The sequence below is a fragment of the Arvicanthis niloticus genome, chromosome 1, assembly GCF_011762505.2.
Source record: "Arvicanthis niloticus isolate mArvNil1 chromosome 1, mArvNil1.pat.X, whole genome shotgun sequence".
Taxonomy (NCBI): Eukaryota; Metazoa; Chordata; class Mammalia; order Rodentia; family Muridae; genus Arvicanthis; species Arvicanthis niloticus.
In genome coordinates this window covers 9,708,868-9,780,956 of record NC_047658.1, presented here as the reverse complement: position 1 = coordinate 9,780,956, position 72,089 = coordinate 9,708,868, and the positions used below count along the sequence as shown (strand labels likewise).

The 72,089-nt window shown below is 42.9% G+C and overlaps 1 protein-coding gene and 1 pseudogene across 1 annotated transcript; both read left to right on the top strand.

The window, feature by feature from the left end:
- The first annotated feature begins 15,176 nt into the window (after positions 1-15,176).
- On the top strand, positions 15,177-16,172 carry LOC117719819 (vomeronasal type-1 receptor 4-like). Its single transcript, XM_034518163.1, has one exon. It carries the CDS (start codon positions 15,177-15,179, stop codon positions 16,170-16,172), a length of 996 nt encoding a protein of 331 aa, XP_034374054.1.
- Positions 16,173-19,303: 3,131 nt separating this feature from the next.
- LOC117719746 (vomeronasal type-1 receptor 4-like) lies at positions 19,304-70,417 on the top strand (annotated as a pseudogene).
- Positions 70,418-72,089: the final 1,672 nt, after the last annotated feature.

Genomic DNA, 72,089 nt, shown 5'->3' with positions numbered 1-72,089 from the left:
CTGCCCTTAGTCTGACAATCTGAACTCAGTCACAATACACACATGGTGGAAGAAGACCAAGGCCTTCAAGATTTGTTCTGGCTTCCATGTACATGGTGGCATGCTTGCCCTACTCCCTCCTATGGACACACAGACAAAATATAACTGAAAACATTTTAAAGCTTAGAAATTCAGAGTTGCCAGTGTACTGCATGCATCTTTGAACAGTATTTGCTGTCAAGACATGGAATCTGAATGTTGAATACAACAAGAAGTCTGGGAGCTCAGGACACAGGGACCTCCAGGGGCAGGAGGAGCATGCTGTGCTAAGTGACAATCTAGCAAAGAGATGTCTAAGAACTGGAGAAGGCTGGTGAGGAGCAAGGAGAGCTTTGGTCAAGCACATGCCTTCCTTTGTCTGGTTATTCTCTTTGGTGTGCCTGCTGTGTAAATAAGAAGCTGTTAAGTGACTGGGGAACTAATTATTTAAAACGTGGAGTTCCTTTTTAGCTGACGCCTGGATGCTCAAGTGGGCCATCAGGTTCTAAGGAGCAATGGAGTTCGAAAGTGGTGCTGTGGGCATTTAGCAAGGGGACTGCAGGGTTAGCTTAGCAGGTCAGATTCTCTTGGTCACACTGTCTCAGAAATGACAGAGCTGGCAACATTTTGTACCTCAGTATGGTCTTCAGAGATGGCTCAGTCAGTGGTCAATGGCACTTTTTGCCCTTGCAGAGGACTCAGGTTTGATTGCCAGCAACCACATGGTGGCTCACAACCATAGGTAATTCCTGTTCCAGGAGCTCCGATGCCCTCTTCTGACCTCCCCAGGCACCAGGGAAACATAAGGTATACATACATGCATACAGGCAAAACATTTATACACAAAATTTCAAACCGTTATCATCAGAGACATGAGTCTCTGCCAGCTGCACAGTATATCTGTGGGGCAGTAGACCATGCCAGGAAACTTGGTAAGGTCCAGTGGGTTCAGAAACCCCAGCACCTCATGCCTGAGGACATTAGGTGTTTCACTTACACCCAACCAGATTCTTGGCCCAGAACAGGTGACCACAACTCCCCACATAAAGAACCTGACTGCTGCTGGTCATGTGACACAGAATACAGAGTTCTCCATGCTAATGAGATATCTTGATGGGCCCTGAGGGTTTAGGCAATAAGCTTCTCTTCTGGGACACTCCTTCCTGCAAAAGATATTTAATCTCTGATCTACCCTGATGAAGTTTTATACACCCATTCTCCACGATGATTAATCAATAAACAGTTTAGAATCAAGGACTGTGTCTCTCATCAAGAACTGTGGTGGAGGCCGTGGGGAAGCTTTCTTCCTAAGTCTCCTTTAGGAGGCCCCTCAGCACTCCTGGACACTCAGGCTAAGCTAGAGTTGTCATCCCCCAACCCCTAGTCCCAGGCTTATCCTTGTAAGCCTAGGGAGTGCTGGGTGTGGGAGTGGGGGTGGAGATGGTGGACTTCTTTCTGACTCCATGAGGTTCCCAACTGGGAGTTTGAACCCCTGGCTGGTTTCTCATCTGGGCTGGGGCCCCCATCTTAGGCTGTGTTCTCTCACCCCTGATCTGTGCATCAGTGCTTCCTACAAGCCCACACCAGAGGGCAGTAGGGTAAAATGCAGCATAGCCTCTGGGTTAGTCTGCCTGAGAGGAGGTCACACACCCAGGTGGTGAAACAGAAGTGGAAACTGAAGCCCATGTACTTCGAGTTCTCAAAATTGTGCCAAACTTTTATTGCAACCCTACACAGATGGGTATGTGGCAGTGTACTGGTGGAGGTGACAACAACCTTCGGCCATGACAGCAAAGTCTAAGGAACACTTAAGCAATGTGATGTAAGCACCAATTTATTAACACAGATGAAACAAATGCCATCTGCTCCAGGTGTCAGACATACAACTTGGCCCACTGTGCCCTCTCATGAGCTTTCTTGTCATCAGCCTGGAATCACCAGGCAGAGGGGAGAGGAGGGTGTTGGTAGGCCAGGATGGCTCTTAACCAACAAACCTGGGCTCCATGTAACCCACAGGTGAGTGTTTCAACTCAAAAATGTTTTATTAAACAAACTGAACACATGTTGCCAACACTTAAAAGTGAATAATTTCATATTTAGCCCATCCCACCTTTCCAAATCTTACAATGTAACCTCAGATTCCCCTTCCCAGTCCTTCCCTCATTCATTACAACTTCCAGACACTGTGTTTGGAGGCTCACCCATGTGAGGAACAACCATGAAGCAGACACAGTACTATTGGAACCAGAGCGGAATATGGGGCACAAAGGGGTGCTCAACAACAGCTAGCTGAAGACATGAGACAAAAGATGGCTCCAAGGATCTGGGTGGTCCTACTAAGAGGACCCTTAGGGACCTGAACACCAGCCTCTCATTCTAAGATGGGAGTGTGGGACTCTTGGACGGCAAGTTGCATGAGTCCAGGCACCCCAGAGTCACAAAGCATGGTTCCCTGGCCTGGTGGGAAAGCAGTGTGGTTGGTTGAGGGACCACCGAGGCTACCTCACCTGGATTCTCATGACTTGCCATCTGCTGGTCCTCAGAATCCAGTGGCCACAGAGACCAAGCTTCTTCCCTAAGCTCCATGTCTGGATCCCTGTTGGAAAAGTACAAAACAGGAAGAAAGAGATTACAGGTGTTGAACAGAGCAAAGAAATTTCCAAAGCAGGCAGTCACCCAGCCAACAGGAGCCTGCACCAAGACTGTAGTGGCTTGAGCTACAGCACCCTTGACTCAAGATATAGAGTTCAGCCTCCATTAGCTACCCAGGCCACAGCCACCCTCCCAGGCCACTGCACAGCTCCCTCCAGCTGGAAACAGGCAGAACAACTCCATGACTCAGTTTCCCCAGGGACAAAATACAAGACAGAGGTGTATGGGGTTTCAACTTGACCATGCAGACCTGAAACTTGCTGGAGAGGCCCATATGCCTTGACAGTTACAACACCCAGTTAAAGGACTCCTTCAACAAGGATGCTCAACCACAACCGGGAGAGCAGTGTCAGAAGACTGTCTACTTCTACACCAAAATATGAGCAACAGTATGAAATTTCAAGGTCCAACCAGAGTGCAGAACGTCTTTAAATCCCAGTACTTGGGTAGCAGGGAAGGGTGATCTCTTTGAGTTCAAGGCAAGCCTAATCTACAGAGTGAGTCCAGGCACTCAAGGGCTATACAGAGAAATTCTGCCTTGAAGTCCCCAAGCCCCTTCCACAAAAAGAATTTCAGACACAGAAAGCCTATACCTCCTGTATCAAACATTGTGGCTGACTAGCTACCTAAATTTATACCTTAAGCTAACTGCAGGCAGCAGGGCTGAACAAAGCCTGACCCGCAAGGTAATAGTAACTAACTCACAGGTCTTCTCGGTCATCGAGTGGAAAGCCTCGGCCAGGTCCAGCCCTTGAGTGTGCCGCGCCAACCACCCTGACCAGCAGGGAAGAAATACTAGCACATCAGTTCCTTCCAGCGACAGTTTCACTCAGGAATGACTTTCAGTTACAGTATCAAGGGTGTGCCCCTGTGCCTCCCACGAGCGCAGCTTAAGTAGCCTCCAGTGGACTGCCCATCAGCCCATACTACGTTCCGCTCCACCATAGGCTGACACCCATGACGAGAGATCAGGCTACTGGCAAGTGCAGCCTCCTCACCAAATAAGGACTTGTTTACCCCAAGAGGGCTAAGGCAGTAGGCGCCATCTTTAGGGCGGGCAGAAGCTTTCCACATCTCCCCCTTTTTTATTTACTGCAAAAGCAAGCATTGCTTGATCAAGCGGGCTCCATTCCATAGTAGCTCACGATGGAAAGCAAGCGGCTAAGACTAGAACACTCACTCTACGGGGTGCAATGGGTCAAACCCACCAGGTGCAAGACCTGAGGTCTGCACAAACAGGTAGGACACCCATCCCATGTGCAGTGAGATCACAAGTCTCCAGGGGTACAAGGGCTGTCCAATCCTGAATATAAGGGGTTATAGAGAGTTACTGCTTCAAAGCTGTCAGCCAAGCTTGAGGTGAGACACCAGCCTCAATGGCTTGAAAGGCACGCACCACCAGGGCTCTCTCTCATCTTTGAGATCTAGCCATACGACAGAGACAAAACAAGCAGAGAAGACAGACACCCACTAGGGCAACTGCTAACACTTTCATATGATGAACTGCTTGAAGCATCCACGAGGATAGTCTGGATGCCAGTGACATCTTGCATCAGGGAGTCAAATCCTCGGGACCAATTGCCTGCTAGCTGTTGAGACAGAGCTTTAGACAAGTTAGCTGCTCGAGAGATATTATCATAAGGGATTGAAGTCCACTCACATCCCAATTGGGCTAACTGCCAAAGCGTGTCCACCTGTTCTTGAACCAAATCAACTCTCTGGTTGAGAATCATAATACCTCCCCGAAGATGAGCGTTCACTTGAGTTTGAATATCCAAAGCTTGAGCCACAGTAGATGACAAATTGTTGAGGGCATTAGTGGTTTGTACTGACTGACTCAAAGAGATGGCAGCTGTGATTCCAACCAAAGGATGCATTCCCTACCACACCTCCTTTTATCATGGCCATGGGAGACAAATCAGTACAACTACCATTTACTCCACACAATAGCCAAAGATCAAAAGGATTGGAGGGAGAATACTGGTTTGGATTTTGATAGGTAAAATTATAACCTCCATAGGTGGCATTAAAGGTGGCCAAAATATAAGGGGAGTAAGTAAAGAATCCTTTTTTAGCCCATGCCACTTTACAGGCTTGGCAGCCTGTCCAAGGCAACAAGGTTTCTCCTGACTTAATTCCTTTGCAAAAGGGAGACCACTTTGCTTGTGAGGGAATGGTACTATTGCCCTTAGAGTCCTTATCCAGCCAAACAGCTGTTTGATTATACAATAGAATGCAATCACTTTATTCACTTATACCACTAACTGATAAAAAACAAAGGCTACCTAACAAATCTACACTTCTATTCTCACTTACTCCTAACTCACTATAAGGTAACTCCAAACTAGCATTACTGGCAAAAAAGCGGGGAAAAACTTGGGCATCAGGTTGTATTGGCATTGGTCTCAGAAACACTGACAGGATCCCCCATCTTGTCTCCATCATCATGGGTCTCGCCATCAGGAGAAGGAGAAGGAAAACCAGCCAAGGAGCATCTTCGTGCCATCCTCTCCGGCACCCAGATAGGGTCATGTCAGTCCTGCGGGAACACACAAACAGAACCCCTCACCCACACCAACACTGGGTCTGGACCATGCCATTTTCCTGTTAGAATATCAAACCCTTTTCTGCTGGCTCAGGGTGAGCATGTCGATCAGCCGCAGATCGTCCTAGGAGTGCTTCTGTGCTAGTATAGATGAGGAATGCCGAGACCACGCCTAGTAAGATGCCCACACCCAAGGAACCCAGGCTGTCATACAATGGATTGCCTGTTATGGAGGTAAGGCCCATGTAGGTAGCCGCGATTATCACTCCTAAAACAGCTGTAGTGTCCCCCAACAGAATAACATTTGTACTCGGATCACGTCTTTCCATGATATACTTATAAAATGACGTGCCCTTGGTCTGAGCACTCCTGCGAAGTTCACTTATGGCAACAAGAAGTGTTGCTCCTTCAGACACCAAAGATCCTGCTAAAATACAATACACCCATAGGAGGGATTCCATTGGTTGAGGATGAAGCAATCCCATGACTCCATGATACCAAGAGAGTCCTGCACCCATCATGAAAATACCAACACCACTAATCAATGAAGAAATATAGTGCATATTTGAAAAGCCACATGGGTGAGAAGAATCTGGTGTTTGAATAGACTTGCTGATGTCCAGTGCTAGAAAACCCTGGTTACAAGTATCAGATAATGAGTGTATAGCTTCTGAGAACATACTTGCTGAACCCGTATAAATCCAGGCAAGAAATTTAAAGAAGCAGTTTAAGCCATTAATGCAAATAGCAACCATAAAATATTGTGCTCTTAACTCCCTCCAGGCCTCAAGACAAAAACTCCTTCCCAAACCTCCAGTAGGATTGTTCGGAGGCGGCCAGGGCGGCCCTGGTGCAGTTGATTCTATTTCCAGTTTCGTTTCTATTTCTAGTTTCTCTAATTCACCCTCAGAGATTTCCTCCTCTTTTAGCTGTTCTAGTGCTTCAGTTGTTTTCTCTAGCGCTAGGCAGCATCTTTCATCCTCTAGACAGCTACATACAAGCTTCCAGACTCCTCGTACTCCTCCCTTTTCTCTCTCTTTTGACTGTTTTGAGCTAGTAGATCGAGTCTCTGACCACATCTCTTTCACTTGCTCTAATGCTTCCATTGTTGCTTGAATGGCAGGAACACACTCCTCACTAGTCAAGCAGGTGCGAATAACCTTCCAGATCCCTCGCACCCCCGTCTTTCCCTTTTTGTCCTGCAGATTACCCTCCTCCCATGCTCGGTCCAGATCCCTTCCTAATTTATCCCAGCAGGCTAATGACAGGTTTCCTGACACTGCAAACCACGGAGCCAACATTTCCACCTCACTAAGAAATTGCTCCAAAGCTTGATCTTTAAATTTCAAGCCTTTACTATCAAGAAGCTCATGAAGAGCTACCTTAACTGGGGAGGACAGCGAGGTCCCCATTTTAGTGGCAACGCTCGTGGCATGTCAAAACCACAGCTAAGTAAAAGATCCCTCTTGGCACGAGCACAATCCTTCAGCCGTTATACTTTCACTTTTATTCACCTTCTTCCGAGAGCCTTAACATACGCTGCCTCCTTCCAAGGACCTTGTCTGTTGATGGGCCCCACTTACCGGCCACTTACCGATCGATCGCCCTGTCTGTCCCTGGCTCTGGAACTCTGGGAACTCACTCAGAGAAGATCCCCGTACGGGCCACCAATTGTGCTGCGCCAACCACCCTGACCAGCAGGGAAGAAAGACTAGCACACCAGTTCCTTCCAGCAACAGTTTTACTCAGGAATGACTTTCAATTACAGAATCAAGGGTGTGCCCCCATGCCTCCCACGAGTGCAGCTTAAGTAGCCTACAGTGGACTGCCCATCAGCCCATACTATGTTCCGCTCCACCATAGGCTGACACCCATGACGAGAGATCAGGCTACTGGCAAGTGCAGCCTCCTCACCAAATAAGGACTTGTTTACCCCAAGAGGGCTAAGGCAGTAGGCGCCATCTTTAATGTGCTGCAGAAGCTATCCACACTTGAGAACTCCCTGAACCACAGGTTCTCTACCAGTCCAGCCACCTGAGCCCCCTCAGCTTTGTTCCTCCTGGCTCCTGAGAGCCTTTAAGCATGTGATGACAGCTGCCCCTGCCATAATATGTTTGAAGTGAGAGTCACCTCCTCAAAAGGCCTGTCTACCCACACTTTAAGCTCCTCAATTCTAGTGCCCCTTCATGTTATACCAATTTAGTCTGTCCTCAGACATCTATTCCTAGGCCAGCACTACCCATGGAACCTCCAGCACCTACAGCAGCACCAGGAAGCCCAAGTGCTCCAGAGAACAATGGTATGGATGAAAACACAGGTGAATGAAGCTGGGCCAAGCAGAAACTTAAAAGACAAAATTTGATGAATCCCAGTACTTGGTCCTGCCTCAGGAGGAGGAAGTACACAAAAAGAACAAACACAACCAAGTGGACTCCAGTTGGTGCAGAAAGGTCTGAACAGCTCTGTGAATGTGCACAAGGTGGCTTATGTGGCCCAAGAGATGCATGCAAAGGCTTATAAAACTGACACATGTTGACCTCTCCAGAAGGTACTGGGAGAGAGAGCAGCAAGGTTTAAAGTGGAAAACCTAGGAGACTGGACAAAATGCCAGCAAACCACAGGAGTCTATTCTACACAGACCAGATGAATGGTGGTAGTTGGGGCAGGGGTGTCCGGATAAGACAGTCATGGGTCATAAGTGTATAACAAACACACATATGGTCCTTCTGCTCATACCAGTTCAGTCCAAATCTCTTCCATTCTATTCATTTTCCTCATCTGACAACCTTAGGGACTATACAACAGAATAGGCAGCTGTGTGGGCAAAAGCTGACAAAATGGCAGAAACCCACCAGAGCACACTATCATGCATGGAATGTTTTCAGCTCAAGGTCTGTGGAGACAGGAATGACTCCCTTTTCTTCCTGAAGTAAGAGCATAGCTTCCTCTTAAAGCATGGCCTTCCTGTTCCAGGGGAGTAAACTATCTTATCACAGAAAAAAGCCAAGGACACAAACAATCCTCCCTATCCACACTCCATGATAAAGCTCTAGTCACCAGCACAGAACAAACACCAGGCCCAACCACCCATGAGGCCTTGCTTTCACATGATACACATACATGTAAGGAGGCACCTGAACTCTCTTCCAGTCCATCTGCTTTATGTCAGCTTCTTTCTCAGACCCAGCAGTGAACTCTAGGAAAGAGAAAGTTCTGTCTCCCCTACACAAGACCCAACACTACCAGGTCCCTAGGGGGCACATCACGAATACCAATACTCCAAAGGATGCTAGATGGAGTGGCGCACACCTGTTAATACCATCACCTGAGAAGTAGAGGCAGGAGGATTAGAATTTCCAGGCACACCTCAGCTACATAATGCATCCCAAACTACTGGGTTACATGAGATCTTGTCTTTAAAGTGAAACAAACAAGAGAACTCCACAAGGAGAACTTGCAAGTACATTGGGAACTGTCAGATGGCACTGTCCTGCTGGAAAACAGCCCATTTCTCAAGCAGTAAGCAGTTATCAAGTAACCTTATAGTCCCATTCTTGGCATATACCCAAAGAAACCTCCCATCTGCACAACATCATGAGTGGACAGACATGCAATGCTATGTGTGGCAGCTAAAAAGCAACACCAAATGCTAGAGAAAGAAACAAGGACTAAGCCTATTACTCCATATGCATGGACTTCCCAAGGTCATTAAGTCCAGGGCAACATGGTTGCAAGAAATGCCAAAGGTCACTAAGCCAGGAGTCACGTGGTGTATGGCTCCATTTGTATAAACTGCCAAACATCACAGAGTCCAACGTCTCCAGGAATAGGTTTCTGTGTATGAACTGACCAAGATCACTTAGCTGAGGATCAAATAAACACAGTCACGTGGTACAAGATCCAGTGAGAGTGAAGTACTCAAGGTCACTAAGACCAGGGTCACATGGTGTAGGAGTCCATGGGTATGGACTCTGTAGAGAAGTCTGCAGACAAGAAGCAGACTAGTGAGTGGCTGCAGTGGGAGGACAGAAGTGGCAGTGACCATGAAGAGGTGTGGGCTTCCTGACAGTTAATGGAAACATTCAGGATTAGACAGCAGTGACTGATATGCAACTCTGAATATATTAATATATCACCCAACTGTGTGCTTGCTTTAAAGCAACACATTTTCAGGAGTGGCAGGAGTGGCACATGGCTTTAATCCCAGCACTAGGGAGACAGAGGCAGGCAAATCTGAGTTCAAGGCCAGTCTGGTCTATGAAGTGGGTTCCAGGACAGCCCAGGCTGTTACACAGAGAACTCTTCTCTCAGGGGAAAAATAGTAGGAGTAGTAGTAATAAATAATAATAATAACTAACAGCACATTTTCAGCTCACAAATACTTTTAATAGAAAGTAAAATTTTTAAGAAGTTCACAAGTACCTAAGAGAGGTAAGGGGGCAGACTTGAGCTGTAGGTACTGCCAGGAGTCAAAGAGGTTGAATAGAGGGTTGGCCTGTGAGAGGCAGTTGCTAATTGTGATACCCTGTTCTCACTGAACAAGCTTAAGCAGCTGGGAATTCCCAGCTCCATCCAAATTCCTGCAGGAAGGAGGGCTGGCTGTAGGCAAGAGGTTGGGTAAACCTGCCTGTGTTCTACTCACTCTCACCTGAAGAATGTCTTCAGTGGTCAGAGAGGACAGCCTCTTTCCCCAAACCAGGATGCATTTTATACTGACCAGGCAGTGAATCAACCCCCAAGGAAACTGATACTCCAAAGAGAGCTGTCAGGATTACAGGCAAGGATGCAGAGCCTAACCTGTGCTGCTTGGACTGGTTTGCTTGCCTAGCCAAATTCTTCCTACTGACACCATGATGTCTCCCTTCAAATGGTCACATTTCAAAGGTTCTGAGTCACCTATATGAATGACAATTTAGGGTGGCACTATCTGGCCATTTATAGGAAAAGTTTAGTTGTCTTGTAAGGTCAATGTGCAAGAAATGCAAAAATAAGGGCAGCTTTCAAAGCCAAGGACTGTGGGAGTCATGAGGAAAATCCATGGGTTGGGAGCATAGCCAACAGCTCTTCCAATAGAAACTCTCAAGAGAGTGTTCTACCAGGCCCCTAGTGGTGTCCCACAGCCCACTGTTCCACACAAGGCCAACTAAATAATCTACCCAAAAGGGTGAACTCCAGGTTCAACAAGACCCCCACCTCAAAAAGAGGGTAAAGGGGCTGGAGAGATGCTCAGTGAAAAAGACTCGGGTTTGGATTACAGCACCCACATGGCCGTTCACAACTGCCTGTAACTCCACTTCCAAAGAGAGGATCCAATGTTTTATTCTGGCCTCTGGTAATTGCATATACATGGCACACATAAACAGATATATATTGTACACGTTAAATAGATGAGTAAATAAATAAATAGAGAACAGACTGAAGTCAGTCTCCACATGTGCTCACACTCATTAGCATCTACATGCATGGGCACACACACAGACCACACACAAACCCCACCCCAGCAAAAGATCTGAATAGCCTTTTCTTCAACGATATCCAGATGGCCAGTGAGCACATGCAATGATGCTGCCACAGGTAAATTCAAGCAGAAACAGAGAGGCTCCACTTCATACCACTCCCCCAGTGTCATGAAAGTGCTGGTGAGGATGCACTCAGACCTGCAGCATCCGGGAGTAAATGGGTGCAGCATCCGGGAGTAAATGGGTGGCAGTAAATGCAGAGGTGCAGCATCCGGGAGTAAATGGGTGGCAACAGCAGAGACACGGGAGATGAGGGCAGAGGCAGCAGTGGAGGCAGCAGAAACAATTCACCCTCCCTGCTCCCACTCGATCCCCTTGGCCCAAACATCCACACCCTGCCAGGCCAGAGATATTTGTAGGAAGCCTTCAGGAATTGGGACCCACAGACCCTTACTAAATTAACAATGCAGAAGGGAATGGACTTCATAGCTCTCCTCCCTTCACCCTATGTATGGTCTAAAATATTCTTTCTATTTTGGGATTAACCTCTTTTGAAATGATGTATGGAAGACCTAGACCTGTACTTTCTATCTTAAGAGATATGTGCTTAATGAAATCACTCTCAAATATGTTCTTGATATGTCCTTGATCACTTGTCAATATGTTCTGTGGAGACTTTTGTCCACAGGCAAAGGAAGACTGGCCATGGCACGCAACAGTCTACAAGGTTACTCATCCACCTATGCTGCAAAATTGCCAGACTCATGACTGGGTGTTCTGTAAGACATCAGAAGCTATCCTTGCAGCCACACCAGAAAGGACAATACATAGTTTTGCTGACTGCTCTCACTGCTCTCAAAGTTGACAGGATCACTACTTGACTTTATCATACATGCTCCCATGGCTGAACCACACCCAGACTCAGGGAACATCCTACCCAAAGGGCAGGCCCTCAAGGAAAAAGACACTCTTATAAAACTCAAGGTGCAATGCCTATAATTTTGATGGACTTATATTTAAGTACTGCCACTTTCTCATAAACAAGCTTCACCTGCCTCAGAATTAGACTCGGGTCCTTAGTGATGCTTCTAGTGAAAATGTGCTCAAATATCAGCACAAAATGGACTCCATAGGTACCTGGTTCCCCAATTTAACTTTTGATACATATTCTATCAATGATCTTGCAAAGTTATAAGATATTGCTCTCATGTCTGCTCAGAGCCCAAGCATTAACATAAAACCTGGAAAAAATATAGGTGCACTGTCTACAATTTCTGTGGTTAATGGGATTGTATTTGTACTAAATATATTTAGTGAGTGAACCTATGGAGGACAACCTCACATGGGTAAACTGAGCTAAAAATTTGGGAAAACAAAAATGATCTTCCTGTGGGCAGGAGTGTATGGTGTCTTTAGCCACCAAGTTTTACAGAAGCACCAGCACTATTGGTAATAGCCTGTAATGATTGGGGGTGAAGTAGATTGTGCTTTGAGAGTTATCAAGCAGCTAGAAAAAGAAGTCACCAAATACTGGAATAAAGGTGGACATTATTCAACCTCAATTAATGTCTACGTGGGGAACTGTCTACCTAGTATAGTGCAGGTTTACTAAAACTCATTTGAAACATGCATGTGAACACATTACAGAATGCCCCAATAGCACTGTTTCTTTAACGTTTTTCAAAAGACACTTAGTGTTAGTGATTCCTCTCCATACTTTCTTGTCTGCTTTCTCTCCTATATACACTGAAATTTACACTTCATGTTCCATTATCACTATTGATCACTTATAACACTGTATTCTATCTCCTATTTTTCAACATGCCATGACTCTTATAAATTTCTGACATTTAAGGTTATTCCACATTGTGTGTGTACTTTTCAATTTGTCAACAAAAATTTCACAATTAAAATCATGGTTGTATGCTCATCATGAACAAATGTAAGGTAATGACAAGTTATAATTTTTTGTCATATTTCCACATATATCTCTTACAAATGCTGGTTATTTCATTAGTAACAAATATTTTTGCCATAATAACTTGTTTTCTACACATCAAGGTGCATGTTCTTTGACTGTGCCTTACACAATCTTGCTGCAGGTATGAATTTCAATAAAGGTTTAGAACATGCAATTCTTATATTTATAAACTGAGTTTTTATATTTTCTCATTGAAGATCAAAACAGAGTCTCTAGTAGTCTATTATACCTAGAACAGAAATGAGTGTGGTTGGATCTATTTATTTCTTAATGATTGCAGACTCTAGGTCATTGATTTTGTATACACGGTTCCTTCTTTACACTGCAGTTTCCCAGATACTAACAAAGTATATACTCGACTTCTGATAAAGATTCATGAGTATCTCAGAAAACAAGTCACAATCTACCTGAAAAAAAAATTGGTTATTAGAATAAGCCCAGGATCTAGGTGGAAAAGAGCAGCTTCAGTTAGTAAATTTGTCAGAAGTATGTGTCCTGGGATAAACATGGGAAAAGTTGAAATGAGGCAGATTCCTGGGGAATTACAAAATTTGAATGACAGGATGCCAGTTTTCTCAAACGACTTCGTGTCAGCATATTTTGCAAAAGTTAAATGGTCGGGAGGAAAGTACTCTAGAGAAATGCACGTAATGAGTCCCTTGTTCTACCCTTGAGTGTCCCAATTCACATCTGACTACAAGATCAATTCAGAACTTAGATTCTCCCAAAGGAAACATGAAAACCCTTCGCTCACTTCTGCCCAGGTACTAATTAAAATCTGTTAAACTTGTAGGCATCATTATTAAGCATCATAAAGTAAAAACGGAGATTTGCTCTGGGGAAAAATGATTTTCCTTTATCAGAGATACCACAAAAAGACACCATGTAGACAAATGCCCTGACGTCACATATGAGACAATAATAATCTCTCTGAAGGATGTCATATGCTATTATTTTGAGACTGGAAAACCTGTACTCTGGTGGGTTACCTTCAAAGCACCGCAAGGAGGATAAGAAACCATTGTGGATGCCCTTGCATCATTTCTCTGACAAAGAGGGACACAGAGAACCATTTCATTGGAACAGATGTCATGAGATATGATTCTACAGGATCTGTGTTCTGGAGTTGGCCTTCAATGAGGATGCTCACTGTGACTATGCTCAGAAGGTGGGATTCATTGAACCAGAGACTTCTGCTTAAATTCTCTTCTCCCTTCTTCAGTGTACATTATCTTCTGAAGCCAACATGAAGCATTATTTTTGAAGACTGCAGTTTAACTCAAGTACTTTAATATTTTGTTTCCACCTCAAATCAGTGTATGATTTCTGGATTAACATTCAGCAGAAAACAGCATTCAATGTGACATCTGTATGTGAGATGTTGAACTTTGATAAATGGAGGTTCTCTGGTCCTTTAGAAAACATATAAACAAGTAGAATGCGGACCAACATCCCTCTACAAGAGTATAATAGTGATAGCAGTAATAATTTTGGAGGAAAGCTGGAGATGATTCAAGGTAAGATTCTGACACATGACTTTATAGAACAAAAATTAAGATCAGGAAAACAATCAATGAATGAATCTTCTTAGCAAGTGTTTTCTTTTTTTTCACATGGAGGATACATATGTAAACCTATGTTTATCTGTGTAACCAGTACACAGGTGGCTATATCAGAAATATTTGGTACTTTGTTGTGTGGATCAGTTGCACAAAACATTTCTCAAAAGCCAAAAACTTAATTTTCTACAACTGAATTCAGTAACAAAACCTTATTGATTAACATATGTAGTCATACATGTTATTAAAATACACATTATTTTAAACATTTTACTTTATTTTCTCTTTGTTTTTGTAGACAGGGTTTCTCTGTATAGCCCTGGCTGTTCTGGAGCTCACTATGTAAACCAGGCTGTCCTAGAACTCAGAAATCTGCCTGTCTCTGCCTCCCAAGTGCTGGGATTAAAGGTTTGCGCCACCACTGCCCAGCACATTTTAATTTAATATAAAAATTTTTATTAATTATTTTATGGTTCATTTTTCTTTTCTTTTATTGAATATGTTATTTAATCAATTAAGGTACATTCCATTTTTAGATTCCTCTCACTCCTAATAATATTGAATACAAATGATAAAATCTGATGATGGACTCTTTAATTTACTATAGATTAAGTGATTTTATTGAGTAAGTTACATCCCATTGGCAGCCTCCCCTCCCTCCTACTGTATTGACTTCTGATGATGGAATCACATACTCATACTGATCTCTTTCCTGTCTTTATCCAGATGTAAAGGCCCATGGTCTGTTAAAAAATATGTGTTATTGTATAGGTTATTGAACTATGTAACCATAAAGATGTAGTTGCAGTGCAGTTTATCTCAAAAGAAAAGTAATTCAATAAGTATAAAATTTTATTCTGAGTTACTGTGCATGCATTGTACTCCGGGCAAAGTTCCTGTATTATGATAAAATAGTGTCTCACTTATCAAGAGACAAAATCATCCCAAATCTAGTGGTAAATATGGACAATAGAACAGAACCCGAGGACAACAAACCCGAGGACCTAATCATGACTGCAGAGTCAAGTAAAGCCCTCTCCATATCTGCTCATGATAACTCCCTGAAAACCACTGAGGAAGTGACTCTTCAGATCCTCTTGCTTTGCCAGTTTGGAGTTGGGACTGTAGCCAATGTCTTTCTGTTTCTCCATAATGTATCTCCAGTCTTCACTGGTTCTCAACAGAGGCCCACACAGGTGATTTTAAGCCACACGGCTGTGGCCAATGCCCTGATTCTCTTCCTCACTATATTTCCAAACAAAATTATGACTTTTGCTCAAAGATATCGTCCAACTGACCTCAAATGTAAATTGGAATTCTTCACTCGTCTGGTTGTAAGAAGCACAAACTTGTGTTCCACCTCTGTCCTGAGTATAAATCAGTTTGTCACTGTTGTTCCTCTTAATAGAGGTAAACTTCTACTCAGAGGATTTGTCCCAAATTTGGCAAGTTATTCTTGTTATAGCTGTTGGTTCTTCAGTGTCTTAAGTAACATCTACATTCCAATTAAGGTCACTGGGCCACAGATTACAGATAATAACTCTGACTCTAAAAACAAGTTGTTCTGTTCCACTTCTGGATTCAGTGTAGGCATTGTCTTTTTGCAGTTTGCCCATGATGCCATATTCATGAGCATCATGATCTGGACCAGTGTCTCCATGGTGCTTCTCCTCCACAGACATCGCCAGCGAATGCAGCACATCCTCACTCCCAATCAAGTCCGCAGAGGCCATGCTGAGACCAGAGCAACCCATACTATCCTGATGCTGGTGGCCACTTTTGTTGGCTTTTATCTTCTAAATTTTATTTGTATCACCTTTCACAGCTTTTTAATGGATTCTCCTCTCTTTGTGAGGCATGTAGCTGAAGTTTTGATTGCAGGCTTCCCCACAATTTCTCCCTTACTGTTGATCTTCAGAGATCCTAAGGATCCTTGTTCTGTGCTTCTCAGCTCTTGAAAGCCAGAGCCACTAAAAATGTTTAACACAGAATATATCATCATTAGTTCCATTAAAATATTTTTTCCATAAATATATGTTAAACATCTTTTGTATGAACAAGTCATGGTACTCACTACTGCTCAACACATCAAGAGGAAAGAGTAAAGGAGACAAAAGCAGCTACTGCTCAGGAACATTAAGAGGTTTAACATCCAGGACCAAGAAGGATACCAAGATCCAGACTGTACACCTTCTCCTGAAAGATCATGGCAAACTCTTCCCTCTGGGCCATAGTGCAAATGTGTTTCCAATCATCAGTAACACCTGCAAATCAGACAGGAGACAACAGGTATCAGAACAATGAGAATGAAAAGCTGTCATCCTGTCTGTCAGTTGCTTCCTCAGTCACAAAATTATTTTTTCAGAAGACCAAAATCAAGCATGTAACCTTTGCAGCTGCTTGAAACTGACCAGAGACACAAGATAAATATCTGTGAGCAGAGAGACAAGATAAATATCTGGAGTGGTTATAGCTGTCAGTGTGATGACCCTGAAAATATGACTTGTGGTACTTACTCCTGTGATCAAAGAAATATTTTAGCATTTATTTTGTTTATGTGTGTTGGATGTGCATGTATTTATGTGGGTTCCCTGCCCTTAAGAAGAATGAGTGCCATACCCCTAGAGATGGAGTTACAAACAGAGAAAATCTTATAAATATAGTTTCTAAGGACCAAGCTCTGCACCAGTGCCAAATTGGCCAGGGAACTAACCTGCTGAGCCTTCTCTCTCCAGCCCCAAACTGAGAAATTTATCCAACCCATTTAACACTTCACTTCCAATTTGATGGGAAAGTTACTAATGACAGTTAAAGTGAAAGAGCTTGAAATAATAAATTAGGAAACAGCAGTCTGTATATTCTACATTGAGGATTAGATTCACACTGAATTACAAAATTAATATTGAGGCCTCATGTCCCTTTTGACAGACTTCCACCAACATTGAAACTGACAAAATTATAGCACCATGTCTTGATCATAACAAAGGCCATAAGAGGAAGCAAAACAGGTAAAACACTTGCCACTTAGAACTGATTACCAGAGTTCAAGCCTCAGGGCCTTCATAGTGGAGAGAACAAACTCCTACTTACTGTATTCTGGCTTCCTCAGATCTGTGATTGAACATGCCCACGCACAGTAAAGAAACAAGGTATAGTTTCTAAGTGTAGTTTAATCAGTTAAGTGATTAAGAAACTTCTCTTTCACTGATCTCTCCAGGTTGATCTGTGTTTTCCCTTACCTATAATTATACTTCAGGGGTACTTTATTGGGTTCTATTATCCACCAACCTTCCAAAACTTACTAAACCCCAATCTGTCCCAACCACCTAATATGAAGTACTCAAGAAAAAAGAGAACAAAAGGAGTATAGACCTCTTGAGACAACTTTCTGCTGAATAGGGTCATTTGGTTCCTCTTGGAAATCCCAATATCTACAATCAGGTTATCTCCATCAAGCAGTCAAACAAAACAGCCAAACAACATTTACAGTCATGCAGGTGTACACACATACATATTAATGAGAGAGTATGCTCAAGTCATCACAAGGGGGAGGTTGGGGTTGAGTGCAAAGGAGTCCCTTCAGAATGTGTCTTTCATTAACACATCTCAGCAAATCCCTCTGAGAAGTGTCTCTGGACCAAATCCCAAGAACAAAGGAAAAGTCTGGCTTTTAGGAGTTGTAAGAAGTTTCCCATCACATGATTTATTTCATCATAGCATATGTGACAAGGAGCATGAAGGACCCAGTTGAGAGCTGTCAAGTCCCAGCACAGATCACTTAACTCTGTCTCAGTGAGAGCTGCAGGAAGGTGGCATGGCCTGTTTGCCTCAAGCTGTGAATCTGACCTCTTGTAAGAAACACTGCCTTTTAGAGGCAGCCTCATGCTGTAACACTGATACAAATCTGAGCCTGCTACAGATGCCAGGTATCTTGGGGAGGGAGGATGAATCCCAGCTCTACTTTAGAGAAAAAGCCCACTCTTTAACTTGGCCTCTCAAGTCAGGGGAAATCCCACATGACATCCAGCTTGGTGCTGGTCAAGTTCTCAGTTGCTAATGTATGCACTGAGTTCCTGCCCTGACATCCTGAGATGATAGGCTGCAAGCTGTAGTGATGGTGTTTTCTCACACCAATAGGAATCCCAACTGAGACAATAACTAAAAGCTACATGGGGAGGAGTTTTCGTTCATAACTCTCGGGTCATACCAGACTCATTGAGATAAGTCAGGGCACAAACTGAAGCAGAAGTCATGGAGGAATGCTTCTTAACTGGCTTGCTCCCCATTGCATGCCCAGTCTGTTTTCTTATAGATCCAGGACTACCTGCCCAGGTGTGGCACTGCTCACTGTGCTCTGGTTCCTCACACATCAATCATTACTTTCCCAACAATGTCCAACTGACATTTCCTAGAAAACAATATGATTAAGGCATTTTCTCAACTGAGGGTCCTCCTCCCCAGAGTCTAGCTTTATCACTTGGGAAGTGGTGGCAGGTGAACCTAAAGTCCAAGGTCTTTAGCTTCTTGCAGAAGACCAGAGCTGGGTTCCTAGCCTGTAACTCCAGCTCTCATGAGCTAGTGCCCTCTGCTGGCCCCCATGTGCACCTGAATGCTCATGCACACAAAAACCTTTAAGAGTGTTAAAAAGCTGCTCAGCTTCACCCTCAGCTACATAGTGAGTTTGAGACCAGCTTAGGATAAATTAGAGCCCATCACAGAAAAGTAAAACTTAACTGACAGAAGTGTTTGCAAAGGGCTCCAGTCCCATCACTTTAGTGACAGAAGACTTTCACACAGCATAGGATCAGAAACGAGCAATGTGCAAAGAGATACGGCTTTGAGTGCTAGCTAGGTAGGTAAAACCAAAGTGTGTTATTGATTAAATTTGATTAATTATTAAATGAACAATTTAATATGACTCCTCTCTCTCTCTCTCTCTCTCTCTCTCTCTCTCTCTCTCTCTCTCTCTCTCCCACCCCACCTCCACTTCTGCAGGTGTAAGAGTGCAGAAATAGTGTCTGGCCTGCAATATCTCTGGAAGCTTGTTAGCAATCCGAATTTAAAGTCCCTCAATCTAGGGAGTACTCCCATGACGGATGATGACATGAAGTTAGCCTGTGATACGCTGAGACATCCAAGGTGCTCCCTGGAGACTCTGAGGTGAATGTGTGATTACTTTACTTTAAAATTTGGAATAATTTCCAGCAAGTTGGCAAAACTACAGCAACTTGTGTGTGGTAAGCCCTCTAGGGATTGCATATCAGATAACCTGCAGATTGGATACTTACATTATGATTCATTGATAACAGTAGAAAATTTACAGTTATGAAGTGGCAACAGAATAACGTTATGGTTTCAGATCACCACAATATGAGGAACTGAATTAAAAGGTCAAAGCATTAGGAAGGGTGAGAACCACCATTCTAGGGGGTTGGATAGAGATGGAGAAGTTCTGGAGGTGGGTGCAGTAGTGATTGGCAATGCTATAGTAGGAATGGGAGACAGGACTAAGGAATGGGCTACATGCCAGAAAACTGAGCATTTCAAACAGAAGATTTTAAAATATAAATATTGCATCCATGTTTATAAGTATCTAGTGTTTTGTAAACATTACAAACAAGACCAGTGTGGTGGCCTTGGAGATAAAAAAGTTTGCCACCAAGCCTGACGACCTGAATTTAATTCCCAGGCTCCATATGGTAGAGGGAGAATTGGGAATTTTCAAAAGTTGTCCTTTGACCACATGCCCATTATGGCACATGTGTGTGCCCACACACACATTAAGAAATAAAAAATGGTGCTGTGCAGTGGTGGCGCGCGCCTTTAATCCCAGCACTTGGGAGGCAGAGACAGGCAGATTTCTGAATACAGGGCCAGCCTGGTCTACAGAGTTCCAGGACAGCCAGGGCTACACAGAGGATCCCTGTCTTGAAGAAAAAAATGTGAATGTTTAAAAACAAGTATATACCTATAAGCTAACACTGTGGTAGCTGAGTCATAGGAAAGGCAATTTGAACCCAACCTGCTTTTGTCTGGCAAGATCCTGTCTTGAGAAAAGATGGTGGGGTGGTAAGGTGAAAGAAGGTAGAACAGCTGAGCTGGTAAAGGGCTCATAGATCATACAAGACGTGCAGGGTTCAGTCCCCACAGGTGCACAAGCCCAAGCACAGTGCTCAAACCTGTAATCCCAGTGCTCCAGAGGCAGAGGCAAGAGGACTGAATCAGCCTCAGCTTTTTAGCAATTTGGAGGCTAACCTGGGCTAAGACAAGGCCTAGTCTCAAAAAGGAGGTCACAGGTAACTTCAGGCGTTTTTTTTTTTGTTGTTGTTTTTGTTTGTTTGTTTGTTTGTTTTGTAATGGTTATATAACTATGGTGAACTTTCTCAATGAGAACTGACACAGGCCATCTTGTGAAGAGTTTTCCATCAAGGCATGCTAAGGAGTTGACACTTTTTGGGGTTTTTTAATTAGATTTAATTTTGTGTGCACATGTAGCATGTGTATGGTCAGAGAACAACTCAGGAGCAATGCGTTCTTTTCTTGTACTGTATGGGTCCTGGTATCATACTCAGGTTTTTGGTATAGGTGGTGAGCAACTTTATCCATTGAGAACACGCAAGCCTCGTGGTTTTTGTTTCCATTTAGCAAATATAGATGGCATATTGCATCTATGGGGGTGTGGTGTGCTGGGTGACAGTGTTGACAGGCTACTGTGAGAAAGAGAGAAAGAAGAGAAACTGAGCAGTCACCTCAGTTCCTAAGCAGCTAAGTGGAGAGAGGGTTACCCAAGAGGGACAAGAAAATAATGTTGTGCTGCCCCTCTCTAGGTTGGATTCCTGTGAGTTAACCCTTGCTGGTTATGAGATCATCTCCACACTCCTTCTTCCAACCACCAGCCTAAAGTGTCTCAGCCTGGCCAGATATAAGGTGGGAGTAAAGAGTATGATATCCCTCAGGGATGCCTTGAACAGCTCAAAGTGTTCACTGAAGAATCTGATGTGAGTCTCCCTTCTCACTCCATGACTCTGGTGCATGTGAGATGCCCCAGAGATGGGTGGGACTGGTGAATGTCCTGATATTGGGGCATACGAGAAACCCCATTCATTCAATCATGGCAGCCCTTCTGTTGAAAGGGAGTCTAGTGTGTGTCAGCCAAAGATCTTGGTCCTAACAAAGCTCTTTTAGTGTGTGACACCTATATGACCCAAGTAGGTTAATCCACACTTGACCCCACAGTTACAGGTACCCACTCATTCAGTGACCTATGACTTCCTTCTTGGTTGGCCAAGCCCAAAGCGGACCATTTGGTGGCACAGGTATACATTGGTGGCACAGGTATATAGTTATAATACCCAATAGGGTATAGTTGAATATGACAAGCACCCAAGGGGCTAAAACAAAAGGATCCTATTAAGTCTAAAATCAGCCTGGGGAATACAATGAGATCTTGTCTTCTACCTGTCTGTCCTCCTTGTCTCTCTGTGTCTGCCTCTGTCTCTCCCTGTCTGTCTCTGTCTCTGTCTGTCTATCTCTTTCTCTGTCTGTCTGCCTGTCTCTGTCTGTCACTCTCTCTGTCGGTCTCTCTGCCTGTCTCTCTCTCTGTCTCCATGTGTGACTCTGTCTCTCTGTCTGTGTCTCTGTGTCTCTCTGTCCTGTGTCTCTCTATCTCTGTGTCTGCCTCTGTCTCTGTGTCTCTCTGTCTCTATCTGTCTCTATCTATCTCTGTGTCTGTCTCTGTGTCTGCATGTCTCTCTGTCTCACCATCTTTCTCTCACCCTTTCTCTGAATCCCCCCACACACACACACACATAAACACACACCAGGAAAAAGTTCTGTGGATGTTCTTCTGTGGTGAAGAACACATTCTACAAGCATGAGGACCAGAGTTCAGATCACCAGAGCCCCTGTAAATGCTGGATGGGCTTGGTGGGTTGCATCCATCACTATAGAGGCAGACAGGATCTCCAGAGCAATCTGGCTTGTCAGACTGGACAAAGTGATGAGCTTTGAGTTCAATTAGAGACCCTGCCTCAATAAAAAGACAGACATTGATCAAGGAAGATACCCACTGTGAACCTTCAGCCTCAAGCACCCATGTAGAGACATTTCACCTGCACATTCATGTGCAGTCACAGACACACAAATATACATACATCCACACACTACACATGTCAAAAAGAGGAGGAGGGTCCTAATAGGATCATCTGAATGCCAGATAAGTCTGACCTGGGGAGACAAAGGAGATAACAGAAGAGACAAGTCTAAGATTGTTGTTTTATAGACATACTTCTACATGGACAGGTGGGGCAGTTGTTACTCATCCACTTTTCCTGTGTATAGAGAGGAGAGTGAAGAGGTAGCAATTGTAGAAACCACTATTTAAATTGAAATGAGATTTACCAGCTCTCATCAGTGCCTGCCTCCTTTCCTTCTCGAAACATATCTATGGGGTGGCCACCATCTTTAGTCTCACTGGTAAGCAAGGAGGCAGTTTCAGGCTAAGTCACTCATTCATGGATGAATTATGATTAATGGGCAAAACAGAAAATCTGATTCATGGTCACTGCTCAGAGCTGTGTGCTGGCACCTGCCACAGCTCTAGCTCATGAAAGTCACTGAAAACAAGTAGTACAATTCTCCCTTTAGAGGCCAGAGGCAAAACTGGAAAGATGACTCTCAATTAACAGCACTTGCAACTGGATTTGGTTCAAGGCGCCCATATTAGCTGGCTCAGAACCACATGTAACTTCAGCTTCAAGGGCACCAGCACCCTCCTCTGGCCTCTGCAGGCACTGCACCTGCATACACATACACACATATATAGAAATCTTAATGGCCAGAAAAAGAAGAAATGACAATAATGACAACCTGGCTGCTGGACATCATTCCAATCCACCTGGTTTCTTTTTTTATTAAATAGTTTATTAAATATTTTATTAAATATTTTATTAAATACTTTTCTTTTTTCATTTTTATTGACTATTTTATTTACACTTCAGATGCCATCACCTTTCCCCATTCCCCCCTCCCACTTAGAAAGCCCCTATCCCATGCCCCCTTTTCCTTTTTGCATTTATACACTTTTTTAAAAATGTTAATCAAAGGCTTTATAAGTTTGGTAATGCTCAATCAGAGGTGTAACCCACCACACAACCTAGATATATCTTTGACTGGTGGAGATACGTGAACATCTGCTTCCCTGTCTTTCCCCTCTTTCTCTCTCTCGTCACCTAGCTTCTCCTCCTTCTCCTCCTCTCCTTACTCCTTCTCTTCCTCTCAGTACTCCTCCCACCTTAGCTCCTCCTACATAGCACCCTTCCTGTTAAAATAAAACCTTTCTCTCAAAATACATTTAAAGCATAATTATGCCTATTTGTACCAGTCAGGTACAGGATAGTCCTAATACCCAGTCCATCATTTTGTTGACTAACCAGAACCTTTGCCATCTATCCTAACTAAAACACTTAGTTCTGAGCCTGGCTTTTTCCTTGACATTAGAATGAATGTCAGCTGAAAACCATCCACTCAAATCATTTCTCTCAAGGTAAATAGCCAGGATTGGCTATGAGAACATAAGTTTTCAACCCTGTCAGAAATCCAGAATGACTGAGATAACTATAATTGTAAAAAGCACAAAGCATAGGTTCTAAACCTTAGCCAATTTATGGGGACATCTGATCACCTGGACACTCCCTCTACTACAAGACATTGGAGCATCTGTTCTTCCAACTTCTGGCCCAGGATCATCTAACAGACCTTAGTGCTGCAGAATTATTAAGGGCTGATTACTCTGTCTAGGCAGATAAAATCAGTTGACTATTCTGCAAGTGTGTCCTTTTCTGGACAGTAATTTGTCTGCAGATGGAAAGAGGCAATTCTTGTCTAGTGGCTGTCTCCCCACAACTGGAGTAACTCCAAAGATGCTCAATTTCTTCTTAGAATTCAATACAGGAAGCTGTCAGGAGCAGACAGGTTCTAATCAAAATGAACATTAATACAGAAATGTTTGTCATGTCAATTCTGTGGACTTCTGATGTTTTGAAAACCAACTATCCATGTAAGGTAATCTGGACTGTTGTCTGTTAACTCCACTCAGCTAAATGAAATATAGAAAACACCCTAACAATAAACTCCAAGCCATGAATTTGCTATAGTCCCTTCACTAACAGGCTAACCATCTCAAATCTGTTAAAAAAAGCTAAAGAAGGACTGAGTCTAAGCCTTGTATTTCTAAATGTGTTATACTGGTACAATGCCTATGAGAGTAACAATACTCATCTCACTTTTATATCAATAAGAAGCTCATACCAATGAAAACCTTAAAATTTGTACTCAAAGTAAATTGGTGCCATTTAAGAAATTATATCTTCATCGTGATAATAATTGTACAGATTTCTACCAATAGGTTATGGCTATGCAATAAATCCTAGCTAATCCTCTGTATTCCCACAAAACCATAAAATTCTCGCAAACCGAATCCAACAAGACATCAAAACAATTATCCATCAAGATCAAGTAGGCTTTATTCCAGGAATGCAGGGATGGTTCAATATTCGGAAATCCATCAATGTAATCCACTACATAAATAAACTCAAAGAAAAAAACCACATGGTCATCTCACTAGAAGCTGAGAAAGCATTTGACAATATTCAACATCCCTTCATGTTAAAAGTCTTGGAAATATCAGGAATTCAAGGCCCATACCTAAACATAGTAAAAGCAATATACAGCAAGCCAGTAGCCAACATCAAACTAAATGGAGAGAAACTTGAAGCAATCCCACTAAGATCAGGGACTAGACAAGGCTGCCCACTCTCACCTTACCTATTTAATAAAATACTGGAAATCCTAGATAGAGCAATTAGACAACAAAAGGAAGTCAAAGGGATACAAATAGGAAGGAAAGAAGTCAAAATTTCACTATTTGCAGATGATATGATAGTATACTTAAGTGACCCTAAAACATCCACCAGAGAACTCCTAAACCTGATAAACAACTTTACCAAAGTGGCTGGATATAAAATCAACTCAAACAAATCAGTAGCCTTCCTTTACCCAAAGGATAAACAGGCAGAGAAAGAAATTAAAGAAATGACACAATTCACAATAGCAACAGATAAAATAAAATATCTTGAAGTGAATCTAACCCAGCAAATGAAAGATCTGTGTGACAGGAACTTCAAGTTTCTGAAGAAAGAAATCAAAGAAGATCTCAGAAGATGGAAAGATCTCCCATGCTCCTGGATTGGCAGGATTAACTTAGTAAAAATGGCCGTCCTGCCAAAAACAATCTACAGATTCAAAGCAATACCCATTAAAATTCCAAATCAATTATTCATAGTGATAGAAAGAGAAATTTACAAATTCATTATGGTCTCTGTTGAGAAGTCTGGTGTAATTCTTATAGGTCTGCCTTTATAGGTTACTTTGCCTTTTTCCCTTACTGCTTTTAGTATTTTTCTTTGTTTTGTAGATTTGATGTTTTGACTATTATGTGGCAGGAAGTATTTTTTTTCTGGTCTAATCTGTTTGGCGTTCTGTAGGCTTCTTGTATATTTATGGACATCTCTTTCTCTAGGTTAAGGAAGTTTTCTTCTATAATTTTGTTGAGGATATTTACTGGTCCTTTAAGTTGAGTGTCTTCCCCCTCATCTATACCTATTATCCTTAGATTTGGCCTTCTCATTGTGTCTTGGATTTCTTGTATATTTTGGGTTAGTAGCTTTTTGTATTTTGCATTTTCTTTGACAGTTGTGTCAATATTTTCCATGGTATCATCTGCACATGAGATTCTCTCTTCCATCTCTTGAATTCTGTTGGTGATACTTGTGTCTATGACTCCTGATCATTTTTTTTAGGTTTTCTATCTCCAGGCTAGTCTCCCTTTGTGATTTCTTTATTGTTTCTACTTCCATTTTTAGATCCTGCGTGTTTTTGTTTAATTCCTTCTCCCGTTTGGTTGCATTTTCTTGCAATTCCTTAAGGGATTTTTGTGTTTCCTCTTTAAGGGTTTCTATCTGTCTACCAGTGTTCTCCTTAAGTTCTTTGAGAGTGTTGTTTATGTCTTTCTTAAAGTCGTCTATCATCATCATGAGAAGTGATTTTAATTCTGAATCCTGCTTTTCTGGTGTGATGGGTATTCAGGTCTTGCTATGATGGGGGAACTGGGTTCTGATGATGCCATGTAACTTTGGATTCTGTTGCTTATGTTCTTGTGCTTGCCTTTTGCCATCTGGTTAACTCTAGTGCTGCCTGTACTTGCTGGCTCTGACTGAAGCCCGCCTTTTCAGTTATCTAGCTTGTGTCTGATCTCCTAGGGGTCCAGATGTCTCTGTGATCTTTTCCAGCTGCACAGATTACAGTAGTACCTCTAGGATGCCTCAGGGTATGGTGCCTCTAAGGTAGCAGTCCAGCTAGGTGTCTGCTGTTCTGGGTACAATGTCTCCTCTAGGATATATCCGGATATGTTGTCTGACGCTCTGAGTTCAGTTGTTCCTCTGTGGCTCGGGGTTGAGTTTACCTTCCAGTATTTCTCAGGTGGAATCCAGGGTCTACAGAAAAGCAGACCAGGCAGAGTTCTGGTCCAGGCCTCAGATCCGGGAGAGGGGCAGAAGGGGAGTGCTAGTCCCTAGGGGCGGGGAGGGGGGGTATCTGCTGGAACCTGAGCCCTCACAGCATCTAGTTATGGGCTTAGGGCAGTATGTGGGTTTTCCTACCTAATGCTGGCTGTGGGATCCATGAACCCTCCCGAATGTCTTGGGCGGGATCTGGGGTCCACACAATAGCAGACCAGGCAGAGGTTTGGTCCAGCTTAATTCCCCAATTAAAAGACATAGGCTAATGAATTGGATACATAAACAGAACCCAGCATTTTGCTGCATACAGGAAACCCAAATCAGTGAAAGAGACAGACACTACATTAGAATAAAAGGCTGGAAAACAATTTTTTCAAGCAAATGGTCCTAAGAAACAAGCTGGAGTAGCCATTCTAAAATCTCCAGCCTGAGAACACAAAGGGAGGGTCTCATGACTCCACCTGTATAGGTAGTTGAGAGTGGCCTTGTCAGGCATCAGTGGAAGTGGAGGGCCTTGGTGCCTGAAACTTTGGATTCCCTAGTGTTGGGGTATTTGAGAGCAGGGAGGTGGGAATGGGAGGATGGTGGGAACACACCCTCATAGAAATGCCCAGAATTATATGGATTAGACATGACAGAGGCAGGCTGTCAGAAGACTAGATTCCAGTATTCAAACAAAAAATTATCTTGATAGTAAAATTTTTTGAGAATTGTATCTTGCAGAATACACAGCCTTGGTATATCTACTCATCAAACAAGCTGAGCAGACCTGCTTGAACTTCTGATGTCCTGGAATTCCAGCTGGATGAAGTGAAGACAAAACATCAGAAGTTTATCAATTTCCTCTTCCCCCTGCCCTTCTTCTAATATCTCAATGCCCGTATTCAGCTTGAAGAAGTTAATGAAGAGTCAGCACCCCTATTCTGTGTGAAGCTGTGGCCGCAGTAGGGACAAGTACAAGGATTCTCGCCTGTGTGGATGCGCTGGTGCTGCATAAGGTTGGAGATCTAGCTAAAGGGCTTGCGTTCTGAGCAGGCAAATGGCTTCTTACCTGTGTTAATGCTCCAGGGCTAGACTCCGCTAGGCCCTGGGCCCTACTCTTTCCTCTTGTCTCCCAAGCTCTATTGAAAAAAAAAAAAACTTTATTGAAAACATGGCTTTCTGTCTCCCTTCTTCTGAATTCCCTGACCCTTATCAATCTCTCTCTCCCTCTAAGTCCAGTCAACTGTCTTCAAATCCTCTTTGGTATCTGTAAATTCTTGAATCCAAACCAAAGTCCTTGTGGGGCTTTTGTGCCCTGGCTAAACTTCCTTCCTAGGATCAAATATATCTAGATTCCAGATGCTAGGTACATGGTGGTGGAACCATAAAGCCAAGATTTGCAGTGACCAACTAGATCTGCCGAACATCAATGGTCGCTGACTCAACACATCTGCAGCAGTTCCACTCTTAGAGTAGCCGGGGATTCTCCCAGCGAAGCCCTAGGACCTTCATGTTTCCACTTGAACCCCCAATTTCAGATGTACTGTCACAAGCCCAGCCAAGAAGCTCCCCATGCTTAAGGCTGAGACTGTGTGCACTGCTGCACTGTGGATCACAACTGCCAAGAAAGGAGACCAGCCTAGAAGCCCTTCCTCAAAAGAATGGATAAAGAAAGCATCTTACATACATAGAGTGCAATTTTATTCAGAGGTAAAGAATGGAATCTTAAGAAAAAAAACTGAAATGATAATGTATGGGTTGGGGGGATGGAGCTCACTTGCTGTGAAAGCAAAAGGTTCCAAGTACAAATCCCCAACACCCATGTAAAAGCCATGGCAGTGCAGGCCTGAATCTCCAGTGCTGCCTGGTGGGTAGAGACAAACGGATTCTGGGAGCTTCCTGACAAGGCAACCTGACTGATACATGGAGCTTCAGTTTCTGTGAGACCTTGTCTCAAACTACTAAGTGAACTAAATACAAGAATCTACATCTTCAGGCATTAGTACACACACACACACACACACACACACACACACACACACACACACACACTTAAATGCCCATGTGGGAGAGAAAAGTAGGAAGGAGACTGGATAGGACCAGACAGCAGAGGGGGAAGAAGAAAGCAGGAAGACTATCTAAGAGGGGGAAAGAGACCAGTCCCAGTGTGGTGGAGGAAGTAGGTACAAACATAATACAGTGATGCCTGTGTGCTACAGCGTCACAGGAACCTGGGAGACAGCTGAGCAGTTAAATGTGCCTGCCCCGAGTCTGACAATCTGAACTCCGTCACAATACACACATGGTGGAAGAAGACCAAGGCCTTCAAGATTCGTTCTGGCTTCCATGTACATGGTGGCATGCTTGCCCTACTCCCTCCTATGTACACACAGTCAAAATATAACTGAAAACATTTTAAAGCTTAGAAATTGCCAGTGTACTGCATGCATCTTTGAACAGTATTTGCTGTCAAGACATGGAATCTGAATGTTGAATACAACAAGAAGTCTGGGAGCTCAGGACACAGGGACCTCCAGGGGCAAAAGGAGCATGCTGTGTTAAGTGACAATCTAGGGAAAAGATGTCTAAGAACTGGAGAAGGCTGGTGAGGAGCAAGGAGAGCTTTGGTCAGGCACATGCCTTCCTTTGTCTGGCTATTCTGTTTGGTGTGCCTGCTGTGTACATAAGCAGCTGTTAAGTGACTGGGGAACTAATTACTTAAAAGATGGAGTTCCTTTTTAGCTGATGCCTGGACACTCAAGTGGGCCAAGGGTTCTAAGGAGCAATGGAGTTTGAAAGTGGTGTTGTGGGCATTTAGCAAGGGGACTGCCGGGTCAGCTTAGGAGGTCAGATTCTCTTGGTCACATTGTCTCAGAAATGACAGAGCTGACAACATTTTGTACCTCAGTATGGTCTTCAGAGATGGCTCAGTCAGTGGTCAATGGCACTTTTTGCTCTTGCAGAGGACTCAGGTTTGATTTGATGGTGGCTCACAACCATACGTAATTCCTGTTCCAGGAGCTCTGATGCCCTCTTCTGACCTCCCCAGGCACCAGGGAAACATAAGGTATACATACATGCACACAGGCAAAACATTTATACACAAAATTTCAAACCATTATCATCAGACACATGAGTCTCTGACAGCTGCACAGTATATCTGTGGGGCAGTGGACCATGCCAGGAAACTTGGTAAGGTCCAGTGGGTTCAGAAACCCCAGCACCTCATGCCTGAGGACATTAGGTGTTTCACTTACTCCGAACCAGATTCTTGGCCCAGAACAGGTGCCACAACTCCCCACATAAAGAACCTGACTGCTGGTCATGTGACACAGAACACAGAGTTCTCCATGCTAATGAGATATCTTGATGGGCCCTGAGGGTTTAGGCAATAAGCTTCTCTTATGGGACACTCCTTCCTGCAAAAGATATTTAATCTCTGATCCACCCTGATGAAGTTTTATACACCCATTCTCCACGATGATTAATCAATAAACAGTTTAGAATCAAGGACTGTGTCTCTCATCAAGAACTGTGGTGGAGGCCTTGGGGAAGCTTTCTTCCTAAGTCTCCTTTAGGAGGCCCCTCAGCACTCCTGGACACTCAGGCTAAGCTAGAGTTGTCATCCCCCAACACCTAGTCCCAGGCTCATCCTTGCAGGCCTAGGGAGTGCTGGGTGTGGGAGTGGGGGTGGAGATGGTGGACTTCTTTCTGACTCCATGAGGTTCCCAACTGGGAGTTTGTGAACCCCTGGCTTGTTTCTCATCTGGGCTGGGGCCCCCATCTTAGGCTGTGTTCTCTCACCCCTGATCGGTGCATCAGTGCTTCCTACAAGCCCACATCAGAGGGCAGTAGGGTAAAATGCAGCATAGCCTCTGGGTTTGTCTGTCTGAGAGGAGGTCACACACTCTGGCAGCTCGAGTGAAGTGGAACCTCAAGTCCATCTACTTCTAGTTGTCAGGGTTTTGTAAAACTTTTATTGCAACCTCATAAGATGGGTATGTGGCAGTGTACAGGTGGAGGTGACAACAACCTTGGACCATGACAACAAAGCCTAAGGAACACTGAAGCAATGTGATGTAAGTACCAATTTATTAACATGGAAGAAGCCAATGCCATATGCTCCAGGTGTCAGACACACAGCTTGGCCCACCGTGTCTTCTCATGAGCTTTCTTGTCATCAGCCTGAAATTACCAGGCAGAGGGAGGAGGAGGGTGTTGGTGGGCCAGGATGGGTCTTACCCAACAAACCTGGGCTCCACGTAACCCACAGGTGAGTTTTTCAACTCAAAAATGCTTTATTAAACAAACTGAACACATGTTGCCAACACTTAAAAGTGAGTAATTTCATATTTAGCCCATCCCACCTTCCCAAATCTTATCATGTGACCTCAGATTCCCCTTCCCAGTACTTCCCTCATTCATTACAACTTCCAGACCCTGTGTTTGGAGGCTCACCCATGTGAGGAACAACCATGAAGCAGACATAGTACTATTGAAACCAGAGCAGGATATGGGGCACAAAGGGGTGCTCAACAACAGCTAGCTGCAGAATGAGACAAAAGATGGCTCCAAGGATCTGGGTGGTCCTACTAAGAGGATCCTTAGGGACCTGAACACCAGCCTCTCATTCTAAGATGGGAGTGTGGAGCTCTTGGAGGGCAAGTTGTAGGAGTCCAGGCACCCCAGAGTCACAAAGCATGGTTCCCTGGCCTGGTGGGAAAGCAGTGTGGTTGGTTGAGGGACCACAGAGGCTACCTCACCAGGGTTCTCATGACTGACCATCTGCTGCTCCTCAGAATCCAGTGGCCCTGGAGACCATGCTTCTTCCCAAAGCTCCATGTCTGTTGGAAAGATACAAAACAGGAAGACAGAGATTACAGGTGTTGAACAGAACAAAGAACTTTCCAAAGCAAGCAGTCATCCAGCCAATAGGAGCCTGCACCAAGACAGTAGTGTCTAGAGCTGAGACACCCCTGACTCAAGATATAATTCAGCCTCCATTAACTACCCAGGCCACAGCCACCATACCAGACCCCTGTGCAGCTCCCTTCAGCTGGAAACAGGCAGAACAACTCCATGACTCAGTTTCCTTGTGGACAATGTGGGGGACAGAGGTGTATGGGATTTCAACATAACCATGCAGACCTGACACTTGCTGGAAGAGGCCCATATGCCTTGACAGCTACAACACCCAGTTAAAGGACTTCTTCAAACGAGGATGCTCAAGGAAAACCGGGAGAGCAATGTCAGAAGACTGTCCACTTCTACATCAGAATGTGAGCAACAGAAAGAAATTTCATGCCATGCATAGTGGAGCTTGCTTTAAATCTCATCACTTGGGAAGCAGGGCAGGGTGATCTCTTTGAGGTAGAGGCAAGCCTACTCTACAGAGTGAGTCCAGGACAGCCAAGGGCTACACAGAGAAATTCTGCCTCAAAGTCCCAAGCCCCTTCCACAAAAAGAATTTTAGACACAGAAAGCCTATACCTCCTGTATCAAACATTCTGGACTGACTAGCTACCTAAATTTATACCCCAAGCTAACTGCAAGCAGCAGGGCTGAACAAAGCCTGACCCGCAAGGCAATAGTAACTAACTCACAGGTCTTCTAGGTCATCCAGTGGAAAGCCTGAGCCAGGTCCACCCCTTGAGAACTCCCTGAACCACAGGTTCTCTTCCAGTTGAGCAACTTTGCCTGGCACTCCTCAGCAGGAGGATTAGAATTTCCAGGCACACCTCAGCTACATACTTCATCCCAAACTACTAAGTTACATGAGATCTTGTCTTTAAAGTGAAACAAACAAGAGTACTTCAGAAGGAGAACTTGCAGGTACACTGGGGAAATGTCAGATGTCACTGCTGTGCTGGGAAACAGCCCATTTCTCAAGCAGTAAGCAGTTATCAAGTAACCTATCCTCTCATTCTTGGCATACACCCAAGGAAACCACCCATCTGCACAACATCATGTGTGGACAGACATGCAATACTGTGTGTGGCAGCTAAAAAGCAGACACCAAACGATAGAGAAAGAAACAAGGATTAAGCCTATTACTCCATATGCATGGATTTCCCAAGGTCATTAAGTCCAGGGCAACAGAGTTGCAAGAAATGCTGAAGGTCACTAAGCCAGGAGTCACATGGTGTATGGCTCCATATGCATGAACTGCCAAACATCACAGAGCCCAGTGTCACCAGGAATAGGTTTCTGTGTATGAACTGACCAAGGTCACTTAACTGAGGATCAAATAATCCCAGTCACATGGTACAAGATGAGGTGAGAGTGAAGTACTCAAGGTCACTAAGACCAGGGTCACATGGTGTAGGAGTCCATGGGTATGGACTCTGTAGACAAGCCTGCAGACAAGAAGCAGACTAGTGAGTGGCTGCAGTGGGAGGACAGAAGTGGCAGTGACCATGAAGGGGTGTGGGCTTCCTGACAGTTAATGGAAACATTCAGGATTAGACAGTGGTGACTGATATGCAACTCTGAATACATTAATATATCACCCAACTGTGTGCTTGCTTTAAAGCAACACATTTTCAGGAGTGGCAGTAGTGGCACATGGCTTTAATCCCAGCACTAGGGAGGCAGAGGCAGGCAAATCTGAGTTCGAGGCCAGCCTGGTCTACAGAGTGGGTTCCAGGACAGCCCGGGGCATTACACAAAGAACTCTTGTCTCAGAGGGAAAAATAGTAATAATAATAATAATGATAACCCACCAGCACATTTTCAGCACACAAATACCTTCCATAGAAAGTAAAATTTTTAAGAAGTTCACAAGTACATAAGGGGGGGGGGGGCAGACTTGAGCTGCAGGTACTGCCAGGAGTCAAAGAGGTAGAATAGAGGGTCAGCCTATGAAAGGTGGTTGCTAAGTGTGATACCGTGTTCTCACTGAAACAAGCTTAAGCAGCTGGGAATTCCCTGCTCCATCCAAATTCCTGCAGGAAGGAGGGCTGGCTATAGGTAGGAGGTACAGTTTGCCTGCCTGTGTTCTACTCACTCTCTCCTGCAGAATGTCTTCAGTGGTCAGAGAGGACAGCCTCTTTCCATAAACCAGGACGAATTTTATACTGACCAGGCAGTGAAGCAACACCCAAGGAAACTGATGCCCCAAAGAGAGCTGGCAGGGTTACAGGCAAGGATGCAGAGCCTAACCTGTGCTGGTTGGACTGGTTTGCTTGCCTGGCCAAATTCTTCCTACTGACACCATGATGTCTCCCTTCAAATGGTCACATTTCAAATGTTCTCAGTCACCTATATGAATGACAATTTAGGTTTGCACTATCTGGCCATTTATAGCAAAAGTTCAGTTGTCTTCTAAGGTCAATGAGAAAGAAATGCAAAACTAAGGGTCAGCTTTCAAAGCCAAGGACTGTGGGAGTCATGAGGAAAATTTATGGGTTGGGAGCATAGCCAACAAGGAGGCAGCCTAACTTATCTACAGGCCATGTGCTGGTGCTGTTGACTATTGTGTAAGTTCCTCTGAATCAAGAGAGCACACAAGTCCACAACACTGGTGGGGCCAGGTTATAGGAAGGGTCGACTCCTAGCCCGTGGGTGAAATACCATATAAAATGCCTGGACAGGGCTGGGGAGATGGAAAACAGCCTGAAAAACCTGTCCCACAGCAGAAAGACTGAAGTCCAGTCCCCAGAACCCATGTAAAAGCTGGACATGTCAGAATATCCATACTCTACTGCTGGGGAGTAGAGACACAGGATATGTTCAGGCTTGCTGACCAGCCAGTCTGGCAAAATGAGGAGCTTCATGCACACTCAATGACAGTTTTAAAATGAAGAAAATAACTGGAAAAGACTTGCCAACAATGTCTGTTCTCCACAAACACACACAAAGTACCCTGAAAATTTTAACTTCAGAAATGGAAAGCATTCAATTCCTCCTGCCTTGTTGCATATCATTTTGCTATTTCCCAGGTCCCTGCAGGCAAACTGCCAAAGAGGTACAACAGCCCACACAACACAGGAACCTGGGTTTATCTGTTGGGTAGAGGCAGATCTTCACCAAGACTCAAAGGTGCCCCTTATGTCTGTCTCCTCTAGGTCGTAGAGCTGTAGGACCATCTAAGTGGCTGCTGAGAGCAGAACAGAGTGCTCTATGGGAGCTGACAACACCTGGCCAACTTAAGCCAACAAACTGAGAGCAGGCCTGATACCAGAAAGAAGCACACACCTCTCTTCACCTGGAAAATACCAGCCTGGAAGCTCAACCCATGTTACCACAACTGCACACTGTGATCCTAAGCAGGTAAAAGCTCTTAGGGCCTCAGCTGTACCCTTATCCAACAGATGTTTCACAGTGCTGTGAAGCCTGCAGCAGAATCAATCACATGAGGATGAATCAGGGATTCATATTCCTGCGAAGGGTTCAAAAAGGATACCCAGTCCTCCCATGTATTCATACACCCAGTCTTGAACTACTGCCTCTCTTCTTCAAGTTCTTGAGGTGTGGGGCCCATCCAAGATCTCAGAGCACGGGGAACAGTTTTTGTATATGCAGAGGAGGCACAGAGGAACCAGGAAAATGTCAGGAACCACAACCCAGCTCCATAGTCTCATGGCAGATCCACAGAGAAGGGCCTCAACTTGAGCACAAGAAAACTCCAAGATGTGCAAGTATGTTCAGTGGCAGAGCTCATGCCTGGCATGTGACAGAGGCCCTAGGTTTGATCCTCTAGGTTCAGTCTCCAGAATCTCTGCAGAAAAAAAAAAAAAAACAGTCCAGTCAACATGATGCTAAGTACCTTCTGAAAAGGAACCTTGGAGAAGCATTGCACTCTCTCCTCCTCCTCTCCCTTCTCACCCAGCACTTCCAGCCTCTACAGATGCTCACCCTGCTCTGACATCCACCTTGCAGAGGCAGAAGAGAGGGCACTCTCACTCAGCCCCCACCCCTCCCAGCAGGGCCTTAAGCAATCCAGTTACTACATGGATCAGACAGAGCTATTTAGCCCAGACAAATTATTCTTATTGTTGTTATTAGGTCTCACCGACCCCCCTCTGAGTATCTGCCCACCAATTATCCCCTTCCTTTCTTCTGCTGCCAATCTTGCCTCCTCTGACCCTGACTGGTGTGCCTGTGTGCAGAAGCAGCACCACATGCCTGTCATCCTCTCACACTCACTTGCTTCTGTCTTCCAGCCTGGGATGCCTCATGCCTGTCTTCTCCTTGCACAGGCAGGCAGGAGTGGTGACATCTCAGTGCATCTCCTTCCTTACCAACCAGTCATCTCCAGGATGCCTGTTCTCTACTGGTTCTCATTAATAAACACCCTCTCTGACTTTACTGTCACCAAAACACCAATCTACTCAGTCTCAAGCAACCTCCACCACACCCACAGCCATGGATCGCCAACAAGGACATCATCTCCTCCTTTTTCAAAGGTCCCAACCAAGCCTTAGCCTCCTCTGTTTTCTTTGCTCCCTCCATCTGCCCATCTGGAACCTGCTTCTGAGTTCCTCCCCTCACTGGCACCGCAGTTCTGGATCTAGACTAAGCCTCTCAAGACACCTCTCCTGTCCATGGCCTTAATCTTTGTAAAAAAAAAAAAATTACTCAAATAACACAAATAAAAAACTTGGCAAACAAGCTGAGGCAGATGTCTCAGTGGCTGTATAAGTTTGAGGACCAAGTATACAGCTGTAACCCCACGGCCAGGTGAAACAGCCAGGCTTGTTTGAGGAGGGGAGCTTGCAAGGCTGCCTGTCTCTTTTCTGGAGGGCATCCCACGAAGAACTCGAGTCTGGCCAGCTGCTGGGGTTTGGGCCAAGGGGATAGAGTGCAAGCCAGGAGGGGGAGTCACATTTACTGCTGCTGCCTCTTCTCCTGTCTCTGCTGTTGCCTCCCAGTCACTCCCAAGTGCTGCATCCATCCCTCTGCACTGAGCAGGTCTGAGGTATGCTGGTGAGACTGCAGCTATCTAGCAAAACTAGGAGGGTTCTGAAAGTGCTTTGGGAGACCAGATCTTTTCCCAAGTAGTACAGATCTTCCAATAGAAACTCTTGGACAAAGGAACGATTCTCCCACATCTTTGCTTCTTCTGAATAGGCCCCTTATATACAGTTTTGGGTGGGTTAATGTCTGGCACTAGATAACTCCTATTGTCTTGGACTTAGAACTTGGGGATTCCTCATCTACATGTGGAAGACCCTGAGGTACTATTCCTACAAGACTGATGACCATAGACCTCTCTGCAGAAGGGGCTGTGGAGGGCTGGAGCTGAGTGAAAAAAGCCAGGAGCATTGCCAAACACCTTCCATCCCATTAGGGTCCATGGATCAAGTCCGGTGCTCGACCAGACAGCCAGTAGCCTTGCACAGCCTACTACCCTACACAAGGCCAACTAAATAAGCTACCCAAAAGGGTGAACTCCAGATTCAACAAGACCTCATCTCAAAAAAACAGGGTAAAGGGGCTGGAGAGATGCTCAATGAAAAAAGACCTGAGTTTGGTTCTCAGTACCTACATGGCAGTTTACAACTGCCTGTAACTCCACTTCAAGACAGAGGATCCGTTCCACCCCTGTCCCAGATATGAGACCTGGAGCAGACCTATGCCCTGTCTGCTCTTGTGTGGACACCTGATCACATAATAATCAAAGCATCAAATGTACAAAACAAAGAAAAATACTAAAAGCAGTAAGGGAAAAAGTTAAAGTAACATATGAAGGCAGACCTATCAGAATTACACCAGGGTTCTCACCAGAGACTATAAAAGCCAGAAGCTCCTGGACTGATATCATACAGACCTTAAGAGAACACAAATGGCAACCCAGCAAAACTCTCAATCAATATTGATGGAGAAACCTAAATATTCCATGACAAATCCAAATTTACACAATATCTTACCACAAATCCAGCACTTCAAAGGATAATTGGTGGAAAACTCCAACACAAGGACGGAAACTACAACCTAGGAAAAGCAAGAAAGTAATCTTCCAACAACCCTAAAAGGAGATAGCTACACAAACATAACTCTACCGCCAATAACAATAATAACAGGAAACAACATTCATTTCTCCTTAATATCTCTTAATATCAATGGACACAACTCTCCAATAAAAAGACATAGACTATCAGATTGAATACATAAACATGACCCAGCATTTTGCTGCATACAGGAAACACACCTCCATGAAAAAGACAGACATTACCTCAGAGTAAAAGGATGGAAAACAATCTTCCAAGCAAATAGTCAAAAGAAACAAGCTGGAGTAGCAATTCTAATATCAAATAAAATCAATTTTCAACCAAAAGTAATCAAAATAATGAAGAAGGACACTTCATATTCATCAAAGGAAAAATGTACCAAGAGGAACTCACAATTCTGCACATCTATGCCCCAAATGCAAGGGCACCCACAAACATAAAAGAAACTTTACTGAAGCTTAAAGCATGCATTGCACCTCACACAATAATAGTGGGAGATTTCAACACCCCACTCTCAGCAATGGACAGATCATGGAAACAAAACCTAAATGGAGACACAATGAAACTAACAGAAGTTATGAACCAATTGGACTTAACTGACAACTATAGAACATTTCATCCTAAAGCAAAAGAATATACCTTTTTCTCAGCACCTCATGGTAACTCCAAAATAGACCATATAATTGGTCACAAAACAGGCCTCAACAGATACAAAAAAGATTGAAATAATCTCTTGTAACCTATAAGATCATCATGGACTAAGACTCATCTTTAATATGGACAAAAACAACAGAAAGTTCACATGCACGTGGAAACTGAACAATGCTCTACTCAATGATGACTTGCTCAAAGAAGAAAGAAAGAAAGAAATTTAAGAGTTTTTAGAATTTAATGAAAATGAGGATACATCATACTAAAACTTGTGGGACTCCACAAAAGCAGTACTAAGAGGAAAACTCATAGCTCTAAGTGCTCACAAAAAGAAACTGGAGAGAGCATACACTAACAACTTGACAGAATACCTGAAAGCATTAGAACAAAAAGAAGCTAATATACCCAAGAGGAGTAGATGGCAGGAAATAATCAAAGTCAGGGCAGAAAACAACCAAGTAGAAAAAGAAAGAACTATACAAAATATCAACAAAACCTGAAGCTCGTTCTTTGAGAAAATCAAAAAGATAGATAAACCCTTAGCCAGACTAAACAAAGGGCACAGAGATAGTATCCAAATTAATAAAATCAGAACTGAAAAGGGAGACATAACAACAGAAATTGAGGAAATTTTAAAAAATGATGAGATCCTCCAACAAAGGCTTGTACTCAACAAAATTAAAAAATCTGGATGAAATGGACAATTTTCTAGATAGGTACCAGACACCAAAACTAAATCAGGAGCAGATAAACCACCTATATGGTCCTATAAACCCTAAAGAAATAGAAGAAATCATTAAACATCTTCCCACCAAAAAAAGTTCAGGGCCAGATGGTTTTAGAGCAGAATTCTATCACACCTTCAAGGAAGACCTAATACCAATCCTCTTCAAGCTATTCAATTGAATAGAAACAGAAGGAACACTACCCAATTCGTTCTATGAAGCTACCATTAGGCTCATCCCTAAACCACAGAAAGACCCAACAAAGAAAGAAAACTACAGACCAATCTCTCTTATGAATATTGATGCAAAAATACTCAATAAAATTCTCGCAAACCAAATCCAACAACACATCAAAACAATTATGAATCATGATCAAGAAGGCTTTATCCCAGGAATGCAGGGATGGTTCAATATTCGGAAATCCATCAATGTAATCCACTACATAAATAAACTCAAAGAAAAAAACCACATGGTCAGCTCACTAGATGCTGAGAAAGCATTTAACAAAGTTCAACACCCCTTTCATGTTAAAAGTCTTGGAAAGATCAGGAATTCAAGGCCCATACCTAAACATAGTAAAAGCAATATACAGCAAGCCAGTAGCCAACATTAAACTAAATGGAGAGAAACTTGAAGCAATCCCACTAAGATCAGGGATTAGTAAGGCTGCCCACTCTCACCTTACCTATTTAATATAGGACTGGAAGTCCTAGATAAAGCGATTAGACAACAAAAAGAAGTCAGGGGGTAAAAATAGGAAAGTTAAAAGTCAAAATTTCACTATTTGCAGATGATATGATAGTAAAGTGACCCTAAATTTCCACCAGAGAACTCATAAACCTGATAAACAACTTTAGCAAAGTAGCTGGATAAAAAATCAACTCAAAGAAATCAGTAGCCTTCCTCTACTCAAAGGATAAACAGGCTGAGAATGAAATTAGGGAAATGACACCCTTCACAATAGCCACAAATAATATAATATATCTTTGAGTGAATCTAACCAAGCAAGTTAAATATCTGTATGACAAGAACTTCAAGTCTCTGAAGAAAAAAATCGAAGCAGATCTCAGAAGACGGAAATCCCATGCTCCTGGATTGGCAGGATTAACTTAGTAAAAATGGCTATCCTGCCAAAAGCAGTCTACAGATTCAATGCAATCCTCAACAAAATTCCAAATCAATTCTTCATAGAGATAGAAAGAGCAATTTACAAAATAAGTTGGAATAACAAAAAACCTAGGATAGCAAGAACTATTCTCAACAATAAAAGAACTTCTGGGGAAATCACCATCCCTGACCTCAAACTGTACTACAGAGCAGTAGTGATAAAAACTGCATGGTATTTGTACAGAGACAGGCAGGACGATCAATGGAATAGAATTGAAGACCCAGAAATGAACCCGCACACCTATGGTCACTTGATCTTTGACAAGGGAGCTAAAACCGTCCAGTGGAAAAAGGACAGCATTTTCAACAAGTGGTGCTGGCTCAACTGGAGGTCAGCATGTAGAAGAATTCAAATCAATCCATTCTTATCTCCTTGTACAAAGTGGATAAAGAACCTTCACATAAAGCCAGATACACTAAAACTAATAGAAGAGAAGTTGGGGAAGACCCTCGAATACCTAGGCACAAGGGAAAAGTCCCTGAACAGAACACCAATGGCTTATGCTCTAAGATCAAGAATTGACATATGGGACCTCATAAAATTGCAAAGTTTCTATAAGGCAAAGGACACTGTCAATAAGATGAAAAAGCAACCAACAGATTGGGAAAAGATCATTACCAATCCTACATCTCGATAGAGGGCTAATATCCAAGACATACAAAGAACTCAAGAAATTAGATGACAGACAACAAAATAACCCCATTAAAAATGGGGTACAGAGCTAAACAAAGAATTCTCAACTGAGGAAACACAAATGGCCGAGAAGCACTTTAAGAAATGTTCAACATCCTTAGTCATCAGGGAAATGCAAATCAAAACAACCATCAGATACCACCTCACACCAGTCAGAATGGCTAAGATCAAAAATTCAGGTGATAGTAGATGCTGGCAAGCATGTGGAGAAAGACAAGCACTCCTGTATTGTTGGTGGGATTGCAAGCTGGTACAACCACTTTGGAAGTCAGTCTGGCAGTTCCTCAGAAAATTAGACATAGCATTACCTGAGGACCTAGCTATACCACTCCTGGGCATATACCCAGAAAATGCTCCAACATATAACAGGGACATATGCTCCACTGTGTTCATAGCAGCCTTATTTATAATAGCCAGAAGATGGAAATAACCCAGATGCCCTTCAACAGAGGAATGGATACAAAAAATGTGGTACATTTACACAATGAAATATTGTAGGGCACTGAGCTGAGAGACAACCAGGTGTCTGGTTGAATGAGTTTCAAACCCCAGAGACCCTTTGAGGGACAGTAGACCATTTGGCTTTGTTCCTGGCTCCCTGGCGCTCTCAGCTTCTGCCTTTTACCGCTTCACAGCCCCTCCCTCAGAGAGGTTGAGAGGTCTACGACCATCGGTTCACGTAGGAATGGTGCCCCAGGCTCTCCTCACATGCATATGAGGCAGCCCCAAAACCTAGACTAAGCCAATGAGGTTACCTGTTGCTAAAACCTTCACCTACCCCAAACTGTATATATTGAGCTTAATTGAGAAATAAAGGACACACACACAAGAACCATCCAGGTGTCCGTGAACTTCCTTTCGTCGTTGACCCACCACAGCCCTTCTCCAGCTACCTGGCCGTCTTTGACTCGCCGCAGCCCTTCTCCGCTACCTAGCCAGCGCTTCCTGGCTTAAGAGCTGTAACCCTTTAGAGCCCGCTGGGCTCCTACATAGCCGGCACTTCCCGGCTTAAGAGTTGTAACGCTTCAGAGCCTGCTAGGCTCTTCTGCTATCTAGCCTCATTCCCCGGCTAAACAAAGAGCTGTACCACTTGACAACCCGCCGGCTCTCCCTGGAGCCTGCCTGGAAAGCCTGGCTGCCTTTCCGTCAGCTAGACTGGCTCCTTATCGGCCTGGCCCGAGCCTGGACCAGTTCAGCACAGAGTAGCAGGGGCAACACCTGAAGAAGATTAGCCAGCGACAACGGCGCTGGGATGTGCATGTATTTATGTGGGTTCCCTGCCCTTAAGAAGAATGGGTGTCATACCCCTAGAGATGGAGTTACAAACAGAGAAAAACTTATAAATATAGTTTCTAAGAACCAAACTCTACATCAGTGCCAAATTGGCCAGGGCACTAACCTGCTAAGCCTTCTCTCTCCAGCACCAAACTGAAAAATTTATTCAACCCACTTGACACTTCACTTCCAATTTGATGGGAAAATTACTAATGAGAGTTACAGTGAAAGAACTTGAAATAATTAGCATAGGAAACAGTAGAATGTATATTCTAGATTGATGAATAGATTCACACTGAACTACAAAATTAATACTGAGGCCTTTTTACAGACTTCCACCAACATTGAAACTGACAAAATTATAGCACTATGTCTTGATCATAACACAGGTATAAGAGGCAGCAAGACAGCTTGGCAGGTAAAGCACTTGCCACTTAAAACTGATTATCAGAGTTCAAGCCTCACGGCCTACAGAGTGGAGAGAACAAACTCCTACTTACTGTATTCTGGCTTCCTCAAATCTGATTGAACATGCCCACACAGAGTAAAGAAACAACGTATAGTTTCTAAGTGTAGTTTATTCAGTTCACTGATTAAGAAACAACTCTTTCACTGATCTCTCTCTGTTGATCTGTGTATTTCCTTACATCTAATTATACTTTAGGGGTACTTCATTGGGTTCTATTACCCACCCACCTTCGAAAACTTACTAAACCCCAATCTGTCCCAACCACCTAATATGAAGTACTCAAGAAAAAAGAGAACAAAAGGAGTGTAGACCTCTTGAGACAACTTTCTGCTGAATAGGGACATTTGGTTCCTCTTGGCAATTCCAATCTCTACAATCAGGTTATCTCCATCAAGCAGTCAAACAAAACAGCCAAACAACACTTACAGTCATGCAGGTGCACACACATACCCATTAATGAGAGAGTATGCTCAAGTCATCACAAGAGGGAGGTTGGGGTTGAGTGCAAAGGAGTCTCTTCAGAATGTGTCCTGCATTAACACATCTCAGCAAATCCCTCTGAGAAATGTCTCTGGGCCAAATCCCAAGAACAAAGGAAAACTCTGACATTTAGGAGTTGTGAGAAGTTTCCCATCACATGATTTATTTCATCATAGCATATGTGACAAGGAGCATGATGGACCCAGTTGAGAGCTGTCAAGTCCCAGCACAGATCACTTAACTGTGTCCCAGTGAGAGCTGCAGGAAGGTGGCATGGCCTGTTTGCCTCAGGCTGTGAATCCAACCTCTTGTAAGAAACACTGCCTTTTAGAGGCAGCCTCATGCTGTAACACTGATACAAATCTGATACCTGGCTACAGATGCCAGGTATCTTGGGGAGGGAGGATGAATCCCAGCTCTTCTTTAGACAAAAAGCCCACTCTTTAACTTGCCCTCTCAAGTCAGGGGAAATCCCACATGACATCCAGCTTGGTGCCGGTCAAGTTCTCAGTTGCTAATGTATGCACTGAGTTCCTGCCCTGACATCCTGAGATGACAGACTACAAGCTGTAGTGATGGTGTTTTCTCACACGAATAGAAATACCAACTGAGACAATGACTAAAAGCTACATGGGGAGAAGGAGTTTTCGTTCATAACTCTCGGGTCATACCTGAATCATTGAGATAAGTCAGGGCAGAAACTGAAGCAGAAGTCATGGAGGAATGCTTCTTAACTGGCTTGCTCCCCATTGCATGCTCAGTCTGTTTTCTTATAGATCCAGGACTACCTGTCCAGGTGTGGCACTGCTCACTGTGCTCTGGTCCCTCACAAATCAATCATTACTTTCCCAACAATGTCCAACTGACATTTCCTAGAAAACAAAATGATTAAGGCATTTTCTCAACTGAGGGTCCTCCTTCCCAGAATCTGGCTTTATCACTTGGGAAGTGGTGGCATATGGACCTGAAGTCCAAGGTCATTAGCTTCTTGCAGAAGACCAGAGCTGGGTTCCTAGCCTGTAACTCCAGCTCTCATGAGCTAGTGCCTTCGGCTGGCCCCCATGTGCACCTGAATGCTCATGCACACAAAAACCTTTAAGAGTGTTAAAAAGCTGCTCAGCTTCAACCTCAGCTACATAGTGAGTTTGAGACCAGCTTAGGATAAACTAGAGCCCATCTCAGAAAAGTAAAACTTAACTGACAGGAGTGTTTGCACAGGGCTCCAGTCCCATCACTTGAGTGACAGAAGAGTTTCACACAGCATAGGCTCAGAAACAAGCTGTGTGCAAAGAGATACAGCTTTGAGTGCTAGCTAGATGGGTAAAACCAAAGAGTGTTATTGATTAAATCTGATTAATTATTAAATGAACAATTTAATATGACTCTTCTCTCTCTCTGTCTCCTCCACCCCAGCTCCACTTCTGCAGGTGTAAGAGTGCAGAGATAGTGTCTGGCCTGCAATATCTCTGGAAGCTTGTTAGCAATCCAAACTTAAAGGACCTCAATCTAGGGAGCACTCCCATGATGGATGATGACATGAAGTTAGCCTGTGATGCGCTGATCCAAGGTGCTCCCTGGAGACTCTGAGGTGAATGTGTGACTTTTTACTTTAAAATTTGGAATAATTTCCAGGAAATTACAAACCTACATGAACTACAGGAAAGGCAAAACTACAGCAACTTGTGTGTGGTAAGCCCTCTAGGGATTGCATATCAGATATCCTGCAGATTGGATACTTTCATTATGATTCATTGATAACAAGAAAATTTACAGTTATGAAGTGGCAACAGAATAACGTTATGGTTGCTGATCACCACAACATGAGGTACTGAATTAAACGGTCAAAGAATTCGGAAGGTTGAGAACCACCATTCTAGGGGGTTGGATAGAGATGGAGAAGTTGTAGAGGTTTGGGCAGTAGTGATTTGGCAATGCTATAGTAGGAGTTGGAGACAGGACTAAGGAATGGGCTACATGCCAGAAAACTGAGCATTTCAACCAGAAGATTTTAAACTGTAAATATTGCATCCATGTATATAAATATCCAGTGTTTTGTAAACATAAAAACAAGACCAGTGTGGTGGCCTTGGAGATAAAGGAGTTTGCCACCAAGCCTGACGACCTGAATTTAATTCCCAGCCTCCATATGTTAGAGGGAGAATTGGGAATTTTCTTTTTTTTTTTTTATTAGATCTTTCATTTACACTTCAGATACCATCCCGTTTCCCCATCCCCCCCCCTTAGAAAACCCCTATCCCATGCCCCCTTTTCCTTTTTGCATTTATACATTTTTTAAGAAATGTTAATCATAGGCTTTATAAGTTTGGTATTGTTCAATCAGAGGTGTAACCCACTACCCAACCTAGATATATCAACTATCTTTGACTGGTGGAGATACATAAACATCTGCTTCCCTGTTTCCCCCCTCTATCTCTCTTTCATCACCTAGCTTCTCCTCTCCTTCTTCTTCTCCTCTTCTTACTCCTTTTCTTCCTCTCAGTACTCCTCCCACCTTAGCTCCTCCTACACATCACCCTTCCTGTTAAAAGGAAACTTTTCTCTCAAAATACAATTAGAGCATAATTGTGCCTATTTGTACCAGTGAGGTACAAGATAGTCCTAATACCCAGTCCATCCTTTTGTTGACTAACCAGCACCTCTGTCATCTATCCTAATTAAAACACTTAGTTCTGAACCTGGCTTTTTCCTTGGCTTTAGGATGAATGTCAGCTGATGACCATACACTCAGATCTTTTCTCTCAAAGTAAATAGCTATAAGTTTTCAACCCCATCAGAAATCCAGAATGACTGAGTTGACTATAATTGTGGGAAGCACCAAGCATAGTTTCTAAAACTTAGCCAATTTATAGAGACCTCTGAACACCTGGACACTCGCTCTACTTCGAAACGTTGGAGCATCTGTTCTTCTGCCTTCTGGCCCAGGATCATCTGACAGACCTTAGTGCTGCAGAATTATTAAGGGCTGATTACTCTGTCTAGGCAGATATAATCAGTCGACTATTCTGCAAGTGTGTCCCTTTCTGGACAGTAATTTGTCTGTAGAAGGAAAGTGGCAATTCTTGCCTAGTGGCTGTCTCACCACAACTGGAGTAACTCCAAGGATGCTCAATTTCTTCTTAGAGTTTAACATAGGAAGCTGTCCGGAGCAGACAGGTCTCTAATGAAAATGAACATTAATACTGAAATGTTTGTCATGTCAATTCTAAGGATTTCTGATGTTTTGAAAACCAGCTATCCATGTAAGGTAATCTGGAGTGTTGCCTGTTAACTCCACCCAGCTATTTCTAAATAAAACATAGAGAACACCCTTATAATAAACTCCAAGTCATGAATTTGCTATAGTCCCTTAACTCACAGGCTGACCATCTCAAATCAGTTAAAAAAGTTAAAGAAGGACTGGGTCTAAGCTTTGTATTCCTAAGTGTGTTATACTGGTACAATGCCTATGAGAGTAACAATATTCATCTCACTCTTATATCACTAAAAAGCTCATGCCACTGAAAACCTTAAAATTTGTAAACAAAGTAAATTGGTGCCATTTAAGAATTTATATCTTCATCTTGATATTAATTATACAGATTTCTACTAATAGGTTATGGCTATGCAATAAACCCTAGCTAATCCTCTCTATTCCGACAAAACCACTACTTTTTCCTAGGGAGACAGCCCAACATTTACCACCTTAGTCCCCATGCCCAGGGAATAGGGGCGCTGACTCATCATTAGCTTCTTCAAGCTGATTATGGGCGTTGAGATATTAGAAGAGGGGTGGGGGGGAGTGCAAGTTGACAATCCTCTGATGCTGTGTCTTCGCTGCCTCCAGATAGAATTCACGGACCTCAGAGGTTTGAGCAGGTCTGCCCAGCTTGCTTGTTGAGTAGATACACCAAGGTTGATCATTCTGCAATATACAATTCTCAAAACAAATTTTAGTATCAAGATAGGTTTTTTTTTTTTTAAAGAGGGCTGACATTTTATTAAGAATGTTGGTTCTAACCGCTTTTCTATTTTTCCCCTTTTATTGGATATAATATTTACATTTCAAATTTTATCCCCTTACCATATTTCCCCCACCACCCAGGAACCCCTTATCCCATCCTCCCTCCTCCTGCCTCTATGAAGGTGTTTACCCACCTACCCCCAGCCTCCCTCCCCATCCTCAGATTCCCCCCCCTCAGTGCTCAGCCTTCAGGGTACCAATGATCTTGTCTCCCACCTATGCCCAACAGGGCCATCCTCCCCTACATATACAGCTGGAGTCATGTGTCTCTCCCTATGTGCTCCTGGGCTGCTGGTTTAGACCCTGGGGAGCTCTGGCTGGTTGGTATTCTTGCTCTCCTCACAGGGCCACCAGCCCTTATGGTTCACGGTTCCTTCAATTTACTCTCTGACTCCTCCATTGGGAACTTTGATCATATTAATGGATAGCTGTGGGTACCTGTCTCTGGGTATGTCCGACTCTGAGAGACCTCTAAGGAGACAGCCTTATCAGGCTGCTGTCAGCTTTCCCATCCTGACATGCCTATCAGCGTCTATTTTTGATGACTGCCTATGGAATGAATACCCAGACACAATGGTCTCCCTACAACCCCCCCTTCAGATTCTGACCCACATTTTGTCTCCATATTTGCTCCCTTGGTTATTTAGTTACTCCTTCTAAGAAAGACCTAGGCATCCTCACTTGTTCTTTCTTCTTCATGAGCTTCATGTCGTCTGGTAGTTGAATCTTTGTTGTTTCAAACTTTTGGGCTAATCTCCGCTTATCAGTGAGTAAATACCATGTGTGTTCTTTTGTGATTGGGTTACCTCACTCAGGATGATATTTACTAGATCCATCCATTTACCTAAGAATTTCTCGAATTCGTTATTTTTAATAGCTGAGTAATATTCCATTGTATAAATGTACCACATTTTTTGTATCCATTCCTCTGTTGAAGGGCATCTGGGTTCTTTCCAGCTTCTGGCTATTATAAATAGGGCTGCTATGAACATAGTGGAGCATATGTCTTTGTTATTTGTTGAGGCATTTTCTGGGTATATACCCAGGAGTGGTATAGCTGGGTCCTCAGGTAGTGCTATGTCCAATTTTCTGAGGAACCGCCAGACTGACTTCCAAAGTGGTTGTACCAGCTTGCAACCCCACCAACAATGCAGGAGTGATCCTCTTTCTTCGCATCCTCGCCAACATCTACTATCACCTGAGTTTTTGATCTTAGCCATTCTGACTGGTGTGAGGTGGTATCTCAGTGTTGTTTTGATTTGCATTTCCCTGATGACTAAGGATGTTGAGCATTTCTTAAGGTGCTTCTCGGCCATTCGAGTTTCCTCAGTTGAGAATTCTTTGTTTAGCTCTGTACCCCATTTTTTAATGGGGTTATTTTGTTGTTTGGCATCTAATTTCTTGAGTTCTTTGTAAATATTAGATATTAGCCCCCTATCAGATGTAGGATTGGTAATGATCTTTTCCCAATCTGTTGGTTGCCGTTTTGTCTTGTTGACAGTGTCCTTTGCCTTACAGAAGCTTTGCAAATTGATGAGGTCCCATTTGTCGATTCTTGATCTTAGAGCATAAGCCATTGGTGTTCTGTTCAGGAACTTTTCCCCTGTGCCTAGGTATTCGAGGGTCTTCCCCAACTTCTCTTCTAATATTTTCAGTGTACCTGGCTTTATGTGAAGGTCCTTTATCCACTTGGAGTTGAGCTTTGTGCAAGGGGATAAGAATGGATTAATTTGGATTCTTCTACATGTTGACCTCCAGTTGAGCCAGCACCACTTGTTGAAAATGCTGTCCTTTTTCCACTGGATGAATTTAGCTCCCTTGTCAAATATCAAGTGACCATAGGTATGCGGGTTCATTTCTGGGTCTTCAATTCTGTTCCATTGATCGTCCTTTCTGTCTCTGTACCAATACCAAGCAGTTTTTATCACTACTGCTCTGTAGTACAGTTTGAGGTCCGGAATGGTGATTCCCCCAGAGGTTCTTTTATTGTTGAGAATAGTTCTCGCTATCCTAGGTTTTTTGTTATTCCAAATGAATTTGTAAATTGCTCTTTCTATCTCTATGAAGAATTGATTTGGAATTTTGATGGGTATTGCATTGAATCTATAGATTGCTTTTGGCAGGATAGCCATTTTTACTAAGTTAATCCTGCCAATCCAGGAGCATGGGAGATCTTTCCATCTTCTGAGATGTTCTTCAATTTCTTTCTTGAGAGACTTGAAGTTCTTGTCATACAGATCTTTCACTTGCTTTGTTAGATTCACTCCAAGATAATTTATTTTATTCGTGGCTATTGTGAAGGGTGTCATTTCCCTGATTTCTTTCTCTGCCTGTTTATCCTTTGAATAGAGGAAGGCTACTGATTTGTTTGAGTTGATTTTATATCCAGCCACATTGCTAAAGTTGTTTATTAGGTTTAGGAGTTCTCTGGTGGAAGTTTTAGGTTCACTTAAGTATACTATCATATCATCTGCAAATAGTGAAATTTTGACTTCTTCCTTTCCTATCTGTATACCTTTGACTTCCTTTTGTTGTCTAATTGCTCTAGCTAAGACTTCCAGTACTATATTGAATAGGTAAGGTGAGAGTGGGCAGCCTTGCCTAGTCCCTGATCTTAGTGGGATTGCTTCAAGTTTCTCTCCATTTAGTTTGATGTTGGCTACTGGCTTGCTGTATATTGCTTTTACTATGTTTAGATATGGGCCTTGAATTCCTGATCTTTCCAAGACTTTTAACATGAAGGGATGTTGAATTTTGTCAAATGCTTTCTCAGCATCTAGTGAGATGACCATGTGGTTTTTCTCTTTGAGTTTATTTATGTAGTGGATTACATTGATGGATTTCCGAATATTGAACCATCCCTGCATTCCTGGGATAAAGCCTACTTGATCTTGATGGATAATTGTTTTGATGTCTTGTTGGATTCGGTTTGCGAGAATTTTATTGAGTATTTTTGCATCAATATTCATAAGAGAGATTGGTCTGTAGTTCTCTTTCTTTGTTGGGTCTTTCTGTGGTTTAGGTATGAGTGTAATGGTAGCTTCATAGAATGAATTGGGTAGTGTTCCTTCTGTTTCTATTCGATGGAATAACTTGAAGAGGATTGGTATTAGGTCTTCCTTGAAGGTCTGAAAGAATTCTGCACTGAAACCATCTGGCCCCGGACATTTTTTGGTGGGAAGATTTTTAATGACTGTGTCTATTTCTTTAGGCGTTATGGGACTGTTTAGGTGGTTTATCTGCTCCTCGTTTAACTTTGGTACCTGGTATCTATCTAGAAAATTGTCCATTTCCTCCAGATTTTCCAATTTTGTTGAGTATAGGCCTTTGTAGTAGGATCTGATAATTTTTTTAATTTCCTCTGTTTCTGTTGTTATGTCTCCCTTTTCAGTTCTGATTTTATTAATTTGAATGCTGTCTCTGCGCCCTTTGGTTAGTCTGGCTAAGGGTTTGTCTATCTTGTTGATTTTCTCAAAGAACCAGCTCCTGGTTTTGTTGATATTTTGTATAGTTCTTTTTGTTTCGACTTGGTTGATTTCAGCCCTGAGTTTGACTATTTCCTGTCGTCTACTCCTCTTGGGTATACTAGCTTCTTTTTGTTCTAATGCTTTCAGGTTTGCTGTCAAGTTGTTGATGTATGCTCTTTCCACTTTCTTTTTGTGAGCACTTAGAGCTATGATTTTTCCTCTTAGTACTGCTTTCAATGAGTCCCACATGTTTTGATATGATGTGTCCTCATTTTCATTTAAATCTAAAAAGTCTTTAATTTCTTTCTTAATTTCTTCCTTGACCAAGTTATCATTGAGTAGAGCATTGTTCAGTTGCCAAGTGTATGTCGGTTTTCTGATGTTTTTTGTCCATGTCAAAGACAAGACTTAATCTATGGTGGTCTGATAAGGTGCTGGGGATTATTTCAATCTTTTTGTATCTGTTGAGGCCTGTTTTGTGACCAATTATATGGTCTATTTTCGAGAAGGTACCATGAGGTGCTGAGAAGAAGGTGTATTCTTTTGTTTTAGGATGAAATGTTCTATAGATGTCAGTTAAGTCCAATTGGTTCATAACTTCTGTTAGTTTCATTGTGTCTCGATTTAGTTTCTGTTTCCATGATCTGTCCATAGCTGAGAGTGGGGTGTTGAAATCTCCCATTATTATTGTGTAGGGTGCAATGTATGCTTTAAGTTTTAGTAATGTGTCTTTTATGTATGTGGGTGCCCTTACATTTGGGGCATAGATGTTGAGAATTGCAAGTTCCTCTTGGTACATTTTTCCTTTCATGAATATGAAGTGTCCTTCTTTATCTTTTTTGATTACTTCTGGTTGAAAACTGATTTTATTTGATATTAGAATCGCTACTCCAGCTTGTTTCTTGGGACCATTTGCTTGGTAGATTGTTTTCCAACCTTTTACTCTGAGGTAGTGTCTGTCCTTTCCACAGAGGTGCGTTTCCTGAATGCAGCAAAATGTTGGGTCCTGTTTACGTATCCAGTCTGATAGTCTATGTCTTTTTACTGGAGAATTGAGTCCATTGATATTAAGAGATATTAAGGAAAAATGAGTGTTGTTTCCTGTTATTTTTGTTATTGGCAATGGAGATATGTTTGTGTAGCTACCTTCTTTTACGGTTTTTGGAGGATTACTTTCCTGCTTTTTCCAGGTTGTAGTTTCCCTCCTTGTGATGGAGTTTTCCACCAATTATCCGTTGAAGTGCTGGGTTTGTGTTGAGATACTGTGTAAATTTGGATTTGTCATGGAATATTTTGGTTTCTCCATCAATAATGATTGAGAGTTTTGCTGGGTATAGTAGTCTGGGCTGACATTTATGTTCTTTTAGGGTCTGTATGATATCAGTCCAGGATCTTCTGGCTTTTATGGTCTCTGGTGAAAAGTCTGGTGTAATTCTTATAGGTCTGCCTTTATATGTTACTTTGCCTTTTTCCCTTACTGCTTTTAGTATTTTTTCTTTGTTTTGTACATTTGATGTTTTGACTATTATGTGGCGGGAAGTATTTCTTTAATGGTCTAAACTATTTGGAGTTCTGTAGGCTTCTTGTATATTTATGGACATCTCTTTCTTTAGGTGAGGGAAGTTTTCCTCTATAATTTTGTTGAGAATATTTACTGGTCCTTTAAGTTGGGAGTCTTCCCCCTCATCTATTCCTATTATCCTTAGGTTTGGCCTTATCATTGTGTCTTGGATTTCTTGTATATTTTGGGTTAGTAGCTTTTTGTATTTTGCATTTTCTTTGACAGTTGTGTCAATGTTTTCCATGGTATCTTCTGCACATGAGATTCTCTCTTCCATCTCTTGTATTCTGTTGGTAATACTTGTATCTATGACTCCTGATCGTTTTTTTAATTTTCTATCTCCAGGGTGTTCTCCCTTTGTGATTTCTTTATTGTTTCTACTTCCGTTTTTAGATCCTGCATGGTTTTGTTTAATTCCTTCTCCCGTTTGGTTGCATTTTCTTGTAATTCCTTAAGGGATTTTTGTGTTTCCTCTCTAAGGGTTTCTATCTGTTCTTTGAGAGTGTTATTTATGTCTTTCTTAAAGTCCTCTATCATCATCATGAGAAGTGATTTTAATTCTGAATCCTGCCTTTCTGGTGTGATGGGGTGTTCAGGGCTTGCTATGATGGGGGAACTGGGTTCTGATGATGCCATGTAACTTTGGTTTCTGTTGCTTACGTTCTTGCGCCTGCCTTTTGCCATCTGATTAATTCTAGTGTTACCTGTACTTCTGTCTCTGATTGAAGCCTGTCTTTCCAGTTGTCTCACTTTTGTTTGGTCTTCTAGGAGTCCAGATGTCTTTGTGATTTTTTTCCAGCTGCCCTGATTACAGTGGTATCTCTAGGATGCCTCAGGATATGGTGCCTCCAAGGTAGCAGTCCAGCTAGATGTCTGCTGTTCTGGGTGCAGTGTCTCCTCTTGGATATCTCAGGGTATGTTGTCTGACACTCTGAGCTCAGTTGTTCCTCTGTGGCTCTGGGTTGAGCGGACCTTCCAGTATGTTTCAGGTGGAATCCGGGGTCCACACAACTGCAGACCTGGTAGAGGTCTGGTCTGGGGCTCAGACCCTGCAGGCCTCAGGCCGGAGGGGGGGCGAGCAGCAGAAGGAGCGTGCTAGCACCAGCTATGGGTTCTATGGATCCCCCAGAATGTGTCTGGGGGACTCCTGGGTGCACTTACCTGCAGGCCTCAGACTGCAGGAGGGGCGAGCGGCAGAAGGGGCGTGCTAGCGCTGGCTATGGGTCTATGGATCCCCCAGAATGTGTCTGGGGGGCTCCTGGGTGCACTTACCCACAGACCTCAGACTGCAGGAGGGGCGAGCGGCGGAAGGGGCGTGCTAGCGCTGGCTATGGGTCTATGGATCCCCCAGAATGTGTCTGGGGGGCTCCTGGGTGCACTTACCAGCAGGCCTCAGACTGCAGGAGGGGCGAGCGGCGGAAGGGGCGTGCTAGCGCTGGCTATGGGTCTATGGATCCCCCAGAATGTGTCTGGGGGGCTCCTGGGTGCACTTACCCGCAGGCCTCAGACTGCAGGAGGGGCGAGCAGGCGGAAGGGGCGTGCTAGCGCTGGCTATGGGTCTATGGATCCCCCAGAATGTGTCTGGGGGGCTCCTGGGTGCACTTACCCGCAGGCCTCAGACTGCAGGAGGGGCGAGCGGCGGAAGTCGGGAATTTTCAAAAGTTGTCCTTTGACCACATGCCCATTATGGCACATGTGTGTGCATACATAAACATTAAGAAATATAAAAATGGTGCTGTGCAGTGGTGGTGCACGCCTTTAATCCCAGCATTTGGGAGGCAGAGGCAGGCAGATTTCTGAGTTCGAGGCCAGCCTGGTCTACAGAGTGAGTTCCAGTACAGCCAGGGCTACACAGAGAAACCCTGTCTCGAAGAAAGAAAAATGTGAATGATTAAAAACAAGTATATACCTATAACCTAACACTGTGATAGCTGAGTCATAGGAATAGCAAGTTTGAAGCCAACCTGCTTTTGTCTAGCAATATCCTGTCTTGAGAAAATATGGTGGGGGTGGTAAGGTGAAAGAAGGTAGGAAGCCGAGCTAGTAAAGGCTCATAGATCATACAAGACGTGCAGGGTTCAGTCCCCACAGGTTCAAAAGCCCAAGCACAGTGTTCAAACCTGTAATCCCAGTGCTCCAGAGGTAGAGGCAGGAGGACTTAATCAGCCTCAGCTTTTTAGCAATTTGGAGGCTAACCTGGGCTAAGACAAGGCCTAGTCTCAAAAAGGAGGTCACAGGTAACCTCAGGCATTTTTTTTGTTTGTTTGTTTTTGGTTTTTTGTAATGGTTATATAACTATGGTGAACTTTCTCAATGAGAACTGACACAGGCTATCCTGTGAAGACTTTTCCATCAAGGCATGCTATGGAGTTGACACTTTTTGAGTTTTTTTTAATTAGATTTAATTTTGTGTGCACATGTAGCATGTGTGTGGTCAGAGAACAACTCTGGAGCAATGCATTCATTTCTTGTACTGTATGGGTCCTGGTATCACACTCAGGTTTTTGGTATAGGTGGTGAGCACCTTTATCCATTGAGAACACGCAAGCCCCGTGGTTTTTGTTTCCAGTTAGCAAATATAGATGGCATATTGCATCTATGGGGGTGTGGTGTGCTGGGTGACAGTGTTGACAGCCTACTGTGAGGAAGAGAGAAAGAAGAGAAACTGAGCAGTCACCTCAGTTCCTAAGGAGCTAAGTGGAGAGAGGGTTACCCAAGAGGGACAAGAAAATAATGTTGTGCTGCCCCTCTCTAGGTTGGATTCCTGTGAGTTAACCCTCGCTGGTTATGTGATGATCTCCACACTCCTTCTTTCAACCACCAGCATAGAGTGTCTCAGCCTGGCCAGATATATGGTGGGAGTAAAGAGTATGATATCCCTCAGGGACACCTTGAACAGCTCAAAGTGATCACTGAAGAATCTGATGTGAGTCTCCCTTCTCATTCCATGACTCTATTGCATGTGAGATGCCCCAGAGATGGGTGGGACTGGTGAATGTCCTGATGTTGGGGCATACAAGAAACCCCATTCATTCAATCATGGCAGCCCTTCTGTTGAAAGGGAGTCTAGTGGGTGTCAGCCAAAGATCTTGGTCCTAAAAAAGCTCTTTTAGTGTGTGACACCTATATGACCCAAGTAGATTAATCCACACTTGACCCCACAGTTATAGTTACCCACTCATTCAGTGACCTATGACTTCCTTCTTAGTTGGCCAAACCCAAAGTGGACCATTTGGTGGCACAGGTATACATTGGTGGCACAGGTATATAGTTATAATACCCAATAGGGTATAGTTGTATATGACAAGCACCCAAGGGGCTAAAACCAAAGGATCCCATCAAGTCTAAAGTCACCTGGGTAATACAATGAGATCTTGTCTTCTACCTGTCTTTCCTCTTTGTCTCTCTGTGTGTCTCTGTCTCTCCCTGTCTGTCTCTGTCTGTCTATCTCTTTCTCTGTCTGTCTGCCTGTCTCTGTCTGTCAATCTCTCTCTGTTGGTCTCTCTACCTGTCTCTCTCTGTCTCCATGTGTGACTCTGTCTCTCTGTCTGTGTCTCTGTGTCTCTCTGTCCTGTGTCTCTCTATCTCTGTGTCTGCCTCTGTCTCTGTCTCTCTGTCTCTATCTGTCTCTATTTGTCTCTGTGTCTGTCTCTGTGTCTTCATGTCTCTCTGTCTCACCATCTTTCTCTCACCCTCTCTCTGAATCCCCCCTCACACACACACATAAACACACACCAAGAAAAAGTGCTGGGGATGTTCCTCTGTGAAGAACACCTTCTACAAGCATGAGGACCAGAGTTCAGATCACCAGAGCCCCTGTAAATGCTGGATGGGCTTGGTGGGTTACATCCATCACTATAAAGGCAGACAGGATCTCCAGAGCAATCTGGCTTGTCAGACTGGACAAAGTGATGAGCTTTGAGTTCAATTAGAGACCCTGCCTCAATAAAAAGACAGACATTGATCAAGGAAGATACCCACTGTCAACCTTGAGCCTCAAGCACCCATGTAGAGACATTTCACCTGCACATTCATGTGCAGTCACAGACACACAAATATACATACATCCACACACTACACATGTCAAAAAGAGGAGGAGGGTACTAATAGGATCATCGGAATGCCAGATAACTCTGACCTGGGGAGACAAAGGAGATAACAGAAGAGACAAGTCTAAGATTGTTGTTTTATAGACATATTTCTACATGGACAGGTGGGGCAGTTGTTACTCATCCACTTGTCCTTTGTATAGAGAGGAGAGTGAAGAGGTAGCAATTGTAGAAACCACTATTTAAATTGAAATGAGATTTACCAGCTCTCATCAGTGCCTGCCTCCTTTCCTTCTCGAAACATATCTATGGGGTGTCCACCGTCTTTAGTCTCACTGGTAAGCAAGGAGGCAGTTTCAGGCTAAGTCACTCATTCATGGATGAATTATTATTAATGGGTAAAACAGAAAATCTGATCCATGGTCATTGCTCAGAGCTGTGTGCTGGCACCTGCCACAGCTCTAGCTCATGAAAGTCACTGAAAACAAGTAGTACAAATCTCCCTTTAGAGGCCAGAGGCAAAACTGGAAAGATGGCTCTCACTTAACAGCACTTGCAACTGGATTTGGTTCAAGGCGCCCATATTAAATGGCTCACAACCACTTGTAACTTCAGCTTCAAGGGCACGAGCACCTTCCTCTGGCTTCTGCAGGCACTGCACCTGCATACACATACACAAATATATAGAAATCTTAATGGCCAGAAAAAGAAGAAATGACAATAATGACAACCTGGCTGCTGGACATCTGTCCAATCCACCTGGTTTCTTTTTTTTTTAATTAAATATTTTATTAAATACTTTTCTTTTTTCATTTTTATTGGCTATTTTATTTACACTTCAGATGCCATCCTTTTTCCCCATTCCTCCCCCCCTTAGAAAGCCCCTATCCCATGCCCCCTTTTCCTTTTTGCATTTATACACTTTTTAAAAAATGTTAATCAAAGGCTTTATAAGTTTGGTAATGCTCAATCAGAGGTGTAACCCACTACCCAACCTAGATACAACTATCTTTAACTGGTGGAGATGCGTGAACATCTGCCTCCCTGTCTTCCCCCTCTTTCTCTCTCTCATCACCTAGCTTCTCCTCCTTCTCCTCCTCTCCTTACTCCTTCTCTTCCTCTCAGTACTCCTCCCACCTTAGCTCCTCCTACATAGCACCCTTCCTGTTAAAATAAAACCTTTCTCTCAAAATACATTTAGAGCATAATTATGCCTATTTGTACCAGTCAGGTACAGGATAGTCCTAATACCCAGTCCATCATTTTGTTGACTAACCAGAACCTCTGCCATCTATCCTAACTAAAACACTTAGTTCTGAGCCTGGCTTTTTCCTTGACCGTTAGAATGAATGTCAGCTGAAAACCATCCACTCAAATCATTTCTCTCAAGGTAAATAGCCAGGATTGGCTATGAGAACATAAGTTTTCAACCCTGTCAGAAATCCAGAATGACTGAGATAACTATAATTGTAAAAAGCACAAAGCATAGGTTCTAAACCTTAGCCAATTTATAGAGACCTCTGATCACCTGGACTCTCCCTCTACTACAAGACATTGGAGCATCTATTCTTCTGCATTCTGGCCCAGGATCATCTGACAGACCTTAGTGCTGCAGAATTATTAAGGGCTGATTACTCTGTCTAGGAAGATAAAATCAGTCGACTATTCTGCAACTGTGTCATTTTCTGGACAGTAATTTGTCTGCAGATGGAAAGAGGCAATTCTTGTCTAGTGGCTGTCTCCCCACAACTGGAGTAACTCCAAAGATGCTCAATTTCTTCTTAGAATTCAATATAGTAAGCTGTCAGGAGCAGACATGTCTTTAATCAAAATGAACATTAATACAGAAATGTTTGTCATGTCAATTCTGTAGACTTCTGATGTTTTGAAAACCAAATATCCATGTAAGGTAATCTGGATTGTTGTCTGTTAACTCCACTCAGCCAAATGAAATATAGAAAACACCCTAACAATAAACTCCAAGCCATGAATTTGCTATAGTCCCTTCACTAACAGGCTAACCATCTCAAATCTGTTTTAAAAAAGTTAAAGAAGGACTGAGTCTAGGCCTTGTATTTCTAAATGTGTTATATTGGTACAATGCCTATGAGAATAACAATATTCATCTCACTTTAATATCAATAAGAAGCTTATACCAAAGAAAACCTTAAAATTTGTACTTAAAGTAAATTGGTGCCATTTAAGAAATTACATCTTCATCTTGATAATAATTGTACAGATTTCTACCAATAGGTTATGGCTATGCAATAAATCCTAGCTAATCCTCTGTATTCCCACAAAACCATAAAATTCTCGCAAACCGAATCCAACAAGACATCAAAACAATTATCCATCAAGATCAAGTAAGCTTTATCCCAAGAATGCAGGGATGGTTCAATATTCGGAAATCCATCAATGTAATCCACTACATAAATAAACTCAAAGAAAAAAACCACATGGTAATCTAACTAGACGCTGAGAAAGCATTTGATAATATTCAACATCTTTTCATGTTGAAAGTCTTGGAAAGATCAAGAATTCAAGGCCCATACCTAAACATAGTAAAAGCAATATACAGCAAGCCAGTAGCCAACATCAAACTAAATGGAGAGAAACTTGAAGCAATCCCACTAAGATCAGGGACTAGACAAGGCTGCCCCCTCTCACCTTACCTATTTAATATAGTACTGGAAGTCCTAGATATAGCAATTAGACAACAAAAGGAAGTCAAAGGGATACAAATAGGAAAGGAAAGAAGTCAAAATTTCACTATTTGCGGATGATATGATAAGTATACTTAAGTGACCCTAAAACATCCACCAGAGAACTCCTAGACCTGATTAACAACTTTAGCAAAGTGGCTGGATATAAAATCAACTCAAACACATCAGTAGCCTTCCTTTACCCAAAGGATAAACAGGCAGAGAAAGAAATTAAAGAAATGACACAATTCACAATAGCCACAGATAAAATAAAATATCTTGGAGTGAATCTAACCAAGCAAATGAAAGATCTGTGTGACAGGAACTTCAAGTCTCTGAAGAAAGAAATCAAAGAAGATCTCAGAAGATGGAAAGATCTCCCATGCTCCTGGATTGGCAGGATTAACTTAGTAAAAATGGCCATCCTGCCAAAAACAATCTACAGATTCAAAGCAATACCCATTAAAATTCCAAATCAATTCTTCATAGAGATAGAAAGAGCAATTTACAAATTCATTATGGTCTCTGTTGAGAAGTCTGGTGTAATTCTTATAGGTCTGCCTTTATATGTTACTTTGCCTTTTTCCCTTACTGCTTTTAGTATTTTTTCTTTGTTTTGTACATTTGAATTTTTTAATATTATGTGGCAGGAAGTTTTCTTTTTTCTGGTCTAAACTGTTTGTAGTTCTGTAGGCTTCTTGTATATTTATGGGCATCTCTTTCTCTAGGTTAGGGAAGTTTTCCTCTATAATTTTGTTGAGGATATTGACTGGTCCTTTAAGTAGGGAGTCTTCCCCCTCATCTATACATATTATCCTTAGGTTTGGCCTTATCATTGTTTCTTGGATTTCTTGTCTATTTTGGGTTAGCAGCTTTTTGTATTTTGCATTTTCTTTGACAGTTGTGTCAATGTTTTCCATGGTATCTTCTGCACATGAGATTCTTCTATCTCTTGAATTCTGTTGGTGATACTTGTGTCTATGACTCCTGATCATTTTTTTAGGTTTTCTATCTCCAGGGTGGTCTCCCTTTGTGATTTGTTTATTGTTTCTACTTCCATTTTTAGATCCTGCATGGTTTTGTTTAATTCCTTCTCCCGTTTCGTTGCATTTTCTTCCAATTCCTTAAGGGATTTTTGTGTTTCCTCTTTAAGGGTTTCTATCTGTCTACCAGTGTTCTCCTTAAGTTCTTTGAGAGAGTTATTTATGTGTTTCTTAAAGTCCTCTATCATCATCATGAGAAGTGATTTTAATTCTGAATCCTGCTTTTCTGGTGTGATGGGGTGTTCAGGGCTTGCTATGATGGGGGAACTAGGTTCTGATGATGCCATGTAACTTTGGTTTCTGTTGCTTATGTTCTTGCGCTTGCCTTTCACCATCTGGTTAACTCCAGTGCTGCCTGTACTTGCTGTCTCTGACTGAAGCCTGCCTTTCCAGTTATCTCACTTGTGTCTGATCTTCTAGGGGTCCAGATGTCTCTGTGATCTTTTCCAGCTGCACTGATTACAGTGGTACCTCTAGGATGCCTCAGGATATGGTGCCTCCAAGGTAGCAGTCCAGCTAGGTGTCTGCTGTTCTGGGTGCAGTGTCTCCTCTAGGATATCTCAAGATATGTTGTCTGATGCTCTGAGTTCAGTTGTTCCTCTGTGGCTCTGGGTTGAGTGGACCTTCCAGTATGTCTCAGGTGGAATCCGGGGTCCACACAACAGCAGCCCTGGCAGAGGTCTGGTCCAGGCCTCAGATCTGGGAGAGGGGCAAAGGGGAGTGCTCGTCCTCAGGGGTGGGGAGGGGGGGTATCTGCTGAAATCTGAGTGCTCACAGCACCCAGCTATGGGCTTAGGGCAGTATATGGGTCTTCCTACCTAACGCTGGCTGTGGGATCTGTGGAGCCTCCTGATGTCTCGGGCAGGATCTGGGGTCCACACAATAGCAAACCAGGCAGAGGTCTGGTCCAGGCCTCAGATCTGGGAGAGGGGCAGAATGGGAGTGCTAGTCCCTAGGGGCAGGGAGGGGGGGTATCTGCTGGAACCTGAGCGCTCACAGCACCCAGTTATGGGCTTAGGGCAGTATGTGGGTTTTCCTACCTAATGCTGGCTGTGGGATCCATGAAGCCTCCAGAATGTCTTGGGCGGGATCTGGGGTCCACACAATAGCAGACCAGGCAGAGGTCTGGTCCAGTTCAATTCCCCAATTAAAAGACATAGGCTAATGAATTGGATACATAAACAGAACCCAGCATTTTGCTTCATACAGGAAACTGAACTTAGTGACAGAGACAGACACTACATTAGAATAAAAGGCTGGAAAACAATTTTTTTCAAGCAAATGGTCCTAAGACACAAGCTGGAGTAGCCATTCTAAAATCTCCAGCCTGAGAGCACAAAGGGAGGTTCTCATGGCTCCACCTGTATAGGTACTTGAGAGTGGCCTTGTCAGGCATCAGTGGAAGTGGAGGGGCTTGGTGCCTGAAACTTTGTATTCCCTAGTGTTGGGTAATTTGAGAGCAGGGAGGTGGGAATGGGAGGATGGTGGGAACACACCCTTATAGAAATGCCAAGAATTATATGAATTAGACATGACAGAGGCAGGCTGTCAGAAGACTAGATTCCAGTATTCAAACAAAAAATTATCTTGATAGTAAAATTTTTTGAGAATTGTATCTTGCAGAATCCACAGCGTTGGTATATCTACTCATCAAGCAAGCTGAGCAGACCTGCTTGAAATTCTGATGTTCTGGAATTCCAGCTGGATGCAGTGAAGACAAAGCATCAGAGGTTAATCAATTTACTCTTCCTCCTGCCCATCTTCTAATATCTCAATGCCTGTAATCAGCTTGAAGAAGTTAATGAAGGGTCAGCGCCCCTATTCTGTGTGAAGCTGTGGCCGCAGTAGGGACAAGTACAAGATTTCTCACCTGTGTGGATGCGCTGGTGCTGCATAAGGTTGGAGATCTAGCTAAAGGGCTTGCATTCTGAGCAGGCAAATGGCTTCTTGCCTGTGTTAATGCTCCAGGGCTACACCAGGTGCGAGCTCTGGGAGAAGGTCTTGCCACAGTCAGTACAGGCATTTGGCCACTCGCCTGGGTGCCTGCTTTGGTGCTGCTTAAGCTTCAACCAGTGGTGGAAGCTTAGCCACTCTCAGTGCAGATGTAGGGTGCAGGAAGTCACAGTCAGTTCGGGGGTCCAGGAAAAGGTGCAGACTGGGGTGGGGCCGGCTTGGTGGGGATCAGCTGGGACCTCATCCTCATCCATGATCAGGATGTCCACTGTGAAGCAACAGGGAAGGAGGCAAGTCAGAGCTGGCAGACCCACAGGAAACATCCATGTGCAGACTGCCAATGGATTCCAGCTTAGTGGGTGGCCCAGGGAAGCTTCTCCTTTCTGGAGTCCTCCAACCCAGGGAATGCTGGGTTGTACCAATGCATATCCCATACACCTTATCCCATGGGCACCAACCACTCAAGGTGTTTCAAGTATTTTGTGTTCATAATCTATATCCCTGATACTTGTTCTCCTTCCGAGTGGATGTTCTCTCTGCCAGCCTTTCTCTGGACCTGCCTAAGGATACCAGGCTCTCATCAAAGTCTACCAACAAGAGCTATAGAAGGTCAAGGGAAGGGATGCAAGGAGAAGCAAACACAAGTGACACCTGAAACTCAATGAGGATGGGAGGGCCAGGACCTGCAGGCTAGGAAGTAATGGTGTCACATTTGTATAATTGTGACAGCAGGTTGGGAAACAGAAAAGGAGAAACAAGTTGGACAAAGAGAGTGGGATACCAGATTGGGAGGTATGCTGGCCCCCTCTATCTGGGCAAGCAAGGCCCACCCACATAGTTATTAGGCTCTATTGCAAGTTAAGTTGGATTTCCCCACCATCACAACCATGAACAACTAGAGTATAGGAGGCTTGATCTGGACACCTGAAAACAACACCCACCTCTCAGGGTAGCCCAGCCTCCTACATGTGTCTCTTGTCCAAGGCCAACTCTTCCTGCTCTTGAGGGCTGGGTGCACTTTGCCTGACACTTGCTCTCCAGGGGTCTGCCCACCCCTCAAACTCCCTCTGCCTTCCCATTTCCCAGCAGAACCAAGGCCCACAGTCATATGCCAGGACCTCACAAGGTATACCCTGCCAACCAACCCAGAGGACACTCTGGAGTCTCTCTTCTTGGCCTCTCACCACACCCTGGAAGCTCTCTTCCTCTTTCACCAGCTATGAGTGCCCAAATGCTGCCCTGAGGTAATCTGGCAAATGAGTGACTGTAGCCCACTCTGAGGCTGTGTCAAACCCACATCTGGTAGGTGCTGTACAACCTGCTTCTTTATGATGGGATGCTAGGGAGGGGGAAATTGGCAATGGGGACACATAACCATCAAAGTCAGCTTTCTGAGACAAATGATGTGAATAGTTCACCAGCTCCCCTTCTCAAGTCCACAGAGGCATACAAAGCCACCTTTCTCCCTGTCAGGACTGCATGACAGTGAATTTAAGGCAAGGTCCTTTCTACACACAAAAAAGAAGAAAAGAAAAGACCAATTTTAAAACCTAAGGAGGTGAGCCTAATGCCAAATAGATAATGAAGCACTGTGTGCTTGCTTTAAAGCAACATATTTTCAGGAGTGGCAGTAGTGGCACATGGCTTTAATCCCAGCACTAGGGAGGCAGAGGCAGGCAAATCTGAGTTCAAGGCCAGCCTGGTCTACAGAGTGGGTTCCAGGACAGCCCAGGCTGTTATACAGAGAACTCTTGTCTCAGGAGAAAAAAATAGTAGGAGTAGCAATAGTAATAATAATAATAATAATAATAATAATAATAATAATAATAATAACTAACAGCACATTTTCAGCTCACAAATACCTTTCATAGAAAGTAAAATTTTTAAGAAGTACACAAGTACCTAAGAGAGGTAAGTGGGCATACTTGAGCTGTAGGTACTGTCAGGAGTCAAAAAGGTTGAATAGAGTTGGCCTGTGAAAGGCGGTTGCCTAGTGTGATACCCTGTTCTCACTGAAACAAGCTTAAGCAGCTGGGAATTCCCAGCTCCATCCAAATTACTGCAGGAAGGAGGGCTGGCTGTAGGTAGGATGTTGGGTAAGCCTGCCTGTGTTCTAGTCACTCTTCCCTGCAGAATGTCTTCAGTGGTCAGAGAGGACAGCCTCTTTCCCTAAACCAGGATGAATTTTATACTGACCAGGCAGTGAAGCAACCCCCAAGGAAACTAATGCCCCAAAGAGAGCTGGCAGGGTTACAGGCAAGGATGCAGAGCCTAACCTGTGCTGGCTGGACTGGTTTGCTTGCCTGGCCAAATTCTTCCTACTGACACCATGATGTCTCCCTCCAAATGGTCACATTTCAAAGGTTCTGAGTCACCTATATGAATAACAATTTAGGGTGGCACTCTCTGGCCATTTATAGGAAAAGTTTAGTTGTCTTCTAAGGTCAATGAGCAAGAAATTCAAAAATAAGGGCAGCTTTCAAAGCCAAGGACTGTGGGAGTCATGAGGAAAATCCATGGGTTGGGAGCATAGCCAACAGCTCTTCCAATAGAAACTCTCAAGAGAGTGCTCTACCAGGCCCCCAGTGGTGTCCCATAGCCCACTGTTCCACACAAGGCCAACTAAATAATCTACCCAAAAGGGTGAACTCCAGGTTCAACAAGACCCCCACCTCAAAAAGAGGGTAAAGGGGCTGGAGAGATGCTCAGTGAAAAAGACTCGGGTTTGGTTTACAGCACCCACATGGCCATTCACAACTGCCTGTAACTCCACTTCCAAACAGAGGATCCAATGTTTTATTCTGGCCTCCAGTAATTGCATATACATGGCACACATAAACAGATACATATTGTACACGTTAAGTAGATGAGTAAATAAATATTTAAATAAAGAACAGACTGAAGTCAGTCTCCACATGTGCTCACACTCATTAGCATCTACATGCATGGGCACAAACACAGACCACACAAAAACCCCACCCAGCAAAAGATCTGAATAGCCTTGTCTTCAACGATATCCAGATGGCCAGTGAGCACATGAAATGATGCTGCCACAGGTAAATTCAAGCAGAAACAGAGAGGCTCCACTTCATACCACACCCCCAGTGTCATGAAAGTGGTGGTGAGGATGCACTCAGAGCTGAGTGACAGGTGCAGCATCCGGGAGTAAATGGGTGGCAACAGCAGAGACATGGGAGATGAGGGCAGAGGCAGCAGTGGAGGCAGAAGAGATGATTCCCCTTCCTGCTCTCACTTGATCCCCTTTGCCCAAACACCCACACCCTGCTGGGCCAGAGATATTTGTGGGAAGCCTTCAGGGATTGGGACCCACAGACCCTCACTAAATTAACAATGCAGAAGGGAATGGACTTCATAACTCTCCTCCCTTCACCCTATGTATGGCCTAAAATACTCTTTATATTTTGGGATTAACCTCTTTGAAATGATGTATGGAAGACCTAGACCTGTACTTTCTATCTTAAGAGATTATGTGCTTAGTGAAATCACTGTCAAATATGTTTTTGATATGTCCTTGATCACTTGTCAATATGTTCTGTGGAGACTTTTGTCCACAGGCAAAGCAAGACTGGCCATGACGCGCAACAGTCTACAAGGTTACTCATCCACCTATGCTGCAAAATTGCCAGACTCATGACTGGGTGATCTGTAAGAGACCTCAGAAGCTATCCTTGGAGCCACACCAGAAAGGACAATACATAGTTTTGCTGACTGCTCTCAGTGCTCTCAAAGTTGACAGGATCACTACTTGACTTTATTATGCATGCTCCCATGGCTGAACCACATCCAGACTCAGGGAACATCCTACCCAAAGGGCAGGTCCTCAAGGAAAAAGACATTCTTATAAAAATCAAGGTGCAATGCCTATAATTTTTATGGACCTACATTTAACTACTACCACTTTCTCATAAACAAGCTTCACCTGCCTCAGAATTAGACTCGTGTCCTTAGTGTTGCTTCTAGTGAAAATGTGCTCAAATATCAGCACAAAATGGACTCCATAGGTACCTGGTTCCCCAATTTAACTTTTGATACATATTCTATCAATGATCTTGCAAAGTTATAAGACACTGCTCTCATGTCTGCTCAGAGCCCAAGCACTAACATAAAACCTGGAAAAAAATGTAGGTGCACTGTCTACAATTTCTGTGGTTAATGGGATTGTATTTGTACTAAATATATTTAGTGAGTGCACCTATGGAGGACAACCTCACATGATTAAACTGAGCTAAAATTTGGGAAAACAAAAATGATCTTCCTGTGGGCAGGAGTATATGGTGTCTTTAACCACCAAGTTTTACAGAAGCACGAGCACCAGTGGTAATGGCCTATAATGATTGGGGGTGGGGTGGATTGTACTTTGAGAGTTGTCAGGCAGCTGGAAAAAGACGTCACCAAATACTGGAATAGGGTTTGACATTATTCACCATTAATGTCTATGTGGGGAACTGTCTACCTAGTATAGTGCAGGTTTACTAAAACTCATTTGAAACATGCATGTGAACACATTACAGAATGCCCCAATAGCACTGTTTCTTTAACGTTTTTCAAAAGACACTTAGTGTTAGTGATTCCTCTCCATACTTTCTTGTCTGCTTTCCCTCCTATATACACTGAAATTTACACTTCATGTTCCATTATCACTATTGATCACTTATAACACTGTATTCTATCTCCTATTTTTCAACATGCTATGACTCTTATAAATTTCTGACATTTAAGGTTATTCCACATTGTGTGTGTACTTTTCAATTTGTCAACATAAATTTCACAGTTAAAATCATCGTTGTATGCTTATCATGAACAAATGTAAGGTAATGACAAGTTATTCTTTTTGTCATATTTCCACATATATCTCTTACAAATGCTGGTTATTTCATTAGTAACAAATATTTTTGCAATAATAACTTGTTTGCTACACATCCAGGTGCTTGTTCTTTGACTGTGCCTAAGACAATCTTGCTGCAGGTATGAATTTCAATAAAGGTTAGAACATGCAATTCTTATATTTATAAACTGAGTTTTTATTTTTATCATTGAAGATCAAAACAGAGTCTCTACTAGTCTATTATCCCTAGAACAGAAATGAGTGTGGTTCGATCTATTTATTTCTTAATGATTGCGGACTCCAGGTCTTTGATTTTGTATACACAGTTCCTTGTTTACACTGCAGTTTCCCAGAATACTAAGTATATACTAACAAAGAGTATATACTTTGTATATACGTTGCATATACTCTTTGTTAGTATACAACAGAATATACTAACAAAGTATACTCGGCTTCTGATAAAGATTCATGATTATCTCAGAAAACAAGTCACAATCTACCTGAAAACAAGTGGTTATTAGAATAAGCCCAGGATCTAGGTGGAAAAGAGCAGCTTCAGTTAGTAAATTTGTCAGAAGTATGTGTCCTGGGATAAACATGGGAAAAGTTGAAATGAGGCAGATTCCTGGGGAATTACAAAATCTGAATGACAGGATGGCAGTTTTCTCAAACGACTTCCTGTCAGCATATTTTGCAAGAGTTAAATGGTCGGGAGGAAAGTACTCTAGAGAAATGCATGTAATGAGTCCCTTGTTCTACCCTTGAGTGTCCCAATTTACATCTGACTACAAGATCAATTCAGAACTTAGATTCTCCCAAAGGAAACATGAAAACCCATCGCTCACTTCTGCCCAGGTACTAATTAAAATCTGTTGAAACTTGTAGACATCATTATAAGCATCAGAAAGTAAAATGGAGATTTGCTCTGGGGAAAAATGATTTTCCTTCATCAGAGATATCACAAAAGACACCATGTAGACAAATGCCCTGACGTCACATATGAGACAATAATAATCTCTCTGAAGGATGTCATATGCTATTATTTTGAGACTGGAAAACCTGTACTCTGGTGGGTTACCTTCAAAGCACTGCAAGGAGGATAAGAAACCATTGTGGATGCCCTTGCATCATTTCTCTGACAAAGAGGGACACAGAGAACCATTTCATTGGACAGATGTCATGAATATGATTCTACAGGATCTGTGTTCTGGAGGTTGGCCTTCAACGAGGATGCTCACTGTGACTATGCTCAGAAGGTGGGATTCTTTGAACCATAGACTTCTGCTTAAATCTCTTCTCCCTTCTTCAGTGTACATTGTCTTCTGAAGCCAACATGAAGCATTATTTTTTGAAGACTGCAGTTTAACTCAAGTACATTAATATTTTGCTTCCACCTCAAATCAGTGTATGTTTTCTGGATTAATATTCAGCAGAAAACAGCATTCAATTGACATCTGTATGTGAGATGTTGAACTTTGATAAATGGAGGTTCTCTGGTCCTTTAGAAAACATATAACAAGTAGAATGCAGACCAACATCCCTCTACAAAGAATATAATAGTGATAGCATTAATAATTTTTGGAGGAAAGGCTGGAGATGATTCAAGGTAAGATTCTGGCACATGACTTTATAGAACAAAAATTAAGATCAGGAAAACAATCAATGAATGAATCTTCCTAACAAGTGTTTTCTTGTTCACATGGAGGATACATATGTAAAACCTATGTTTATCTGTGTAACAGTACACAGGTGGCTTTATCAGAAATATTTAGGTACTTTGTTGTGTGGATCAGTTGCACAAAACATTTCTCAAAGCCAACACTTAATTTTCTACAACTGGATTCAGTTACAAAACCTTATTGATTACATAGGTAGTCATACATGTTATTAAAATACACATTATTTAAACATTTTACTTTATTTTCTCTTTGTTTTTGTAGACAGGGTTTCTCTGTATAGCCCTGGCTGTTCTGGAGCTCACTCTGTAAACCAGGCTGTCCTAGAACTCAGAAATCTGCCTGTCTCCGCCTCCCAAGTGCTGGGATTAAGGTTTGTGCCACCACTGCCCGGCACATTTTACTTTAATATAAAAATTTTTATTAATTATTTTATCGTTCATTTTTCTTTTCTTTTTATTGAATATGTTATTTAATCGATTAAGGTACATTCTGTTTTCAGATTCGTCTCACTCCTAATTATATTGAATACAAATGATAAAATCTGATGATGGACTCTTTAATTTACTATTGATTAAGTGATTTTATTGAGTAAGTTACATCCCATTGGCAGCCTCTACTCCCTCCTACTGTATTGACTTCTGATGAATGGTGAAATCACATATTCATACTAATCCCTTTCCTGTCTTTATTCAGATGTAAAGGCCATGGTCTGTTAAAAAATATGTGTTATTGTATAGGTTATTGAAAATGTAACCATAAAGATGTAGTTGCAGTGCAAATTTATCTCAAGAGAAAAGTAATTCAATAATTTATAAAATTTATTCTGAGTTACTGTGCATGCATTCTACTCCAGGCAAAGTTCCTGTATTATGATAAAATAGTGTCTCACTTATCAAGAGACAAATTATCCCAAATCTATTGGTAAGTGTGGGCAATAGAACAGAACCCGAGGACAACAAACCCAAGGACCTAATCATGACTGCAGAGTCGAGTAAAGCCCTCTCCATATCTGCTATGATAACTCCCTGAAAACCACTGAGGAAGTGACTCTTCAGATCCTCTTGCTTTGCCAGTTTGGAGTTGGGACTGTAGCCAATGTCTTTCTGTTACTCCATAATGTATCTCCAGTCTTCACTGGTTCTCAACAGAGGCCTGCACAGGTGATTTTAAGCCACAGGCTGTGGCCAATGCCCTGATTCTCTTCCTCACTATATTTCCAAACAACATTATGACTTTGCTCAAAGATATCATCCAACTGACCTCAAATGTAAATTGGAATTCTTCACTCGCCTGTTTGTAAGAAGCACAAACTTGTGTTCCACTTGTGTCCTGAGTATCCATCAGTTGTCACTGTGCTTTCCTGTCAATAGAGGTAAATTTACTCAGAGGAAGTGTCCCAAATTTGGCTAGTTATTCTTGTTACAGCTGTTGGTTTTCAGTATCTTAAATAACATCTACATTCCAATTAAGGTCACTGGGCACAGATTACAGATAATAACTCTGACTATAAAAACAAGTTGTCTGTTCCACTTCTGGATTCAGTGTAGGCATTGTCTTCTTGAGGTTTGTCCATGATGCCACATTCATGAGCATCATGGTCTGGACCAGTGTCTCCATGGTGCTTCTCCTCCACAGACATCACCAGCGAATGCAGCACATCCTCACTCCAATCAAGTCCGCAGAGGCCAAGCTGAGACCAGAGCAACCATACTATCTGATGGTGGTGGTCACTTTTATTGGCTTTTATCTTCTAAATTTCATTTGTATCATCTTTCAAAACTTTTTAATAGATTCTCGTCTCTTTATGAGGCATGTAGGTGAAGTTTTGATTGCAGGCTTCCCCACAATTTCTCCCTTACTGTTGATCTTCAGAGATCCTAAGGATCCTTGTTCTGTGCTTCTCAGCTGTTGAAAGCCAGAGTCACTAAAAATGTTAAACACAGAATACAGCTTTATTAATACCATTAAAATATTTATTCCATAAATATGTGTTAAACATCTTTTTATGAACAAGTCATGGTACTCACTACTGCTCAATACATCAAGAAGAAGAGTAAAGGAGACAAAAGCAGCTGCTACTGCTCAGGAGCATTAAGAGGTTTAACATCCAGGACAAGAAGGATACTAAGATCCAAACTGTACACCTTCTCCTGAAGATCATGGCAACTCTTCTCTCTGGGCCATAGTGCAAATGTGTTTCCAATCATCAATAACACCTGCAAATCAGACAGGAGACAACAGGTATCAGAACAATGAGGAGGCAAAGCTGTCATCCTGTCTGTCAGTTGCTCCTCAGTCACAAAATTATTTTCTCAGAAGATCAAAATCAAGCATCTAGCCTTTGCAGCTGCCTGAAACTGAGATAATGTATGTGAGCACAGACACAAGATAAATATCTGGAGTGGTATATCTGTCAGTGTGATGAAACTCAAAATCTGACTTGTGGTACTTAACCCTGTGAACAAAGAAATATTTTAGCACTTTATTTTGTTTATGTGTGTAGAATGTGCATGTATTTATGTGGGGTTCCTTGCCCTTAAGAAGAATGGGTGTCATACCCCTAGAGATGGAGTTGCAAACAGAGGAAAATCTTATAAATATAGTTTCTAAGAATCAAACTCTGAACCACTGCAAAATTGGTCAGGGCACTAACCTGCTGAGCCTTCTCCCTCCAGCCCCAAATGAGAAATTTATCCACCCACTGGACTCTTCACTTCCAATTTGGTGGAAAAAATTACTAATGACAGTTACAGTGAAAGAGCTTGAAATAATAGAATAGGAAACAGCAGTCTGTATATTCTAGATGAGAATAGATTCACACTGCATTACAAAATTATTTGAGCCTCAGTTTCTTTGACAGACTTCCACCAACATTGAAACTGACAAAATTATAGCACTATGTCTTGATCATAACACAGGTATAAGAGGCAGCAAGACAGCTCGGCAGGTAAAGCACTTGCCACTTAGAACTGATTTACCAGAGTTCAAGCCTCAGGGACTACATAGTGGAAGAGAACAAACTCCTACTTACTGTATTCTGGCTTCCTCAAATCTGTGATTGAACATGCCCACACACAGTAAAGAAACAAAAACAAAAAAACAAAACAAAAAGTGTAGTTTAATCAGTTTGGTGATTAAGAAACTACTCTTTCACTGATCTCTCCCTGTTAATCTGTGTATTCCCTTACCTCTAATTATACTTTAGGGGTACTTTATTGGGTCCTATTATCCACCCACCTTCCAAAACTTAGTAAACCCCAGTCTGTCCCATCCCCCTAATACCAAGTAGTGAAGAAAAGGAGAAGAAAAGGAGTGTAGGACCTCTTGAGACAACTTTCTGCTGAATAGGGTCATTTGGTTCCTCTTGCAAATCCAATCTCTATGATCAGGTTATCTCCATCAAGCAGTCAAACAAAACAGCCAAATAGCAATCCAGCAATAGCAAAAGCAGTAGCAGCAACAGCAACAGCAACAGCAACAAGAAGGACTGGCAGCAGCAGCAGAGCAGTAGACACCACATGCCTCTTGAGTATTTATACCCTCTTGAGAGCCCCCAGAATTCCAAACTAAACCTGTCTGCTTCT

Excerpts from the sequence above, each read along its gene's own strand:
- LOC117719819 (XM_034518163.1), top strand. The coding sequence starts at position 15,177 with ATGGACAATAGAACAGAACCCGAGGACAACAAACCCGAGGACCTAATC.